This window comes from Pongo abelii, chromosome 7 (genome assembly GCF_028885655.2).
Source record: "Pongo abelii isolate AG06213 chromosome 7, NHGRI_mPonAbe1-v2.0_pri, whole genome shotgun sequence".
Lineage (NCBI taxonomy): Eukaryota > Metazoa > Chordata > Mammalia > Primates > Hominidae > Pongo > Pongo abelii.
The window spans coordinates 9,078,968-9,149,920 of record NC_071992.2 but is presented as its reverse complement, the minus strand read 5'-3'; the positions used below and the strand labels follow the sequence as shown (position 1 = coordinate 9,149,920).

Below are 70,953 nucleotides of genomic sequence, written 5' to 3'. Positions count from 1 at the left end.
TCATGTCTCCGTGCAGAGGCTTCTGCCGCCCTTATACTTTTAGAGGCCCTCAAAATCACAAACTATGCTCAACTCACTCTCTGCATTTCTCATAACTTCCAAAATCTATTTTCTTCCTCACACCTGCTGCATATACTGTCCGCTTCCCGGCTCCTTCAGCTGTATTCACTCTTTGTTAAGTCCCACAATTACCGTTGTTCCTGGCCCGGACTTCAGTCCGGCCTCCCACATTATTCCTGATGCCACACATGACTCCCATGACTGTATCTCTCGGATCTACCTGACATTCACCCCATTTCCCCATATTTCCTTCTTTCCTGTTCCTCACCCTGATCACGCTTGATTTATTGATGGCAGTTCCACCAGGCCTAATTGCCACACACCAGCAAAGGCAGACTATGCTACAGTACAAGCCACTAGCCCACCTCTTAGAACCTCTCATTTCCTTTCCATTGTGGAAATCTATCCTCAAGGAAATAACTTCTCAGTGTTCCATCTGCTATTCTACTACTCCTCAGGGATTATTCAGGCCCCCTCCCTTCCCTACACATCAAGCTCAGGGATTTGCCCCCACCCAGGACTGGCAAATTAGCTTTACTCAACATGCCCCGAGTCAGATAACTAAAATACCTCTTAGCCTAGGTAGACACTTTCACTGGATAGGTACAGGCCTTTCCTACAGGGTCTGAGAAGGCCACCACGGTCACTTCTTCCCTTCTGTCAGACATAATTCCTCAGTTTAGTCTTTCCACCTCTATACAGTCTGATAACAGACCAGCCTTTATTAGTCAAATCAGCCAAGCAGTTTTTCAGGCTCTTAGTATTCAGTGAAACCTTTATATCCCTTACAGTCCTCCATCTTCAGGAAAAGTAGAATGGACTGAAGGTCTTTTAAAAACACACCTCACCAAGCTCAGCCACTAACTTAAAAAGGACTGGACAATACTTTTACCACTTTCCCTTCTCAGAAGTCAGACCTGTCCTCAGAATGCTACAAAATACAGCCCATTGGAGTTCCTGTATAGACGCTCCTTTTTATTAGGCCCCAGTCTCATTCCAGACACCAGGCCAACTTAGACTGTGACCCCAAAAAACTTGTCTTCCCTACTTTCTCCTATCTAGTCATACTCCTATTCACCGTTCTCGTCTACTCATGCATGCCCTGCTCTTGTTTACACTGCTGGTTTACACTGTTTCTCCAAGCCATCACAGCTGATATCTCCTGGTGCTATTCCCAAACTGCCACTCTAAACTCTTGAATTAAATAAATAATCTTTGCTACAGGACTATGCTGAATTTCCTTAGGCAATCTAATTAGATGTCCTAGGTCCTCCCATTTCTTATACATTTAATACCTGTTTTTCTCCTTCTCTTATTCTGTTTAGTTTTTTAATTATCCAGGCCATCACCAATAATTCTAAATGACAAATGTTCCTTCTAACAACCCCACAATATCACCCCTTACCACATAATCTTCCTTCAGCTTAATCTCTCCCACTCTAGGTTCCCACGCCGCCCCTAATCCTGCTCGAAGCAGCGCTGAGAAACGTCGCCCATTATCTCCCCATACCATCCCCCAAAATTTTCACTGTCCCAACACTTTACCACTATTTCTTTTTATTTTTCTTATTAATATAAGAAGACACGAATGTCAGGCCTCTGAGCCAAAGCTAAGTCATCATATGCCCTGTGACTTGCACGTACACATCCAGATGGCCGGTTCCTGCCTTAACTGATGACATTCCACCACAAAAGAAGTGAAAATGGCCTGTTCCTGCCTTAACTGATGACATTGTCTTGTGAAATTCCTTCTCCTGGCTCATCCTGGCTCAAAACCTCCAACACTGAGTACCTTGTGACCCCCAATCTGCCCGCCAGAGAGCAACCCCTCTTTGACTGCAATTTTCCTTTGCCTACCCAAATCCTATAAAATGGTCCCACCCCATCTCCCTTCGCTGACTCTTTCAGACTCAGCCCGCCTGCACCCAGGTGAAGTAAACAGCCATGTTGCTCACACAAAGCCTGTTTCATGGTCTCTTCACACGGACGCACATGAAACTGGGGTCCTTACGCCCACCAGCCCAGAGTGCTCTCTAGAGGAAGGCTACAGACACTTCCTGGCTCGCTCATCCAGACGTTAGCTGCCTTGCTGAAACTCCTTTTTTCACCCTTGAAAACCACTGAAAGAATGGCCAAGAACCCAGCTATCCTGAGTAAGTTCACTTAGAGAAGCAAAATCTAACATGAGTGGCAAAATGGACATTGGCATGAGGAGTGTGTGTCAGAATCCTGCCCCTTGGAACTACATCATCGCTTGTACAGTGTACCCCCCCAGGCACCAAGAGACCAGGCCGAGACCCTTCAGTGGCCCTGGGCCTCTGGTCAGTGTCTTTCCGCCTGGCACACAGGCAGGCCCTCATAGAACAATGAGTACTGAAAGTTCCAGCCTTCTTGGTGGGTTCTCAGCACCCCGTCGTGAGCCACACCCTGCCCCAGGGAAATCAGCATCCCCCTGATGAAACCCCTGGTTCAGTGCCCCTGCTGAAGTGCCCCAGGCTGGCACACCTATACTTAGATCTCTTCAGCCTCGTCATGAAAACCTTCTTGTCCATCACCCCAGCATTCCCCAGACTGTGCTAAATGAGCAGCTGACCACACGTCAAATCAATTTTTAGAGTTTGCCTTTGGTTTAATATTCACGGCTCATCCAAAAGGTCTTGTCACTATAGCTAGATGAAAAAAATGACAATGCTCTGGAGAAGCAGAGCCACAAGATGGAAGATACCTGGGTCCCAGGTTCATGAGGAGAGGAGCTGCCTGCTCCACAGACTGTCACATGAGTGGGAATGAAGCTTTTGCTGCGTTTAGACCATTACCTTTCTTCACTCTGTCACATAGTCTATCCCCGCTAAACAGAACTTGACCTCCGTCAGCCCATTTACAACAAGACCTGTATGTGCAGTGCAGTGGCCTGAGCCTCCAATCCATGCCCCACCTATCCAACCGGCCTTGCCATATTCTTACTCTGAGAGTGGTATTCTGGGGACAGAAGCTCAGTGGATACAATTAACTAATGCCAGATCCTTCAGGCGCTTTGCACTTTGAAGTCCATCCGTCCTAGCACATTCCAAGTACAAAGAAGACGCTTTAGCAGTACAACCTGCCTTACATTCAGTTCATTTCCTTCTTCAAAAACCTAGGCCCGGCCAGGCGTGGTGGCTCACACCTGTAATCCCAGCACTTTGGGAGGCTGAGGCAGGTGGATCACCTGAGCTCAGGAGTTCGAGACCAGCCCGACCAACATGGTGAAATTCCATCTCCACTAAAAATGCAAAGAATTAGCCGAGTGTGGTGGCACGCCCCTGTAATTCCAGCTACGCTGGAGGCTGAGGTGGGGGAATTGCTTGAACCCTGGAGGTGGAGGCTGCAGTGAGCTGAGATTGTGCCACTGCACTCCAGCCGGGGAAACAGAGCAAAACCCCATCTCAAGAAACAACAACAACAAAAACAAAGAAATCTAGGCCCACATCCAGACAATGGAATGTTATTTAGCACTAAAATGAAATGAGCTATCAAACCACAAAAAGACATGGAGAAACCTTAAATGCATATTCCTAAGTGAACGAAGCCCATCTGAAAAGGCTGCGCACTGTATGATTCCAACTATATGACATTCTGGATAAAGCGAAACTATGGAGACAGTGAAAATATCCACTGTTGCCAGAGGTCAGGAGAAAGGAGGAAAGAATTGGTGAAAGTCAGAGGATTTTTAGGGCAGTGAAACTACTCTGTGTGATACTACAATGGTGGATCCATGTCATTGTCCATATGTCCAAACCCATGCAATGTACAACAACAAGACTGAGCCCTCATGTAAACTTTGGACTCTGGGTGATAGTGATGTGTCAATGTAGGTTTGTTGATTATAACAAATATCCCACTGAGGTTTGATATTGCTAGTGGGGGAAGCTGCGTGTGTGTGTGTGTGGCAGGTGGGAGTAGAGGTTGATGACAACTCTGAACTTTCTGCTCCATTTTTCTTTCTTTTCTTTTCTGTTTCTTTCCTTTTCCTTCCATTCATTCCTTCCTTCATTCCCTCCCTCCCTCCCTCCTTTCTTTCTCCTTTCTTTTTTTCTTTCTTTGTCACCCAGGTTGGAATACAGTGGTAAGATCTCTGCCCACTTCAACCTCCACCTCGCAGGTTCAAGCAATTCTCCTGCCTCAGCCCCCTAAGTAGCTAGGATTACAGGCATGCACCACCAGGCCCGGCTAATTTTTTTGAATTTTTAGTAGAGACAGTGTTTCATTATATTGGTCAGGCTGGTCTCAAACTCCTGACCTCGTGATCTGCCCACCTCGGCCTCTCAAAGTGCTGCGATTACAGGTGTGAGCCACAGTGCCTGGCCTCTGCTCCATTTTTCTATGAACCTAGAACTTCTCTAACACATTAGGTCTATTGAAAAGGAAAAAAATAATCCGTATCCCCAGGATAGCATTACCTTTGACAAGAGAGGAGCTAGCATTAGGGAGGGGAGAATGAGACGCTCAGGTGAGCTGGCCATGCCCTGTTCCTTGATCTGCATGGCGTGCATGTGCTTTACTTTGTGAAAGCTCACCCAGTTATCCACTTTGTATATGTAAACACAAATGTTTAAGAAAACTTCACCTGCAGTTATCTGACCTGCATTTTTAAACAATAAAGAAAGCCTAGGCACCATGGAGCCTTGGATAACACATGGAACAAGGGGGTGCAGAATGCCTTCCGTAGCCAGCCTCAGTCCCACGAAGATAGGCTGCTGGGTGGCAGCAGGACAGGCTCATGAGGACCAGCCATTGCCCAAATGCTCTGGTCCTCCAGGCTGCCTGCCCATGCCTCAAGCTGTTTGGTCTACAGTGCCAAAAGGTCAGGAAGAAGGACAGTTAGACAACCCCATGGTTTCAGCAACACGGAGGCCATAAAGAACCATTTTGAAACCATATGGAATGGGGGGTGGGGACAGAAGCTTGTTTGGAAAAGGTTGAAAAGTGAGTGGAGGGGCTAGGCACGGTGGCTCATGCTTGTAATCCCAGCATTTTGGGAGGCTGAGGCAGGTGGATCACCTGAGATTGAGAGTTCAAGACCAGCCTGACTCACATGGAAAAACCCCATCTCTGCTAAAAATACAAAATTAGCCGGGTGTGGTGGCAGGCGCTTGTAATCCCAGTAACTCGGGAGGCTGAGGCAGCTGAATCACTTGAATCTGGGAGGCAGAGGTTGCAGTGAGCCGAGATCACACCATTGCACTCCAGCCTGGGCAACAAGAGCAAGACTCCATCTCAAAAAAAAAAAAAAAAAAAAGAAAGAAAGAAACATAATAAAATGGAAATGGTTTATACTGGATCATGCTACTTGGGGAATGCAGGGAGGAGATATTCCCAAGCAGGGACCCTCTTTTCTACTACGACTGACTCTGGAACAGTGAGGAGCAGCTGAATTCTATCAACAGTTCGACAGTGCCCTATATAACCAGCTCTCAACTCAGTCACCCCCAGCTGTTTGGTCTATGGATGACAATTTCGAGGTGAACAAACAACATCCTGTTTGGAGGGCTGCTGCTCTGGCTAAAGACGGTAAAAATCAGTCAGCTCAGTGAGCTGAATGGCATGCTTTTTTCCTAGCTGCTGATTTATACCAGAATGATGCCAATAACTGATTTTCAAAGAATCATGGTATGTGTCTAAGTGTTCCTCAGGAGTGTGATATTGTGAAATAGATATTTGATCAGTTGAACAGTGGTAGAAGCCCCCTGTTTGGGACTCCTGGGCAGTGACCAGTGTCTTGGCTGTACACTCAGGCAAGAGGGCAATAGCCACCTGGCTTATTAATGGGATGTCCATATGGGGCACAGCCCTGTGGAGAGGTGAAAGATGCCTTGAAGTAGAACAGGTTCACGCCCATCAGAAAAACTCCCTTCCAGGCTCAGGAGGTGGCTAGAGTCACCAAGTGGATTTTTTTGTGTGCTCCTGTGAGGCGGTCCCCTGGGTCCATGAAATGAGTGAACAAGGGGGTTCTGCAGCAATGCAGAGATGGGCTGAATCTAGCCATGCCCCTCGGGCACAAAATGCCAATAAGAACTGTTCTGTCGCTGGGTGCGGTGGCTCAAGCCTGTAGTTGCAGCACTTTGGGTGGCCGAGGCGGATGGATCACCTGAGGTTGGGAGTTCAAGACCAGCCTGACCAACATGGAGAAACCCCATCTCTACTAAAAATACAAAATTTCCAGGGCGTGGTAGTGCATGCCTATAATCCCAGCTGAGGCAGGAGAATTGCTTGTACCCAAGAGGTGGAGGTTGCGGTGAGCCGAGATGACGCCATTGGACTCCGGCCTGGGCAAAAAGAGTGGAACAACATCTCAAAAAAAAAAAAAGAACTGTTCTGTCTGCCAGCAAGAGAAACAGGGACTACGCATGGCTGCGAGGCACATTTCCTGGTGGGAAAGCTCATAACATAACTGGCAAGTGAGATGGATGCTGGCAGCCCTGGGGGGCTGCATCTAGGTCTTGACAGGAATATACACTGTCTCTGGACTGGGCTTTGTTTGTGTGGTAGAAGGTGCAAACACTCAGAGTGCCCTTAAAAAAAAAGAAAAAAGGCCAGGCACGGTGGCTCATGCCTGTAATCCCAGCAGTTTGGGAGGCTGAGGAGGGCAGATCAGCTGAGGTCAGGAGTTCAAGACCAGCCTGGCAAGCATGGTGACACCCCATCACTACAAAACTACAAAAAAATTAGCCAATCCCAGCTACTTGGGAGGCTGAGGCGGTAGAATCACCTGAACCCAGGAGGCCGAGGTTGCAGTGAGCCGAGATCGTGTCATTGCACTCCAACCTGGGAGACAGAGGGAGACTCTGTCTCAAAAAAAAAAAAAAAAAAAAAAAAAAAAAAAAAAAAAAGGAAAAGAAAAGAAAGAAAAGGGGAAAAAAAAAAACAGAAGAGGAGATAATGCATGAAACTTGATGGCCAATGTCATTGCTTCAGAAAAAGGAGCACTCTGTACAGCCCATAATGTCCAACAATGGGCAGAGAGGCATCCTCTTCAGAGTCATAATTTGGCACAGAAGTGGAACAGGCAATTAAAACCCTGGTTGTCTAAAACGGGGGAGGTGAGAGCAGAAGGGCTGGTGATAGAGTTTGGATCTGTATCTCCACGCAATTGTGTGTTGAATTGTAATCCCCAGTGTTGGAGCTGGGGCCTGGTGGGAGGCAATTGGATCATGGGGGCAGGTTTCCAATGGATGGTTTAGCACCATTCTCTTTGGTATTGTACTCACGATACTGAGTGAGTTCTCATGACATCTGGTCATTTAAAAGTGTGTGGGGACAGGCGTGCGGGCTCATGCATGTAATCCCAGCACTTTGAAAGGCTGAGGTGGGTGGATCAACTGAGGTCAGGAGTTCAAGACCAGCCTGGCCTACATGGCAAAACCCCGTCTCTAGTAAAAATACAAAAAGTAGCCAGCATGGTCTTGGGCGCCTGTAATCCCAGCTACTTGGGAGGCTGAGGCAGGAAAATCACTTGAGCTCAGGAGGCAGAGGTTGCAGTGAGCCAAGATCACACCATTGCACTCCAGGTTGGAAGACAGAGCAAGACTCTGTCTCAAAAAAAAAAAAATAAAGTGCACAGCACGTTCCCCTGGTCATTCTCTCTGGCTCCTGCTCCTGCCATGTAAGAGAACTGCTCCTTCTTCATCTTCTGCCATGATTGGAAGCTTCTTGTGGCCTCACCAGAAGCAGAAGCTTTTATGCTTCCCATACAGTCTGCAGGAGAGTGAGCCAATTCAACCTCTTTCCTTATAAATTACCCAATCCCATTGCTTCTCAGGCTTTTGGCTAAGATCAAGTATAAATTACCCAGTCTCAGATATTTCTTTATAGCAATGCAAGAATGAACTAATACAGCTGGCTTGCAGGCTTTGTGAGTGTGCACTCATACTTAGCATGAGTGGTCTAAAGGAGTGGCCTTCCAGATTTTTCTCCATTTTTTTGGTTGATCTGGGGAAGGGAGGGTGGGGAGGATGCTGACATGACCATGCAATTTTTTTTTGTTTTTTTCCCAAGATGGAGTCTTGCTTTGTCACCCAGGCCGCAGTGCAGTGGCACAATCTCAGCTCACTGCAACCTTTGCCTCCCGGGTTCAAGCAATTCTGTCTCAGCCTCCCGAGTAGCTGGGATTACAGGCACATGCCACCAGGCCCAGCTAATTTTTGTATTTTTAGTAGAGATAGGGTTTCACCATGTTGGCCAGGTTGGTCTCAAACTCCTGACCTCATGATCCACCCGCCTCAGCCTCCCAAAGTGCTGGGCTTACAGGTGTGAACCACCGCATCCAGCCCAATGAAGTGTTCTTGAATGAATGACAAAGTCAAGAAGACTACCAGAACTACAGCACATCAAAGGTGAATAAGTGAGTATTAGCTTCTGATTAATCCTCATCAGCAACCAACATAACCCAGGGCTTATAGATTTCTCTATGTAATATGCTACACACACATCTACGGAAAGAGAGAGAGAGAGAAGCACAACCGTCAACCAATTTTCAAAAGTTACTCTAAATGTGCTCTGTTGATCTTGTATTAAAATCTTTAGATTACACTACTATTTTATTTCAAACAGGACTGGTAGAAACTTCTTCAAGCCTTTTCAACCAAAGGCCCTCAATCCTACAAAAATGATCACCTTGTTCTTTGACCAAGTACCAACCTTAGAAAGTTATGCAGCGAACTCCATCTGACTTAGATTAGTTGAAATGTAACTGGATCAATCCCCCTTTACCCCAAGCATCTAAACGGAACAATTTTCTTTTCTTCGGGATGCAGTGTAACCCTCAAACTGCAGAGCCACTTGGCGATGAAGCCAGGATCGCAGTGCATTTGATAACTTAATCCAACTTTTTACTAGCACTTAAAACTCAGATATGAAATCTATACTTGATCTTTTCTGCTTGGAATTGGCCAGATTAGTGGTTGTGCCCCGGCATACAACAAAAGGCTCTCAGAAACACTCAGGGTCGCTAACCAATCAGAAGGACCAACAGAGCTCGAGAAACAGACAGGAGGGTGGAAGGGCACCGCCTTCCACCCCACCCGCTTAGACAGCCTTTCAATTCTGCCCACTTTGAGGATGTGTAGGATGATCGAGGTAAGCATGATACCTACCTTAACCTCAAGGTAGAAATTGAGGCTTGAGGGCACTTATTTGGTGCCTTATTCGGTTAATTGGAAGATTATATGGTAATTTCACTGCTCATAATAATTAAACCTTTCTTTTTCACTTTAGGGATGATAATGACATTTGGAAAGTAGCAGTATAAACCTCAAATATGATTGGATTTAGGAGCAGGACAGGTTTGCTGTACACTTGACCCGAAATGCTTTGTTCCCCAAAGCAGCAAAAAAGCCAGAGCCTGGAAGTTTCTAAAACTTGAAGCAGATGTAAGCGGCAAAGCCAAAAACTGTGCCTAGAGAACAGGTCGGGTGACCGGCTGTATCTATTCCAGCCTCCCCATTGGCTCGGTGGAGGATTTCAGACAGGTCTCTCAGTTTCCCCTTCTTTGGTTTCACCTTGGAATGAGGGGAAGTCACAGCATTTCTTCCTTTGTATTTCACAGAAACACAGGAAGCTGGATTGGCAGTCAGCAAATGTAAAGAAATACGGGCCCCCACATGGTGATTATGATGGCCTGGCCTCAAGCTTCATATTCATCCCTAATTGATTCCCTGGCACACTCGCCAGTGACCTGGCTCCGCTTCACCGAATGGCCCCAAGGGCCCACACTGTCTTAATTCTCCTGTGGACCCTTTATTCACTCCCCCTCATCCTTCCTTTGCTGACGGTGGTTGCTTCTGACTGCCCCAATCTTTTATTTCTTTTCTTTGTTTTTTTTTTTTTGAGATGTAGTCTTGCTCTGTTGCCCAGGCTGGAGTGCTGTGGCTAGATCTCAGCTCACTGCAACCTCCACCACCCCAGTTCAAGCGATTCTCCTGTATTGGCCTCCCGAGTAGCTGGTATTACAGGCATGCGCCACCATGCCTGGCTAATTTTTTTTGCATTTTTAGTTGAGATGGAGTTTCAGCATTTTGGCCAGGCTTGTCCCTAACTCCCAACCTCAAATGATCCACCTGCCTTGGCCTCCCAAAATGCTGGGATTACAGGCACGAGCTACCGAGCCTGGCCTCAATCTTATGCTTACTGTTCTTAATCTGTTGCCTCATTTTATAGCCACAGCTCAGGTGACAGCTGATGGATTACATTCATCTGTCTCTGAGCCTCTAAGACTTCTATTTTCTTCACCACCCTCCAGGAATCCTTTTTTCTAGGTCTTGGTTGCTGGCCATCTCCTGGACGGTTAAGTTGAAAATCTGACCTCCAGTTCATTGGTGCATCTACAATCAATCCTCGTTACCTGCAGATTCTGTAGCTGCAAATTCACCTACTTGATAATGTTTCTTTATGGCCCCTAAATCAATCCCAGCGGGGCTTTCCTGGATGTGCGCCGCGTGCTGAAGAGGTTGAATGGCTGATATGCACCGTCCCAGCAGAGCTCCATCGAGAAACCTCTTCCTTTCGGTTTCCGCTCTTATACCATAAATAAATGCCCTTTCCTTGGTCATTTTGGGGTTTTTTTGAGACAGAGTCTCACTCTGTCACCGAAGCTGGAGTGTGGTGGCATCATTGCAACCTCTGCCTCTCAGGTCCAAGTGATTCTTCTGCCTCAGCCTCCCGTGTAGCTGGGACTACAGGCATGTGCCACCTCACACAGCTAATTTTTGTTTTTTAGTAGAGATGCGGTTTCGCCATATTGGCCAGGCTGGTCTCAAACTCCTGACCTCAGATGATCCACCTGTCCTGGGCTCCCAAAGTGCTGGGACTACAGGTGTGAGCCACCATGTCCAGCCAGGGTTCTCCTAAATGTAATGGAAAGAGGAGAATTGGAATGGCAGAGAGAGAGAGAGAACTAGGACCCGCATGAATGAATCAAGTTGAGCTGGAGAGAAACTGTATCTATAGGAAAGTTAAGGCTCTGAGTTCGGAGGCCAAGCAGGGTGGGGGTGAGCAAAGCCGTGGGAAGGAAAGCAGGGCTTCAAAAAACAGCTGCTCCTTCTTGATAGATGCAGGGAGGAAACAGGAAAGACCGGGGCCCGTGCGGTGTTATTTGTTGCACTTGAATAGCTTGGCTCTTAGAGTCCCAAGGCCTCCAGCTAGTGATCCACAGATGCCATTAGAGGGCAAAAGCGCTGCTGCGCCATCATTTGCCACCAAGAATACCCGGTACGGCCCTGGCCTTAAGGACAGGTTAGACAATTGCTTATTGTACGTCACGAGATGAACGCTGGGAGAGAGGAAACGCAGGGTGTGTAGGGAGAGGGCAAAACCGGCTACATCTGACCCACCCCAGAGATGAGGAAGGCTTCCAGGTGGGAGCTGATGCCAGGAGGTAACCAGGTGGAAATCTCCCTCAAGTAGCAGGGACAGGTGTGCAAAGGCTCAGAGGGAGCTTCTCCAGGATCAGCAGAGCTCGATTGTAGGGTGTGAGGCTGTCACAGAGGCTGGAGAACTAAGCAGTGCCTTGCTATGAAGCCTGAATTTTAACCTGAAGGGACATGGGAGCTACTTCAGGCTGGTAGGCAGGGGGGTGATGCTGGTTGGATTGCAATGCAGAGAAACCCTTGGTTGGCCTGAGTCTGATAGACTGGAGAGACCCTTGAAGAAATCAGAGTATAGGCAGTCCTCTGGAGGAGAAATGAGGAAGGTGCCAACTGAGACCACAGCAGTGGGGAAGAGTGTGAGAGGGATGGAAATTGAGACAAATTCATGGGTGTTTGGCCTGTGCAGTCACACAGGGCTCTATGCTGAGAGGGACCCCGAGCTTGGCTTAAAGCTCTACTGTCACTGTCTTAAAATTCCTGCTCATTTTATGTTTGAATCTATGTTTTGTTTTGTTTTGAGAGAGAGTCTCACTCTTTCACCCAGGTTGAAGTGCAGTGGTGCCATCTCGGCTCACTGCGACCTCCACCTCCCAGGCTCGAGTGATTCTCCTGCCTCAGCCTCCCAAGTAGCTGGCACTACAGCCACCCGCAACCACGCCCAGCTAATTTTTGTATTTTTAGTAGACAGTGGGTTTCACCATGTTGGCCAGGCTGGTCTTGAACTCCTGACATCAAGTGATCTGCCCACCTCAGTCTCCCAAAGTGCTGGGATTACAGGTGTGAGCCACTGCACCCAGTCTGAATCTATGTTTTATCAGTGAAATCCAACGGGGCAATAGAACATGTGCATGGGCAGACGAGACACCAACAATAAGAGTTACCCCCGTCCCTTGCCACCACACTCCCCATGGCGTGTCTGCCGTGCCCTGAGCATAGAATCTTGAGGGGTCTGCAGTGCATGGGAGCCCAGCAAGGCTCCAAGTGAGAATAAGGACAACCTAGTATGTCCACAACGGAGTCTGCGAGAGATGGTGACAGCATCAAGAGGTCGCGGTTTCTCTTATTATAGAATCAGAATTGCAAACCAAGTCAATGGCATTCAAAGAAACAGGAACAAACAAGGAACCCTCTCCCAGCCTTTTCTACCTATCTGATTCCCTGTGGTAGCCAACCATTTCCACTGGAAATGATGACATAGGAGAGGCAAAGATAGCAGAGTCATAGTTATTTTTTTTTTCAATTCTTCCTTACACATCAGTAAGCCAAAGGTAGAGAGTGGTGGTAGATTGTATAGGTGTGAAAAAGTGAAATAAAAACAGCTGAATGGCAGGTGTGGTGGCTCATGTCTGTAATCCCAGCATTTTGGGAGGCTGAGGCGGGTGGATCACAAGATCAGGAGTTCAAGACCAGCCTGGCCAATATAGCGAAACCCCATCTCTATTAAAAATACAAAAATTAGGCTGGTATGGTGGCGGGTTCCTGTAATCCCAGCTACTCAGGAGGCTGAAGGCAGGAGAATGGTCTGAACATGGGAGGCAGAGGTTGCAGTGAGCTGAGATCTCACCACTGCACTCTAACCTGGGCAAGACAGCAAGACTCTGTCTCAGGGAAAACAAACAAACAAACAAACAGAAACAGCTGAATTAGTTTCCTGCAACGTCCCACTGTTTCTGTGAGGCAAAAAAAAACCCCACATGCAAAGTACAAATTATGTCATTTCTGTGATTCCACATTTGAGTCCAATGTTCCTGTTGAAATCCGGCATTGCACAGTGTAAAGAGGAACAGTATAATTCATGCTAGTAACTTAAAATGTTAATTTTTTTTTTTTACTTAGAAGGACATTAAATAACAAATGAAAGCATCATGAGAAATTGAAACACAGAGACCACAGAAGAAAGAAAACGCTTTTTATGTTAATACTTCAGCAGTGCTTTTCCTCTGATTTTTGAATAAGGGGGCCCATGTTTTCATCTTGCACTGGACCTTGCAAATTCTGTCTGGTCCTGACTGTCAAGAGGGGGATTTAGCCGTAAAATCAGCAGGGGTTTGTCATGGAGATGTTGGGTACCGGAAGATAGAGGGTTTAGGCATGGCTGCAGGGTTTTAAGCTGGTGGTACTGTTGGCTGGGAAATCTAGTAATTCAGCATTGAAGGACAGGCTTTGTGAATCTGTTGTGGATGGGCTGAGCCTGCAGCGGCCATGGGTCATCTTGCCTGGGAGGACGGCGAGCAGCAATTCATCAGCACAGGTGGTGACTGAGGCTCAGGAGGGGCTACTGAGTCAGGAACTGTGGGCAGGGATGCTGGGGAATGCAGACATTTAGGAGATGGGACAACAGCTGGGTATGGTGGCTCACACCTGTAATCCAAGCTACTCAGGAGGCTGAGACAGGAGGGTAGCTCGAGGCCAGGGGTTCAAGATCACCCCGTAAAACAGTGAGGCCCCATTTCCCTCCCACCAAAAAAATGCATAAAAAGTAAAAATAAAAAAAAGAGATGGGACAATAAAGAAGGCCTCATAAAGGAGATGGAGAGGAAGGGGACAGGAGGAAAGGGGAGAGGGAAGGTGACAGCCAGAAGCAGGCATGAGAGGTTCCCTAGAGTGGGGTTTTATTATCTCAAGTGACCATGAGCAAATTACTGAAATTCTGTGTGCTGCAGACATTATGGATAAAACGAAGATAAAATGAAGACAATAACAAGAGCATTTATGGGCGAGGTGGTTGTGGTGAAGATTAAATGAAGAGTTTATATGGGAAGGGCTCAGAATGCTGCTGTATTAAATGCCTCGGGCTGCTGCAACAAGGTACCACAAGCTGGGTGGCTTAGAACTACAGAAATGCATCGTCTCACACCTGCAGGCCAGAAGGCTGAGATGAAGGCGTTCTCAGGGCCATGGTCCCTCTGAAGATACTAGGGAAGGATCTCCCACCCAGCTTCCGCCAGCTCCTTAGCGTGTGGAAGCAGAAGTCCAATCTTCACGTGGCCTTTCCCTGTGTGCACCTGTTTCCAAAATTTCCCCTTTCCATATATCTATATCTATATCTATATCTATACTATATCTATATCTACATCTATATCTATACTATATCTATATCTATATCTATACTATATCTATATCTATATCTACATCTATATCTTTATCTACACACACACATACACATATATGTAGTGTGTGTATATATATAGATATATATAATTTTATTTATTTATTTATTTATTTATTTATTTATTTATTTTGAGACAGAATCCTGCTCTGTCACCCAGGCTGGAGTACAGTGGTGCAATCTTGGCTCACTGCCACATCTGCCTCCTGGGTTCAAGCAATTATCCTGCCTCAGCCTCCCGAGTAGCTGGGATTACAGGTGCCCCCCACTATGCCCAGCTAATTTTTTTGTATTTTTAGTAGAGACAGTTTTCACCATGTTGGCCAGGCTGGTCTTGAACTCCTGACCTCAAGTGATCCACCTGCCTCGGCCTCCCAAAGTGCTAAGATTACAGACGTGAGCCACCTTGCCTGGCCTATTTATTATTTTTTAAAGATGGGGGTCTTGCTATGTTGGCCAGGTTGGTCTTGAACCTTGGCCTCAAGTGATCCTCCCGCCTCAGCCTCCAAAAGTGCTAGGATTACAGGCATGAGCCACTGTTCCCGGCCTATTTTATTTATTATCTCTTTAATACACATGGGAATCTCCCTATGTTGGCCAGGTTGGTCTTGAACCTTGGCCTCAAGTGATCCTCTTGCCTCAGCCTCCCAAAGTGCTAGGATTACAGCCATGAGCCACTGCACCTGGCCAATTTCCCATTTCCATAAGGACACCCATTATACTGGATAAAGCCCTCTCTATCAACTTCATTTCAACTTGACTACGTTTGTAATGACTGTCTCCAAATATGTCACATTTTGAGGTACTGGGGGTCAGGACTTCAAGAAGTCTTTTGTGGGAGAGGGGATGCAATTCAACCCACAACAGTACCCTGCTCTGTTAAATGTTCACCTTTGTGAATAAGACGACCTCCACGAATTGTTTTCTTCAAAGGTATGAGGAAGAGAACAGTGAGGGACAACGTGAGGGTGGGGAACCTAAATTTGTTGTGGCCACAATCCGCACAACAACCCGATGTTTCTCCCGCGGCACTTAGCAGCCCAGGTGAAGATAAATACAAGAAGGAGAGGGAACAAAGATGAGGGAGTGACATACGCCAAAGACAACCACAGGCAAAAATACTGATGGCAGCAAGAAAGACGGGGAACAGTGTTCATTGCTCTACCTGCCTCACTTTTGTTCAGGGGCCACCAGGAGGCCTGGGGTCCCAGGTGGACAGAAATCACCAAGATCCACTCTTGGCCCCAACCAACATACGCAAAGGAGGCAAAACAACTTTTGATCATTTATTAAAACAAATAAGAGGTTTATCTGTGGGTAAAAAGGCCTTGTTTGCCAGCAGCTCAGGGGATGCCTTCAAGCTGACAGGCGCTAGTGTGCTTTGAAGTAGGAAGCATCACATGGGTTCTGGAGATAAGCAATAGATAAACAACGGGCGTTACCAGAAGTGTCAAGTCAGGCATCACCTTAACAGAAATTATTCCTGGAGCTAATGTGGAAGTCATTAATCCCAAGAGAAAAGACAGAGGTGGGCATGGTGGCTCATGCCTGTCATCTCAACAGTTTGGGAGGCCGAGGCGGAAGGATCCCTTAAAGCCAAGAGTTCAAGATCAGCCTGGGCAACAAAGTGAGACCTCGTCTCTACAAAAACTAAACTAAATAAAATAAATTAACCAGGTGCAGTGGTGCACACCTGTAGTCCCAGTTACTCAGGAGGCTAAGGCAGGAGGATTGCTTGAGCCCAGGAGGTCAAGGCTGCAGTGACCTATGATCATATCACTGCACTCCAGCCGGGGCAACAGAGCAAGCCCCTGTCTCTAAAAATAAGAGAAGAGAAGACAGATGAAGCAAAGTGGGCCAAAACTTAGAAAAAGGGAATTGCTCCTTTTTAGATGAAGGATTGAGAAGCAAAATTTTCAAGAGCAGCAAAGAAAGACTTATCTACCACAGTGTAGCCCTCAGCAAAACCACAAGTGGGCAGACTCTGACTCTCCCACGCCCCTCTCGCTCACCCCAAACCCCTTCTAGATAGAATGTTCTCCTTCCTCTTCATCCTAATGCCAGGAGCAACTTTGGTGGTACGTTCCCCACAACTGCCCCATTTGCCAAAGCTCCAGTTTCCAGAGCCTTCCTTCCTTTCTTCTCTTCTGCTTTAAGGCTTGCTTACCCGGAGTTCAAGACCCTTACAACTTTGTTAGATAAATGGCTATGTAAGATGATCGGTTAATCAGAGCGAGTATGGCTGATGATGGCTTCTGCAATATAATGCAATGAACCTGCGCCCACCTTCACTGAACGATCAACATTCACTTTGGTGTAATGGGGTAAACCATGAGCATGTCCCTCCTGATGCGATGCACAGAGAACATGACACCATTGCTGTGATAGTCTCACCCCAAATGCACAAGAATATCACTGCCAGGAATCATCAGCAAAATTCAAATAAGGGACATTCTATCAAATAACCGTCTTGTGTTCTTCAAGAATGCCAATACCATGAAAGATAAAGAAAAACTGAGGAGCTGTTCCACGGTAAAAGGGACCTACAGAGACACAACAACTGAAAATAATGCAGGATCTGGGCTTATCATTTGCTCCAATGTACATCATTGGGTTAACTGGCAAAATCTGAATGAGGTCCATACATTAGAAAACCGTATTGTAGCAGGATTAGTTTCCTGATTTTGATCATTGTGTTGGTTATATAAGAGAAAGTCCTTGTTATTAAGGAATACACAGGAGTATTTAAGGGTAAAGGATAACTCATCTTCCACTTAGAAAATAATAAACAAATGGGGTAAAATGGTAGCACTGGGGAATCTCAGTGAAGGGTATAAAGGATGTCTTTGTACTATTCTGGCAAAGCTCCTGTGTCTGGAAAAATAATAAAAAATATTACATATTTTATAACTAAATGAATGAAAAAGTGTGCAATGTTTCTGCAGGTGTCAACCTTGGCGATGCAATAGGATCGTCTCAGAAGCTCTGCATGAATATCAGTGCCCAGGCACCAACCCAGAGATTCATAGTCAGTTAGCTGGGGGTGAATTTGCAGACATCAGCATGTGTGAAACACACCCCAAGGTCATTCTAGTGTGAATCCAGAATAATAAGCAGCCAGTTTAGCCTTTAGTGTCATTGGGTGACAGGAAAGTTCTAGGCTGGGGGCTTTCTGAGCCCCCCATGTCTGCTTGTTTTGAGATCTGATCTTGGGGGCAGCATGGTGACTCAAAACAGGAGCACAGTTGTGGGTCCAGTCTTGGTCCTTCCACTAATAAGATGGGAGACATTGGGTCAGATCTCTTGCCTGTGCCAAGCCTGGGTTTTCCCAGCTGTGGAATGAGGTTAACCAGGAAGTGCCTCAGAGGCTAATGTGCATTCAAGGAAGAAGATGACCAGCTCAGTAACTGATATGGTGTGGCTGCGTCCCCACCCAAATCTCTAATTGTAGTTCCCATAGTCACCACATGTTGTGGGAGGGACCTAGTGGGAGGTAACTGAATCATGGAGTAGTTCTTTCCATTGCTGTTCTCATGACATTGAAAATGTCTCACAAGATTTAATTTTTTTTTTCTTTTTTTGAGACCAGGTCGCACTCTGTTGCCAAGGCTGGAGTGCAGTGGTGTGAGATCAGCTCACTGCAACCTCTGCCTCCTGGGTTTAAGCAATTTTCTTGCCTCAGCCTCCTGAGAATCTGGGGCAACAGTCATGAGCCATCACGCATGGCTAATTTTTGTAATTTTATTAGAGATGGGATTTCAACATGTTGGCCAGGCTGGTCTCAAACTCCTGATCTCAGGTGATCCACCCACTATGGCTTCCCAAAGTGCTGTGATTAGAGGGGTGAGTCACTGTGCCCTGCCTGATCTAATGGTTTTATAAAGGGGAGCTCCCCTGCACAAGTCTCTTGCCTGCTGCCATGTAAGATGTGACTTTGCTCCTCCTCCACCTTCTACCATAATCATGAGGCCTCGCCTGTCATGTGGATCTGTGAGTCCATTAAACCTCTTTTTCTTTACAAATTACCCAGTCTCAGGTATGTCTTTATTAGCAGAGTGAGAATGGACTAATAGAGTAACTCTTACATCCCCAGACCCCAAAATGGAGTTGCCACAGGATGGCAGTCTGAAATCCTTGTGATGTCCAGCTGGCAGAAAGGAATTTGGATGAGTAGGGCTGGCCAACTTCTGGTATTGCTGGTGGGTCCTGTCATTGTGTGGGTGACTCCTTGCACCCCTGGCCCTTCATAGGACTAAATTCTGGGAGGGTTCTTGGGAAAGGGTCTAGAGAATGCAAGAGGACAGCAATCGTCCTCCAGGCAGTAGGAAGGCAAGTTGGAGAGGCCAATCTCCCAAGTAAACCGAAGCACCTCCACTGGCCCCTTTGTGAGGCATGCTTGACCTGGGTTTTATGGAAAGAAAGTGCCCTCATCAAAGGGTGTGAAACAAGGCCCCAGGCTCCACACATGATCCCAGGTGCCCCCCTCTGCCCTGCCGTAGACTCACCTAAAGCTGTACTGCCCAGGGTCATGGCCTCGGGCCATATGTGGCTACTGGGCACTTGAGATGTGGCCGCCTCAATTGAGATAAGCTGTTAGTGTAAAATATACACTAGATTTCCAAGCCTTCATAAGCAAAAAAAAAAAAAGAACATAAAATATCTCATTAAAATTTTTCAGTATTCATTAATGTTGAAATAATAATATTGTGAATATATCGGTTAAATAAAGTTTACTAGAATTCATTTCACCCCTTTTACTTTTTCTAATGTGGTGACTAAATTATTTAATATTACACATGTGGATTACATTATATTTATATTGGGCAGCTCTGTTCTGAAGTCTGCACATTGTCCTTTTGTGGCTTATTTCCTTGATAATTTTATTAAAATTAAATTGAGGGGCCAGGTGCAGTGACTCACACCTGTAATCTCAGCATTTTGGGAAGCTGAGGCGGGTGGATCATCCGAGGTCAGGAGTTCGAGACCAGCCTGGCCAACATGGTGAAACCTTGTGTCTACTTAAAAATACAAAAATTAGCCGGGCGTTGGGGTTCGTGACTATAATCCCAGTTATGCGGGAGGCTGAGGTAAGAGAATCGCTTGAATCCTCGAGGCAGAAGTAGCAGTGAGCCGAGATCACGCCACTGCACTGCAGCCTGGGGGACAAGAGCAAAAATCCATCCTAAATAAATAAATAAATAAATAGAAAAATAAAATTGAGGGCTGGGCACGGTGGCTCATGCCTGTAATCCCAGCACTTTGGGAGGCCGAGGCAGGAGGATGACTTGAGGTCAGAAGTTCTAGAGTAGCCTGGCCAACATGGTGAAATCCCGTCTCTACTAAAAATACACAAATTAGCTGGGCTTTGTGGTGGGTGCCTGAAATCCCAACTACTCCGGAGGCTGAGGCAGGAGAATCACTTGAACCCGGGAGTCGAGGTTGCAGTGAGCTGAGATTTCACCAAGGCGCTCAGGCCTGGGCGACAGAGTGAGACACTGTCTCAAAAAATAAAGAAAGAAAGAAAAATAAATTGAGGAAGGATTGAGCATGCAAAATAGAATCAGCCTTGGACCCTGAATACCCTGCAGTGAGAATTCCCCAGTGGTTCTCAGGCTTCTGTAATTCCATCAAATACACTCTTCCTTCAGGTTCACTAAAATGCAGATATTGTGAGATAATGCTCATTTCTCACAGCTTGCTTGAATAATAATAATGATCGTTATAGTAATTTACAACTTAATAGTCAATACTGCCTTTTCAACCCAGTCTGTGAGACTGAATCGTAAACGTGACATTCTTTGAAGTAAAGCTCTCAATTAATGTACCAGACTGCATAAACTCTAATAACTTACCTTTCCATGGAAAGAGAATATGTGAGTATTCCCTTTGAAGACAAGTGGTGGAGAGTAGACTCTCATCAAAGACCCTCTGGCAGTAATGAGTTGCATTCCAGAAGTTTCCAGAAGGTTCTTTGGAAGGCTGCAGTTTGAGATTGGTTCTCAGGTGTCTGTCTAACTGCTTTCTAAGGATGAGGACGGCTGGGCGTGGTGGCTCACTCTTATAATCCCAGCAATTTGGGAGGTCGAGGCGGATGGATCAAGAGGTCAGGAGATCAAGACTATCCTGGCTAACATGGTGAAACCCTGTCTCTACTAAAAATACAAAAATTACCCCGGCGTTGTGGTGGGCCCCTGTACTCCCAGCTACTCGGGAGGCTGAGGCAGGAGAATGGTGTGAACCTAGGAGGCAGAGCTTCCAGTGAGCCGAGATCGCGCCACTGCACTCCAGCCTGGGTGACAGAGCAATACTCCGTCTCAAAAAAAAGAAAAAAAAAAAAAGGATGAAGACTCCTTTTTCGTGCTTTAGCTACACCCACAGGAGCAAGAGACTAAGACATTCCTCCACACAATAACAGACCCAGGCAGTGCAGAGCCATGTGGGTCTTATCTGTTCTGTTGTCCACAGTATGGTTTTATCTTAGACCCAGCCTGGTGCAATCCATGTTGTGTATTGGCACTCCACTTAAGTTTCCTGTTTGTAAAAAGTCCCTTTCATTCGGTGATTCCTCAGGGCTTTAGGGGAACTTTCTGGAAACCAGGAAGAAGGAAATAAAGGTTGTTTTGCTGAGGATGGGTGACACTGGGCGGGGGACCCAAATGAGTGGTTTGAGCAGAAAGTAGCCTCCACGCTGGACTAATGCAATAGCCCTGCCATGATTTCATTGCAGGGCTGTGACTGTCTACGACAAGCCGGCATCTTTCTTTAAAGAGGCACCTCTGGACCTGCATCACCGACTCTTCATGAAGCTGGGCGGCACGCACTCTCCGTTCAGGGCCCGGTAGGCCTCCCATCCTCAGCTGCCTTCTCTCCTGCTCGCCATTGCCCTGGCCTCTCCCCTTCTCACTGCAGACCTGGGAACCCACTCATCCAAGGGTTGGCAAACTAAGGCTACAGGCCAGTCTCCTGCTTTTGTAAATCAAGTTTCATCGGGACACAACACACTCTTTGACTTCTGAGTTGTCTGCAGCCGCCTTTGATCTACAATAGCAAAATTGCCTTTTGTAACAGAGAACCTGTGGCCCACAAAGCCTGAAGTATTTACTCTCTGGCACTTAAGGAAAGGTTTGTGGACCTCTGCACTGTCTTACTCTCCTGCCAATGGGTTCCCAGGCCTGTGGCAGGATCTGTGGACCTGTGTGTCCCCTGGGGTGTCTCATGGGGCTAAGGAGGGGAACTTTGTTCAGGTCCACACACTTTGAGGTGTGCCTCTGGGTAAGCTGGGGTGTATAGGAGGGCGTCCCTGCACCCTCATCTTCAGTCCAGGGGATGATAAGACAGTAAGTCCCGTAGAGAAAAGGAATGAGTCAGTCTTGTTTGCTATTGTAACCTTAGCACCCAGCAACAATATTAGAGAAAGCAAGCCCAGGCCTCGGATGTCAGGGATGGCCTGGTGCTGCTGATGTGGCTGGGCACCCCAACCGTTGGGAGCCTGCAGGCCTCGCCATGGCAGGAGATGCCCCTCCTGGGTCCTGGGCCTGCTCTGTGGCCTCTCACAGGGTTTTTTTCTGCTCTTTCAGCTCAGAACCTGAGGATCCAGCCACAGAGCGGTCGGCCTTCATGGAGCGGGATGCTAGGAGCGGGCTGTTGAGACGTCTCCACGAGCGGCCAGCCCTGCTGGTCAGCAGCACGAGCTGGACAGGTCTGCACGACCCCTGGGGCACTTGGGGTTGGTGTGACGGGCACCTGGCCAACCTGTGTTCTCCTCACCCCTGCCAGTCCTGCATGACCCCACCCCGCCACAATCTCAATGAGAAGGGTAGGGCGTGTGAGCTGGAAGAGTGGTGTACAGAAACAGGCCCCTGACATTCAATTCTCTTTTCATAGAGGATGAAGACTTCTCCATCCTGCTGGCAGCTTTAGAAAGTAGGTGTGTGACTGTGGTGAGGAGCTCTGGGTTTGTCGGGGGCCACTGAGCTGTGAGCTTCTTGTCTGGCCTGCAGGATGTTCCTGTCCCAGGACACCGGGGGTGGTGGAGGTGGGCCGCCTTGAATCCTCAGTTGGGTCATTGAGTGACCAGGACCTCAGGCTGAAATGCCCCCTCCAGGAGAGTATCTCACAGAGGCTGGTGGCCTGCCCACCAGAGCAGTGCTCTTTCTCCACCTGACCAGGTGACTCTGGCTATTGTTTATTTAAAAAAATTTTTCTGAATGGGCATGGTGGCTCACACCTGTAATCGTAAAACTCTGAGAGGCTGAGGCAGGCAGATCACCTGAGGTCAGGGGTTCCAGACCAACCTGGCCAACATGGCGACACGTGTCTTTACCAAAAATACAAAAATTAGCTAGGTATGGTGGTGGGTGCCTGTAATCCCAGCTACTTGGGAGGCTGATGCACAAGAATGACTTGAACCCAGGAGGCAGAGTTTGCAATGAGATGAGATCGTGCCATTGCATTCCAGCCTGGGTGACAGAGTGAGAGTCTGTCAGAAAAAAAAAAAAAAAATTCTATCAGAAATTCCATGTAGAATTGTTTCTTTTTTTTAAACACAGAGTTTGAACAACTGACTCTTGACGGACACAACCTTCCTTCTCTCGTCTGTGTGATTACAGGTACCGCCTGGGACCCTAGGTGTCTGTTTGGTTAGGGGATGGCGGAGGGGGAGGGGCACGCAGCCTTTACCCTGTGCTTCCCACGATCTTGTCTCCTTAATCCTCACTGCAGCTCTCTGCCATAGGGTCTTATACTGCTTGATGTGGGGGGAACCTGAGGCTCAGACGGTTTCACAGCAGGGCAGGGAGCCCAGATTTGAATCTGTAGATAGCAAGCTTTCTACTTTTTCTGTAGTTTCCAAGCATCTTTTTTTTGTTGTTGTTACGTCATTGGTGTCTTTTCTTTTTTTTTTTGAGACAAAGTCTCTGTCGCCCAGGCTGGGGTGCAGTGGTGCGATCTCAGCTCACTGCAACCTCCACCTCTCACATTCAAGCAATTCTCGTGCCTCAGCCTCCCAAGTAGCTGGGACTACAGGTGCCCACCACACGCAGCTAATTTTTGTATTTTTAGAAGAAACAGGGTTTCACCATGTTGGCTAGGCTGGTCATGAACTCCTGACCTCAGGTGATCCATCCGCCTTGGCCTCCCAATATGCTCGAATTATAGGCATGAACCACTGTGCCCAGCTATGTCATTGGTGCCTTAACCGAGCGCCTCTTTCAATTTTTCAAACGGAAGAGCCCCTGTCCCACAGTTACTGCTGCTGAGCCCTTTCAAGGTGACTCAGTGAGGAGGGAGAAAAGAGGAAGCGGTGTGGGAAGAGGTGGGGTCTGGGCCAGCTGCTGGTCCTGCTCTCCTCCCTCCTTTGGCCTCTAGGCTCCCAGGAGTGGTTTGGAACCCGCACCATGTGCTCTGGGGGCTGTACCAGGACAGGGGGATTCCCCGTGTTCCCTGTGCACAACACAGACCAAAGGCTGGGTCCACCCAGTGGGCGGTCGGGTGCCAGGCCACTCCTTACCCCGCCGTGTTTGCAGCCCAAGACCAGCTGGCTGCAGGTGCAGGGCTGTGCGTCAGGGGTCAGGGTGCACACACCCCTGTAGGTCTCGGGGCTCCTGGGTTGCTTCTGGAAGGGCCCGGGTGGGTCCTGACTGGAGCTGCCGAGGGGTGGAGATTCTGGGAAAGGGATCCCTTCTAGGGGGCAGTGTCTTGGGCCTGGGGCCACGTGGCAGAGACAGAGACGGGTCCATGGCAATGTCTGCTCTTCTCTGTGAAGGCAAAGGGCCTCTGAGGGAGTATTACAGCCGCCTCACCCACCAGAAGCATTTCCAGCACATCCAGGTCTGCACCCCCTGGCTGGAGGCTGAGGACTACCCCCTGCTTCTAGGTGAGAGGCTAGCAGGAGGCTCAGGGAGGAGGCGGGGACTTAAGCAGGGGGAACAGGGGTGGGTGGGATGTACTTTTTTTGAAAACGTGGCTCTGGAGGCCACTTGGGGACAGGACCTGGGCTCTGGCTGAACTCCCGGGAGGAGGCTACTTCCTGGTGTGCCAGCCCCTCCCTGCCAGGTGGCCCCAGAGGCCCTTTACCAAGGGGTTTGAGGAGGCCACGTCCTTTCAGCCTGCCACGCCCTTCATTCAGTCCTCTTCCTTCCTGCAGGAGGGCTGGGCCTGGGGTTGGGGCCACTGTTGCCCAGGTGTGGGAGGGCAGTGGCTTTGGGAGGTACAGGGACGGTGTGTCAAAAAGCGTCGCCTCTCCCAGTGAGATGGTTCTCCGTTGCCTCCGTCTCTTTCCCCGTTGATTTCTCCAAGTGGGGAGTCGTGGCTTGGTCCTGATGCGTCTCTAGAGCCGCATCTTCCAGCTTCGAGTGAGCAGAGCAGTTGGAGGCTGAGGGCCTTTTCCTGGCAGGACTCTCCAGCTAGACTTTGTTTTAGACAGTCTCACTCCACTGCCTAGGCTGAAGTGCACGATCTCAGTTCATGCAACCTCCGCTTCCTGGGTTCAAGCGATTCTCCCACCACAGCCTCCCGAGTAGATTACAGGATTACAGGAGCCCGCCACAATACCTGGTTTTTTTTTGTATTTTTAGTAGAGAGAGGTTTTCAACATGTTGGCCAGGCTGGTCTTGATCTCCTGACCTCAAGTGATCCTCCCGCCTTGGCCTCCCTAAGTGCTGGGATTCCAGGCGTGACTCATCACGCCTGGCCCCACCTAGTCTTTAGAAATGTTAAGCTATTTGGCTTTATTTTCACAGTGACAGCTGGTTTGTGGTGGGTGTGCTTTGGTTTACTATTATTATTATTATTATTATTATTTTGAGACAGAGTTTCGCTCTTGTAGCCCAGGCTGGAGTACAATGGCGCGATCTTGGCTCACTGCAACCTCCGTCTTCCCGGGTTCAAGCGATTCTCCTGCCTCAGCTTCCTGAGTAGCTGGGATTACAGGCATCTGCCACGACGCTTCGCTAATTTTGTATTTTTTTAATAGAGATAGGGTTTCACCATGTTGGCCAGGCTGGTCTTGAACTCCTGACCTGAGGTGATCCAACCGCCTTGGATCCCAAAATGCTGAGATTACAGGCAGGAGGTGAACCTGGGAGGTGGAGGTTGCAGTGAGCCGAGACTGTGCCACTGCACTCCAGCCTGGGTGACAGAGTAAGACTCTGTCTCAAAACAAAACAAAACAAAACAACAACAAAAAAACCTAATTGTGGTTACGTATAAAAAGTGTCAACTACATTTTCAGATGTCTCAGCCAGGCCGTGTGGCTGCTTGGCCAGCTTGAGCCACTTGTGCTTGGGGCTGTCGGGGGCCTTATCCGATTTTCACTCGCCTCGGGGGATGTTGCCTCACTTTGCTGGGAGGATTTGTGTTCCCAGGGCAGAGACCAGCACTCTGACCCACCCATCTTGCCTAGCAGGGTCGGCGGACCTGGGTGTCTGTCTGCACATGTCCTCCAGTGGCCTAGACCTGTCCATGAAGCTGGTGGACATGTTCGGGTGCTGTCTGCCTGTGTGTGCCGTGAACTTCAAGTGGTAGGAGCAGAACCCGAATCTTTCTGGGGATAGCTGCCCAGATCCACCGCTGAGGGGGAAGCAGTGCAGAGCGAGCTGCCCACAGTGAGGCCCTGCCCTTCGGTCAGTCCAGCACACACTGGAGGCCAGGAGGAGGAGCCCTGCGGTTACTGTGGCTGGGCTGAGCCTCGCTGAAGTAGTTGCTTCCATTTAGAGCTCATGTTATACTTAGGTTGGTACAAAAGTAATCACGGTTTTTGCCATTAAAAATGACAATTACTTTTGCGTCAACCTAATATGAAAAAAACGCATCTTAAATACTAGAACTCCACTCGGGGCTTTTGCTCCTGGAGTAGAATTGGCAGGAATTGCCTGCAGGCTTACAGGGTTTTCTTTGTTTCTCTCTCTCCCACCATGTCCCTTTTGGCCAAGCTCACATGGTGGGTTTGAATCAGTTAAATGAGTGTCATGCTGTGGCTCACTCCACCCAGCATAGACGGGTGTTTGGAAGGGCAGCGTTAGAGAAGATTCTAGAAGCAGTAGCCCCAGCACAAGCTGAGCCCTTGGCCCCTGCTCAGGAGCCGGCCCCTGGATGGGATTCAGGGATGTGAGCCCCTCGTGTGAGCTGAGCTGAGGGAATGTCGGGATCAAACCTGGTGCCCTAGAAAAGTCATCTTTTATGTGCTGAGCCCGTCCCCAGGGGCTTGCCTTCACTTGTTCCATGGCCATGGAACTAAGAAAAACATGCAAAAATAATTATTCAGTCCTTGAAGAGCATCCAGCACAGAAGGTACAAACCCTCCTTAAGGCTCCCTCCTCAAATCAGTTTGGCCATTTTGATGTGCACCCCCCCAGGCCTTTATACCCTTCAGATGCCAAATCTAAGAACCACCTCCCAGAAACCACACACCCTGTTCCAACCCCCAGCCTGGCTTGAGCATGGGGTGGGTGGGAGCCCAGTGGGCACCCCAGGGGTCTGGTGTCTTCTCCAGGCAGCTCTCAGACTCCCTGGGTTCTCTCTGTAGTTTACATGAGCTCGTGAAACATGGAGAAAACGGCCTGGTCTTTGAGGACCCAGAGGAACTGGCAGCTCAGCTGCAGGTAGCCACGTCTGCCACCATGCCAGGGTGGGCAGGGTTCTGGAGACTGGCACCCAGCCACGCTCCCTGATCCCTGCTTCCCACAGCCAGGGTGGGACAATGTGGGGTTTGGCAGAAAAGCTAGGGAGGGAGCAGAGGTCATAGAGACCGGCACACTCTACTGTCTCATTTTGGTGTAGTAGTCTCGGGAAAATTAAGACACACCTCCACCTGCCCTCTAGATTTATGGAGCTGACACTCCACAAATGATGCTGGAGCCAGGTGGGCCAGGCTGCAGTTTAGGAAGTGATCAGGATCAGGTAGGTAGGCGGGCAAAGGGATCTTCTGGGACCAGCCTTGAAAGATGGGTGGAATTCTGCAAAGGTTACTTGTTTCTTATTGCAAAAACTAATACATCATTCTTGCCAACAGAATGATTGGCAGGATTTTCAGTAAAGGTCCAGGTCGGAAGTAATTTAGATTGGGTCCCCCAGTCTCTGTCAGAACCATGGTACTCTGTTGTGGTGTGAAAGTAGCCACAGATCATCTTTAGATTAAGGGGTGTGGCTTTGTTCCAATAAAACTATTTACAAACACAGGCTGTGGTTTGGATTTGGCCTGCAGGCTGTAGTGTGTGATCCTTGATTCAGATAGTTTAGCAAGGTTGAAAAGAACACCGACACCCCCTTGTTACCCATAAATGGGTGGGACTGTGTTGGCCAGAGGCCAAGAGTCTGTTGCTCACAGGGGAACGTACAGCATGTAGAGGCTGGGAGGTGCTCCAGGGCACCAAGTGTGGGAAAGTGGGACATACGGGGAAGTTTCCAGAAAGCGTGATGTCAAATTGGAGGCAGAGCGCTGCTGGTGCGTGAAGGGTCTCGAGTCCAAGTGAGGGAGTTAGGGACTTGGGAGGGGTTGGTGTTGGGTCGGGGACCTAGGGCCAGCCAGGTGGTGACCTGGGATGGAGTGGGGACAGGAAATGAGGTAAGCTCTCTTCTTTATTTTTTTGCAAATGCTTTTCTCAAACTTTCCTGATCCTGCGGGCAAGCTAAACCAGTTCCGGAAGAACCTGCGGGAGTCGCAGCAGCTCCGATGGGATGAGAGCTGGGTGCAGACTGTGCTCCCTTTGGTTATGGACACATAACTCCTGGGCCAGAGGCTAAAACCCCAGGATCTCTGCTGTCCTTCCCACAGCTTCTTCTCGGAGTCTCAGGGCAAACCCCTTTCGAGCAGCGCTTCCCAGTAGCCAGAAGCTGAAATGACGGCAGTGCTGCCGCCTGGTGAATGAATTGGTTCTGTGACCCAGGAAGTTGTGGTTGGCCCTGATTTCTTCTCTGGAGGCTCAGAAACACTTCCTGTCTTCTTCTGTTCTTCACGCCTCATGCCCCTGCTAGTGTATTAGTGTTCTGTGACTTCCCTGTGACCTGCAGTCCTCCTCATCCTGCGTTTGGTCTCCAGGTGTCACCTTTCTGCCGTGTTCCTAACACTTTGATTCCTGTCTTCAAAAAAGCACCTGCTGCACCATAAGCCCAGGGATGTGGCAGCTGCAGCGGGCTTGGCTTTGTGAGGAACTGAGTGTGTCCACGTTGGGGGAACGTCATACTTGATACCCACGTATTTATTTGCACAAAGAAAATGTTATTTTTGGAGCCAGAATTTTCATGTCTGATTTATGGCGATTTTCTTAAGAACCAGAACTTCTGTCAGAAAGGGGGCATCCACATGCTTAGATAGCCGATGTCTTATTAGAGGGGAGTTTGTGGTTCCTGGTTTGGAATTTAACACTCTCCAAACATTCCAGTCCAATGAAAATTTCCTCCGCTTTCCCATATAAAAATTCTTCCCACGAGAGTGACTTGATTCTCACAATCAAGTTGGAGTCGTGTGTGAGTCCTACAGTGTGAGGTTCAGCATTGCCATCTCCAAGTGCTCTTCGTAGAGAAACAGTTTCTGGTCATGCCAAGGTACCACTTCCCATCTGATCCCGGCCCGGCCTGGAAACAGAGCACATGTGTTTGAGGATGGCGGTGTTTGGGGACACGACATGAGCGTATTGTGTGGGGCTACTAGGACAGGCCTGGCAGGGTGCGGGGGTGTCCAAGTCAGTTTACTTGGTTCACAGGTTCCCAGGCCCACTCAGGTACCTAGAATTGGCCTCCAGGATGGGACCAGAAATCTGGTTTTGCATAGAAATGGCTAGCAGCAGGCACAGTGTCGCTGTCCACTCTGCCCGTGTGCACCCCAGCACTTGGCACAGCGGGACAGAAGCAGAGATCTGAACCCACATCTACCTGGCTGCTCAGTCAACCCCCTCTTCACAAAGCTTAGAAAGCAGCCGGGCACAGTGGCTCACGCCTGTAATCCCAACACTTTGGGAGGCCAAGGCGGGTGGGTCACTTGAGGTCAGGGGTTCGAGACCAGTCTGGTAAACATGGTGAAACCCCATCTCTACAAAAATACAAAAATTAGCCAGGCATGATGGTGGGTGCCTGTAATCCCAGTAACTTGGGAAGCTGAGGCACGAGAATTGCTTGAACCCAGAAGGCGGAGGTTGCAGTGAGCCGAGATTGTGCCACTGCACTCCAGCCTGAGTGACAGAGTGAGACTCCATCTCAAAAAAAAAAAAAAAAAAAAAAACCACACACAGACACACACACAGAAAGCTTAGAAGGGGCTGGTGTTCTCATAAGCACAGATGTCTGAAGAGCCATTAGCAAGAATGAGTCTTTTTTTTTTTTTTGAGACAGGATCTTGTTCTGTCACCCAGGCTGGAGTGCACTGGCACGGTCATTGCTCACCACAGCCTCGACTCCTGGGCTCTAGCAATCCTCCCACTTGCTGAGGAGCTGGGATGACGGGTGCGTGCCACCATGCCAGTAATTTTTTTATTTTGTAGAGATGGGGTCCTGAACGCATGGCCTCAAGTGATGCTCCTACCTCAGCCTCTTCTATTATATTTTTTAGACGGAGTTTTACTCTGTTCCCCAGGCTGGAGTGCAGTGGCGCAATCTCTGCTCACTGCAACGCCTCCCAGGTTCAAGTGATTCTCCTGCCTCAGCCTCCCGAGTAGCTGGGATTATAGGCGTGCAGCACCATGCCTGGCTAATTTTTGTGTTTTTAGTAGAGGTCCGGTTTCACCGTGTTGGCCAGGCTGGTCTTGAACTCTTGACCTCAGGTGATCTGCTCACCTCAGCCTCCCAAAGCCTCAGCGTCTTACAGTGTTGGGATTACAGGCATGAGACACTGTGACCCGGGATGATTTTCAATCACAGTTTTTTGTTAGGAGTGGAAAATGCGTATTTCTATAAATGAAGTAGTGCAGACATGAACGTGTAGAAGTCTCTATAATCCTGCCATTGAAGGATGGCACCTGTTACCGTGTATATGAGGGATGTCCAATCTTTTGGCCTCCCTCGGCCACACTGGAAGAAGAAGAATCGCCTTGGGCCACACATAAAATACACTAACGCTAGCAATAGCTGATGAGTTAAAAGAAAACAAATCACAAGAAAACCTCATACTGTTTTAAGAAAGTTTACAGATTTGCGTTGGGAAGCAGGTTGGACAAGCCTGCTATATATATACACTAGGTTTTCCCCTATAGGTTTACTTATGTGAAAATGATTATTGTGATAATTGTTTTTGAGATGAAGTCTTGCTATGTTGCTCAAGGTTGCCACAAAGTCCTGGGCTTAAGCCATGCTCCCGACTCAGCCTCCTGAGTAGTTGGGAATATAGGTACTCATAACCATGTGTGGGTGATTATTATTAGTTTTTAGACAAAAATGGGGCTGGGCGCAGTGCCTCATGCCTGTAATCCTAACACTTTGGGAGGCTGAGGCGGTAGATCACTTGAGGTCAGGAGTTCAAGACCAGCCTGGCCAACATGGCGAAACCTCAACTCTACAAACAATACAAAAATTAGCCAGACGTGGTAGCATTCACCTGTGTCCCAGCTACACAGGAGGCTGAGACGGGAGGATATCTTGAACCTGGGAGGTGGGTGGTTGCAGTGGGCCGAGATGGCAACACTGCACTCCAGCCTGAGCAATACAAAGCCAGACTCTGTCTCAAAAACAACAACAACAAAAGGTGGCTGAGGTCTTATAGTATGTGTGCTGTTTGGCACTGTTTTTTCACTTAAAAGATATTGCAGGTTTTTTTGCACATAAGTATCTGAAGAAAGACTTTTTTTTTTTTTTTTTTTTGCTTTTTTGAGACATGGTCTTCCTCTTGCCCAGGCTGGAGTGCAGTGGTGTGGTGAGATAAGGGCTCACTGCAGCCTCCACATCCTGGGCTCAAGCCATCCTCCCACCTCAGCCTCCAGAGTAGCTGGGACTACAGGGGTGTGCAACCACACCTGGCTAGTTTCTGTATGTTTTGTGAAGATGGGGTCCCACTATGTGGCCCAGGTTCGTCTTGAACACCTGGGATCAGGAAGTCTTCCTGCCTTACCCTCCTAAAGTGCTGGTATGACAGGCCTGAGCCCCGTGCCCGGCCAGCCTCCTGTGTGAGGTTGTGCAAGACTCTGTCGTGGAAGCCAGTATGCCTCGTGTGCTGGCTTGTTTGTTGGCTCTGTAGTTAACGGGCTGCCCCACGTGGACAGGCATTGGGTCGTCCGTGTCTCTGTGTGCACGCAGAGGCTGCTGCAGGTGCATCTGTGCACATGGCTGCCAGGAGGGGCTGTGCTGAGGGGGAGCTGGGGAAAGGCTGGTGGCATTGGGGGGCTTGGGTGTAGTGTGGAGGAGCGAGAGCCAGGTGGCCGGGCTGCAGTCTGCGGGAGCTCGGCGGTCGCTTGGCCTCCGTGTGTCCTAGTGTCTTTGTCGGTGAGATGGGACAGTGATAGCACGCCCTCACAGGTGCTGGGCGCTGACAAATGTCGGGTCTGAGGACAGTGGCTGGCCCACTACGGGGCCAGTTCCCTTTCTCTACAGTCACCCTGCTAATTTTCTACCGACTGGGTGCTCAGGACAGTGGCGTGGTGGATCCATCTGTACAGCCTGTGCTCCAGCGTCCTGCAGGGCACAGCTGTGTCCAGCCCTGACCCCGACTGCCCCTCCTGCCACCTCCATTTTATAGATGAGGAAACCAAGGCCCAAGGGCTTAGGGAACCCTGCTGTGAAGAACACAGTAGGGCTGCTGGGCTCAGACCCTCCCTCCCTGTGCTGAGCTGCCCTCCTCCTGCTGCAAGCCCCCCACGCCCCAGGCCCACACTGCTCACCGGCCTCTGCCCGAGTTCCCCGCATGGTGTGGGAGTGTGGGGCATCCTAGCCTTTCCCCAGTGCCCAGTTCTTTCACTTCCACTGGAGTCCTGCTGGGACAGCTCCGGGACCATGCAGGCCCAGGTGGGCGGGGGGCTCACCTAGCTCGGTGGTGAACAGCTGGCACGTCTCTGGGCTGTGCACAGTGAAGGTCACATAGACCTCTGGAGCCCGCTGGTGATCCTGGAAGGCAGCCAGCCTCCGCAGGACCCCGACCAGCAACAAGATGGCTTCTGGGCAACACAGCACATCTACGGTGAAAGTTTCAGGTTACTGAAAGGGACCAGGGGACTGTTCCAGGTCATGCTGACCTCAGCAGCAGGGTGAGGCCAGAGAGGCAGCGCTCATATGAGACTATTAGATGCCATTTGACCATTTGGGCCATTAGATGGAAAGGCAATTACTTGAGTGAAAAAGGAGAACCCTTAGTAGAGGAAGCTGCAAAAGACCGAAGCAAAAGAAAAAAATCTCCAGACTCACTGGTATTCCTCAAAAAACCAGCTCTGGTTCTCGGCCTATCTAGAGGGCTTCGAATGACACAAAGCCTGACCCTGCCATGAACTTCGTGTTTCAGGCATCTGCCAATTTGTCTGCTGGCTTGCAGGGGTGGACCCATGTCCCTGGCCACCGCTGGACCTGTGGTTTTCAGGGCTGGGACCCGGGACCACAGGCAGAGCTCTGTTCTACCAGAGAGGGGACAGAGTGCGCTGGCAGGGGCGAGGGGTTTTCGGTGACCCAGTCAAACACCACCTTCTCTCAAGGGCCCTGTCCTCATCCCAGAACTGGTTGTTTTCCTCCTGTGGTCTCTGAAGGACACAGGGCATGGCTCTGGGACACAGCCATGTGGTGACGACTGTAACGGGAGTATGCCTGTCTCCAACAAGAGGACTGTGGCTTGAAGGTCACCTTAAGAGGCACCCCTGTACTTTGATGTCACCCTAGAGTCCCAGAGTAACTCTTCTGGAAGCCCCATCACGTCCATGCCCGACAGCGTCCATTGTTCCCTTTTCCCCGAGCCAAGAGCTGGGTAGAGCTGCAAGGACACGCCTGCACAGGGTGCCCGGGGCTGGGCATTACCTGCTGCAATGACATCTGGCTGGAAGGCAGAGAGCTGATGGACCTTCACGACGTCCAAGTCCAGCTGGGCCACTGTCACCCTGGGGCTGTCTAAGTTGGCAGTGATGTCTACCTCTAATGAGAGGCTGTTGAGAAGGACATTCCCTCGGAGTTGCTCGAGACCCGGCTGTGACAGTCGCTGAAGATGTATGCCCGGGGGCGGCACATCTTGCAGATGGACAGGCCTGTGAGGCCGGTGCCACTGCCAAGCTCTAGGACAGTCCTGGCGGTAAGAAAGGGGACCGTGTCTGCGACTGCACCAGGGTAAGCCTGCCTCGGTGAACTGCCCTGCATCCCGAGGTCACCTGTCAGTGAAGGTTGCCAGGTTCTCGATGGCTCCTTCTGCAAGATAGAGGGCGGCGTCCTATGTGACCAGGCCCGTGGTGCCGTGGGAGATGATGGCCGTGCTCTTGGAGAGTGTCTCCGAGCCTCCCGAGGGCTGCACCAAGAGAAGGTGAGAGAGTCAGTCCAGCGATCAGAAGGCAAGTGGCTTAGAAGACCAGTAGCCATCCACCACATGGCTGAATAAACCATGACAGGACCAATCACCGCTCAGCAATTAAAAGCAGCTAACTGTTGACATGCCAACAGCTTGCACGGGTCTCAAGGTCGTCATGCGGCGTGAAAGATACTCATCTCAGGCCACACAGGATTCCATTCATCGAACATTCCTGAGACGATGGAATTCTGGCGATGGAGCACAGGTCAGTGGTGGCCAGGGGCCGGGTGTGGCTATGAAGGGGTGGCTGCCTTGTGATTATTCAATATGTTATGTTTTTCCTTTGTGGTTTTCTGTATCTATGTTTTGTTGTTTTTTTTTTTTTGAGCTCTGTACCCCAGGCTGGAGTCAGTGGCACGATCTTGGCTCACTGCAACCTCTGCCTCCTGGGTTCAGGCAATTCTCTTGCCTCAGCTGCCCAAGTAGCTGTGACTACAGGCTTGTGCCACCATGTCCGGCTGATTTTTGTACTTTTGTTTGAGACAGAGTTTCACTCTCGTTGCCCAGGCTGGAGTGCAATGGCGCGATCTCGGCTCACCACAACCTCTACCTCCCGGTTTCAAGAGATTCTCCTGCCTCAGCCTCCCGAGTAGCTGGGACTACAGGTGCCCACTACCACACACCGCTAATTTTTGTAGTTTTAGTAGAGACAGGGTTTCACCACATTGGCCAGGCTGGTCTCGAACTCCTGACCTCGGATCCACCCGCCTCAGCCTCCCAAAGTAGTGGGATTACAGGCGTGAGCCACTGTGCCCGGCCATGTCAAGTATTCTTTTGAGGACTGGGCAGCAGGTCCTTGTGAAGCAGGTAGTGTGTGTCACCTATTGGACAAATGCCCAACAACCTCACGAGACATGCTGTTGTTGTTGAAGTGCTTGATTTACAGACAGAGAAACTGAGGCTAAAGAAGGTTAACAGACCTCATGTCTAAGACTGCAGAATGGGTGAGTCAGGATTTGAACCCATACCCACATTTTCACTTTGTCTGTGCAGGAAGGGTGTCTGGGCTGTGAGGGGGAGGAGGGTGCCCTTCTCATACCAGCAAATAGCTCCGGTGGCCCTGGGTGGACTCCTTGGCCGTCAGGATCTCTGCCAGCGCCACGTATAGTTCGTCCAAAGGCTCTGTGTAGACAGCCTCGTGCTGGGGGCAGACAGAGTGAGAGCTTGTTTGCTTTCGTTCTAATCTGTAAAAATGGCCAGATGATTTTCACCAAGTTCGGAGGGGAGATTTGGGATGGAATGTGTAATACCGGCCAGCTGCCATATAAAATATTCACTTCGTTGGGCATGGTAGTGTGTGCGAATAGTCCCAGCTACTCTAGAGGCTGACATGGGAGGACTGCTTGAGCCCAGGAGTTCGAGGACAGCCTGGACAACAGAGATCTTGTCTCTAAAAAAAAAAATTTACTTGGCAGAGAAACCTGGATGGGAGGGCCTTCAACAAGAGGTGTTGAGAGGGTAGGGTGAGGAGTAGTCTAGGGCAAGAGACAAGGATTCCGTGAGAGCTGCCACGTGACCATGATAGAGAGCTCTGTGTTTGGATCAAACACAGAGAGGAGGAAAACAAAAGGTGCTTTACGTGAGCCCAGGCAGAACTGTGAGGGTGGCCCATGCTGCAGGCTGTGGCTGTCAGCAGGCTGCTTCTCCACGGCTGGCCTCATCCTAAGATTCACAGGGCAGCAGCAGGGTACACTGGGTGACTGCTGCCCTCTCCTGGTGGCACAGGGCAGACCTGCTGGCGACCACAGATGCATGCTTTTGGGGAGGACTAGGGAGAAAGCAGGTATTGGAGAAACAGGGGATTGTTTATTTGCTAAAAGTGTGGCCCTTTCACTCAGCAGGTCTGCTACTGCCTACTAAGGAACAGCCTCTCAACATGCTCATGTCAAACCCTGCATTTCGGGGCCATCTTTAAAATCCATCCTAGGCCAGGTGTGGTGGCTTATGCCTGTAATCCCAGCACTTTGGGAGGCCGAGGCAGGCAGATCACCTGAGGTCAGGAGATCGAGACCAGCCTGGCCAACATGGTGAAACTCTGTCTCTATTAAAAATACAAAAATTAGTCAGGCATGGTGGCAAGTGCCTGTAGTCCCAGCTTCTTAGGAGGCTACGCATGAGAGCTGCTTGAACCCAGGAGGCAGAGGTTTCAGGGAGCCGAGATTGTGCCACAGTGATCCAGCCTGAGCAACACAGTGAGACTCTGTCTCAAAAAAATAAATAAATAAGTAAAAAATAAAATCCTGTATCAGTCATGAAAGAGCTCATTCCAGCAGCATCAATGCGGAGAATTCACCAGAGGAACTAGTTCCAAAGGTATGGCAAGAGGTAAAACTTCCAACAGGGGCCCGTGGGACAACCCAGAGATGGACAAGAGCATGAAACTCCAAACCGTTCGGCGGGCAGGACAGAGAGTGTCGGTGAGGGTTCCAGGGCTGTGGGCTGGGCCAGCCTTCTAGGAATGAGAATCCATATGCTAGGAGCTGGGGCCCCAGAGAAGCAGCTACTGTGGAAACCCCAGGAGGCAGAGTGAGGGAGAGACGCTAGCCTCCCCTTCTTCCCGCCCTGTACTGTCTCCCATGGGTCACACACAGCTGCAGCCAGTTGCCTGGGGAGGCCCCTGTCATGCTGGGGTTTGCAAAGCAGGACCAGGGCCTGGGAAGGACGGGGGCTCCAGCACGCAGGTGGCTATGCTGTCCGGCTACTGGGCGGACATTGCCCATAACTGACGTTTTTGATTAGTTCTCAGAGAAAGCACCGGGCATACTTGACTGACGGCGCGTGCTTCACACACACAGGATGCTTCACAGTCTACAGCAAAGGACAGAATGTTGGTTGCTGGAGAGCTATGAGCCTATGAGCTTCAAGCCAACACAGCAGAGGGCAAACTCCAGGCTACACGATCCCTCAGCAAACATGTAGATGGACACAGCATTCTGGCCCCACGCATCTGAAGTTTGTGTTAAGATATAAGCCGTTTCGTAAAAATGCTTCACTGCAGCGGCGCAGGCTATGGCGGCATGTCTAACTCCCATTCTGAGCAGGAACACAGGGCATGTGGGCCCAAACCACTTCCCTCCCAGGGGAGCCAGTGTGAACCAGGGTTTGCAGTAAGGACAGGCGCTAACTGTCTGGCTCTATGGAAGAGGAGGGAAGGCCCACTCAGCAACTGCTTTCTTGGAGCATGTGTCCCTGGGGACAGGATGGAGGGAAGGGGACGCTCAGGGTGACACTCCAGGTAAAGCCGAAAGAAGCCAAGTGCAGGACAAGCAAGTTCCAGGCAGTGGGAACAGCCGGTGCAAGCTCTGAGGTGGCCACAGCCTGGCACTTGGAAAGGAGGGCAGAGGGACTGGTGCAGTAGGAGTGGGGACGGTGGGAAAACTGGAGCATGGAGGGAGAGGGAGGAGATGGTCCGCAGCGCCTGCTGGCTGGGAGGGATGCAGATTCTGCCCAAGGACAGCAAAGTACCCCCACGCAATACACAGGCCCTTCAGGCTGGTGCTGGTTTTTCATTTTTTCTGACAGTCTCGCTCTGTTGCCCAGGCTGGAGTGCAATGGCCCAATCTTGGCTCACAGCAGCTTCCACCTCCCGGGTTCAAGCGATTCTCCTGCCTCAGCCTCCCGAGTAGCTGGGAATATAGGCATGCACCACCACACCCAGCTAATTTTTGTATTTTTAGTAGATATGGGTTTTTGTCATGTTGGCTTGGATGGTCTCGAACTCCTGACCTTAGGTGATCCGTCCACCTCAGCTTCCCAAAGTCCTGGGATTACAGGTGTGAGCCAGTGCACCCAGCCTTTTGCTGGGTTTTAAAGCAGCTCTCCCTACATTTCATGCTTCACCACCTACGAGAGTGAGGCTCAGGGTGAAACTCAGAGCAGGGTGCGAGATAACTTCAGGTATCTCCACGCTCGAAGCCCTGACCTACTGTATTGCCCCGAAAGTCCTCCCTGCTGTGGAAAAGATGTGGCTGCATCTTTTCCACGTGGATAATCTTGGTTCACCTCTAGCACAGGAATTCTTCACAGGGGCTCCTCGGATGGGCTGGGTGGGTGGGGGTGGAGGATGTCTGCCTCCCCTGAGTTGGTATGGAAAAGGTATTCTTCTGGTGCACTTCTTTCTGGGAGGGAGTCTATTGCTTTGTCTTTTCAGAAGGGCTCGTGGCCCTTCAAAGGTGAAGATCCAGGATGCAGGGTGATCTGCACTTGGTCCTCAAGGCCAGGGTCAGGCTGTGGCTGGGCCGGGTGGTGATCCTGCCTCTCACCTACATGCAGATGCACTTGAGTCCAAACCCCACCCTGGGCAAAGCAAGGGCCCATTTAGGTCTAGAAGAGACAGGAATGGGCAGGACAGGCCTCATAAATGCAAAAAAGAAAGTCTCTGAGCATCTACCAAATGCTAGAAGCTCTTTTGCACCCGTCATCTCTGTTTTTGCTGTGGATGGTTTAAAAAACATTCCTTAGATTCCCCCCTCTCATGCAGATTTTTGTATATTCTGATGTCTTTGTCAAAGTCTTAGATAGAAAATGAAAGCGCTGGAGCTGTCGCAGGTGCTGACACCCACCTGCAGTGCTGACTCAACGGTTTTGTTCTTTGAACAGGGGTGTTTTTAAAGGGTACAAGCACACCTGTGGTTCTTCTCTCAGGTCTTCCGGAGAGATTCAGGAGGCAGGGTCATGAGTCCCAGGGACTCTGGGATTCTTAATTTCTGCAAAACATCCCGCAGCAGCTCAGAATCTGATGAGTGTCTTAACTTTGCTTCTAAGCTCTGTGTGGAGGGGAAAGAGAAATCTCAAGGGCACATCTACAGGAACATGAAACACGCAGTAGAATGTGTGGGCAAAGCCCTATGTGATCCCTCCCTGGGGACGTGGAGCCAGTTGGAAGTGGAAGCCACAGCAGCTGAAAGCCTGACCTTCAGATGTCGCAGGCTGCACCTGGATGAGTGACAGGAAGAAGGCTAGAAGACTGACTCTTGGCCGCATTAGTCCTGGCTACTCAGCGGCCACCCGGCTCATGGGACAGCTCCCTGGTTGTACTGGTCAGCCAGGAATTACCAGGGCAGCCATGGCACCAAGGTTTGATGGGCTTGCCCTCTGAGTTTAAGTGGAAATGCAGAATGTGCCTGTACCAGCCTGGGTTACATTGTCCTCTTACAGGGGCCTCAAGCCCAGCAGTGAGCTTTGGCTCCTGAGTTAGGCAGACTCTCTCAGCTGGTATGTGACACAGGGCAAGGCACTTCATTGCTTCAGAGCTCCTTCCATGCCGTTAAAGGCCTACAAGTCCTGGTCCTAATCCCTCTCTCTGGCCTGTTCTCCCTCACTCCTGGCCCACCTTGCTCACTCCACTCCAGCCACACTGGCTGCCTTGCTGTTGTTCCTCAATCACAGCTGGCTGGTTTCCACCACAGGGCCTTTGATCATGCTGTTCCCCAAGCCCTTCCCATGGCTGGCTGCTTCACCACCCAGGCCCCAGTTCAAATGCCACCTCTTTGGGGAAGGCTTCCCTGATTCCCCGACTTTGATGACTTTTCTCCCCAGTTGCTCCATTCATCATTTCCCTGTTTTCTTGGCTTTAAAGCCACTCTCATCTGGTCTTTTCTTGTTTATTCATTTGTTTATTCTCTGGCTCTCCCATGCAAGCAGAGCCTCATCTGTCTTGGGTACTGCTTGCCTGGCTCATGGAAGGCATTTATTAAACATTTTGAGACTGAATAAAGACAGTAGCTAACACCGACATGCGTTTACCATGAGCCAGGCACTGATCCACAGGCTTTTGTACTCAACCCTGACAGCAAACCTCAGAGGTAGTTATCATTATATCCTCCATTTTATTAATAAGAAAACAATAGCACAGAGAGAGGCAGTCACTTTCCCAAGGTCCCACAGGGCCAGGGGTTGGGCCAGGATTCGAAGCAGGCAGGCTGTCTCCTGGGTCTGAACTCTCAACTACTTCACCCTAATCAAACAATCCCTCTGGTCAAATGTGAGTGATAATAGTACCCACCTCGTGGGTGTTGAGGGTGAGCCCAAGTTAGCATTCAGCGTGGACATGTGAACAATTATAGTCAATATTGAATGGAGACCTATGATGTTTTTAGGAAGGTTTTGGGTTAAAAATGCACAAATTTCTCCTGACCAGAAATGATCTCTGAGTGCTAAATATTTTATGTCAATGGAATAACGCAAATGATTAAGCAACACCCCATAAAATGGGGCAGACCCAGGGAGGAATATATATCCAAACTGACTCATCCCAGTGAGCTCACCCCACATGAATTACAAATGGGGTCCGGTGCATTAAGCCCCTCTGCTGGCAGAAGGTCCCCAGGGAGAGGAGAGGCCACCCCCTTCTCTGTCTCTTCCATCACAGGCGTGAGAGCCTCAGCGCAGGAGCCCATTCTGTGCAGTGCTCCATATACAGATGAGAACACTGAGGCACGAGGGACAGCTTGTGACCTGGTCACCGCGTTCAGGAGAAAGTGGTTACCCCGCGGTCCTGAGGGCGCTGACATTTTAGAATGGGCGAGGGCAGCTGTGTCCCAGTGACCAGAACGATTACTGCCTTTAAAAAGTCTTGAAAATTATCATGAACTGTACCCCACACCGAGCGAGCGTCTGCCCCCCAAGGCGGTAGAGACGTCCCCAGTTTCCGCCGCCAGCCCGCGGGAAAGGAGGGGTGAGGGACTCTGGCCAAGCCCCGGGGATGGGGACCCAGACGCGCGGCCCTGACTGGCTGTAGCGCCAGGGGCTTCAGCAGGGAGACCCATCCCGTCTGCCCCTGGACTCCCGCACGGCCCGCCACCCACCTACCAGGGGAAGGAGCGCAGTGCGGCCCCGCCAGGAAGCGGCGCTCGAAACTCTGCAGCAAGAGCTCGGTCCCCGGGATCTCCTCGGGCGCCATGATGTTGGCGGGACCGCATAGTTGTCGGGAGACTGGGCGGAAGCTGGGCCTGAACAGAAGAGGGGGCGGGCCCGGGGCAGTGCGAGGGGCAGAGAGGCGGAGCCTGGGGTAAGGCCAGGAGGAGCGTCGTGGGGGCGGACCCTGGGGCGGGGCCAGGATGAACGTCTTGTGGGCAAGGCCTGGGGTAGGGCCAAGATAAGCGTCTTTGGGGCAGGTCCTGGGGAGAGTCCAGGTTGACGGGTCCTGGGGCGGGGCCAGGATAAGGCGATCCTGGAAGCGGGGCTTCGGAAGCGTCTAGGTTGGTGGCGACCTGGAGGCGGGGCCTTGCGAGTGGCTAGGATGAGCATCCTGGAGGCGGGTATTAGGGCGGGGCTAAACGATGATTGGGTTCAGGAGGTGGGACTCGGGGCAGAGCCCAGTAGACAGGTCTTAGGGTGGGGCTAAGGCGAGACCAAGAGAAGGGCTCAGGAGGCGGGGCCGGGGTGGGGCCTTGACTGTGTCGTAGCACATGACCGGGCGCTGCTCGGATTCTGGGAGGCGGAGGTTAGGTACGCGCCGACGTGGGGAGGGGCCTATTGTCCGGGAGGCGGGACCGAGTCCGGGCTGCGGGCTGCGCTCAGGAGGCGGGCCCTGGGGCGTGGCCAGGCGCTGCTCGGGCCCTGGGAGGCGGAGCTGTGGGAGGGGCCGGTGTGGGGAGGGACCCAGGGCCTGGGAGGAGGGTCGGCGCTGGTCTCAGGGGCCCAGAAGGAGCTGGGCTTGGGGCGGGGCTGAGACGGAGCGAGGAGTCCCAGGTGTTGGAAGAGGAGCTTGAGGAGGGGGTCGGAGTGTGGCTCAAGTTCGAGGGGCGTTACCTGGGGACGGTTTGAGGAAGGCCCAGGAGCGGGGCCACGGTCTGCCGAGGAGGGGCCAGGGGCGGGCCCCAGGATCCGGAGCTTCGGGCGAGTGGAGTCCGGGTTTGCGGCCCGAGAGGTGGGGCCGGTTAGGGCGAGAGTCTCTGGGATCGTCGGGTCAGTCCTTGGGCCACCATAGGCTCTCTCGCAGTTCCTGCGCCTTCAGGAAGGTCTTTTTGGCAGGGGCCTTACAAGTGCGCGCTTCGGTCCGGGAGGCCTTATCCCAGCCTCCTCTCCATCAGCGCCACCCCTCTGGGGCCCGACAGGAGGGAGCTTTCCCCCTGTTCCCCAGGCTTTGGACTGTTACCCAGCAAGCCATTTGTTCACTAAATATTTATTAAGCACCTACGATGTGCCTGGCAAGGAAGTTGTAACAATGAGAAGAACTAGGTGTGGTCCCGGCCCTCCAAGGGCTCAGAGGCTCATGGGAGAAGTGGACATTGAAGTAATTATCACACAAATAAGTATAAAAGTACGATATCTTCCAGGAAGGCGGGCACACAGAGCTAGCGGGGCTTCCAGAAGGAGTTTTGATCTTGCAGGGACAGGAAGTAGGAGTTAGCTCCTGCAGGGTGGGATGGGGGTGGTGGTGATACAGACGTGGGGACAGAGTGGAAAACAACAACAAAAAATAATTATTTTAGTTCAAAGTTATTGTGTCTTGAGTTGAAAGGCAAGGCAGTTACCAACACAGTTCAAATTTCAGTACTGCTCCTGAAATACTGAACTGTGTTCAAAGTCTAAAACGTTTACCTCAGCAAACCCCTCATAAAACTCCATTTGGAGGAGTCCCGAGAGCTAATTTGTTAAGTATACTTGCAGAAGGTAGATAAGGAGACAGATTAAATCTTATTACCTCTTTCAGATGAGAGGCACTTGAGCCCTGCTCAGCTATGCGAATAAGAGAGGGGAATTAATTCTAATTGAATACACTTGTTCTCTCATAGCTGTTGTTCCCCACCAGAACCAAATTAGCGCAAGATCTGACAAAGAAAAAAAAAAGGTTCATCTTTTATTCCCCCAAACACTTTCATTTAAATCAAGAGGGTGGGGTGTGGTTCTTGCTGTGTTTTTAGACAGAATCAACGGTTTCTGGGTCTGAGATGTTGCATACATCCTCTCAGTCCCTGTATCCTGAGATGGAGTCGCCTGAGAATCCACAAGTCCTAACCAGGGATGGGTCTGGGTGATTAAGGAAGGTTGGCTTCAGAACTGGGCCAGGGGCTTTGCTTTTGCTGTTTTGATCAGCTCTCTGCCTGCAGGAGACAAGGAAAACCAATGGGAACAGGTTAGTTATAAATCCTGGGCTTATTTTATTAACTCACATAATAGCTATTAATTGCCTTTCCTTCAAGCAGCAAAAGGGCATACACGGTCAATGCTATAGTAAGTAACACTGTATTATGTTATACTAAAATATTAATAAATCTAGGTTGGCTCAGTCTTTCCTGAGTCCATAGATTGGAAGCGAATTGAGGAAGGACCCTAGCGGACCACAGAGCTGAGCCATGCACACAGAAGAAATCTTTTTTTCTTTTTCTTTTTTTTTTGTTTTTTTGTTTTTTTTTTGGAGATGGAGTTTTGCTCTCTTGTTCCCCAGGCGGGAGTGCAATGGCGCGATCTCGGCTCACTGCAACCTTCAGCTCCCGTGTTCAAGCGATTCTCCTGCCTCAGCCTCCCGAGTAGCTGGGATTACAGGCGTGAGCCGCCATGCCGGGCCATTTTTGTATTCTTAGCAGAGACAGGGTTTGAACACGTTGGCCAGGCTGGTCTCAAATTCCTGACCTCAGGTGATCCGCCGCCTCTGCCTCCCAAATTGCTGGGATTACAGGCGTGAGCCACCGCGCCCAGCCAGAAGAAATCTTTATCTTGGTGCGCGGGCTCTGGTGAGGGACAAATGTCATCTTTCTTGGATCTGAATCTGGAAGGATCAAGGCACTGAAGGGATTTTTTTGTTTCAGACATTCTCCCTCCGTTGCCAGGCTGGAGTGCAGTGGCACGACCTCTGCTCACTGCAACCTCTGCCTCCTGGGCTCAAGCAATTCTCCTGCCTCAGCCTCCCAAGTAGCTGGGACTATAGACACGCATCACCATGCCCAGCTAATTTTTGTATTTTCAGTAGAGACAGAGTTTCACCATGTTGGCCAGGATGGTCTCAATCTCTTGACATCATGATCCACCTGCCTTGGCCTCCCAAAGGGCTGGGATTACAGGCGTGAGCCACCATGCCCGGCCTCATGGAAGGGATTTTTTTAATGTCACGTGTCTCTCACAGGTGCGGTGTGTTCGGATGCAAGTGAAGATTAGGACTGATGCTTAAAACCAAACGTAAAATTCCAGGTGGTGTTGCTATGGGGCGCAGCATTAGGACAATCTGAGTGGTTTCAGTTGCAAGAGTGTGTGTGTGTACGTGCAAGAATTCACGTCAAGATTCAACTTCTGGCTTTGAGGGTCTCTTTAATAACGGCAATAACAATCTAAGGCAGTTTAACAGTATGGAATCGTTGCCTTTTAGAAGTTAAGCTATGGGCATGGAAGTTCAATCAGTACATTGAGGTTTTTCCTTTATCTCTCCTATGGTTAATGGTTTGTGCAGAAAAGGACCAATTGATTTCTTTCTAAAACATTGCTTCAGGGTGTAGAGACCTTTATAGGTCATGTTTCAACTTACAGAAAATTTTATAGTTCATATATAAATTACGTTCAATGTGGACTTTGTAATAGGATTTAAGGTTAGGTAAAGTTTCCACTTTCCTTAGGCTGTTTGCAGTGCCCAGCAGGCCCCATGATATCGAGATGGAAGTTATGTTAAAGGAGGAGATTGGTCAGGGATGGGCAGAATAAGGAATATGGGCAGCTCAGGCTAATGATACAATGATTGAGATGTAGAAAGAGGACCAGGCACGGGATAACGCCTGTAATCCCAGTGCTTTGGAAGGCCAAGGCAAGAGGATCACTTGAGGTCAGGAGACCAGCCTGGTCAACAGAGTGAGACCTAATCTGTACAAAATAATAATAATAATTAGTTAAGCATGGTGGTGTGTGCCTGTAGTCTCAGCCACATGGAAAGCTGAGGTCAGGGGATCCCTTGAGCCCAGGAGTTTGAGGCTGCAGTGAGCTATAATCACATAAATGTACTCCAGCCTGGGTGACAGGGTGAGGCCCTGACTCAAAAAAATTGAGTCAGGGAAAAAATTGGAAATCTTAATCCTCCGTATCCAGGAATGTGACCTTATTTGGACATAGGGTAGTTGTAGATGTAACCAAGTAACAATGAGTCATACTGGATTGGGGGCTGCAGGTGAGGGGGCAGATGCAGTGACTGGTGTCCTTATAAAAGAAGAGAATGAGGGCCGGGCATGGTGGCTCATGCCTGTAATCTCAGCACACTTTGGGAGGGTGAGGTGGGCGGATCACTTGAGGTCAGGAGTTCGAGACCAGCCTGGCCAACATGATGAAACTCCATCTCAACTAAAAATACAAAATTAGCACTGCGTGGTGGCAGGTGCCTGTAATCCCAGCTACTCAGGAGGCTGAGGTGGGAGAATCACCAGAAACTTGGAGGCAGAGGTTGCAGTGAGCCAAGATTGTGCCACTGCACTTCAGCCTGGGTGACAGAGGGAAACTAAATCTCAAATAAATAAAAGAGGAGAATGTCAGGTGACGACAGAGACACAGGGAGAAGGCAGCTATGTGACGAGGGAAGAGAGATTGGAGCGATGCATCTACAAGGAACACCAAGCATTGTCAGCGGCCACCAGAAGCCAGAAGAGGCAGGAAGGATTCTCTCTTACATGTTTCAGAGGTCGCGAAGGCTGGCTGACAACTTGATTTTGGGCTTCTAACATCCAGGTCTGTGTGACAATACATTTCTGTTGTTTTCAGCCACATGTGGGGCCCTCGTTGTTGTTGTGGTTATTTTTTTTTTTTTTGGAGACGGAGTTTCACTCTTGTGCCCCAGGCTGGAGTGCAACAGCGCGACCTCGTCTCTCTGCAACCTCCTCCTCCCAGGTTCACCATGTTGGCTGGGCTGGTCTCAAAATCCTGACCTCAAGTGGTCGGCCCGTCTCAGCCTCCCAAAGTGCTGGGAGTACAGGCATGAGCCACCACGCCCAGCTTTGTGGTTATTTTTTTAGACAAGATCCCACCGTGTCATCCAGGCTGGAGTGCAGTGGTACAATCTCAGCTCCTGCAGCCTTGACCTCCCTGGGTTGAGGTAATTTTCCCATCCCAGCCTCCAAGTAGCTGGGACTACACGCTTGGCTAATTTTTGTATTTTCTGTAGAGATGGGGTCTTGCTATGTTTCCCAGGCTGGTCTCAAACTCCTTGGGCTCAAGCCATCTTCCTGCCTTGGCCTCCCAAAGTGGTAGGATTACAGGCATGAGCCACTATCCCTGGCCCACCTTGTTAAAAAATAAGGAATTTCAAGATGGTGATGGCAGATTATGAAACCACAGAGGGGACTCTTCTGTGTCCCTGTGGGACTGTCCAGGTTGCAAGCCCATGAAGCCGGCCCTGGCTGCTGGGTTCTTGGAGTGCTGGACCTCCTGTGGCATGTGGCAACGAGTTGTCATGGGTTGTCAAGACATATGATGATCAACTACAGGAGACCCAAAGACCACTGAGGAGACTCAGTCCTTTCTCCCACTAATGGCTGTGTATGTCACACTAGCAACAAACAGAACCGCAAGAGCTCCTGTGACAATGCTGAGCATGATCACTGCGCCTTGTAGAACAGATGCCCTCTGTACCTCCGCTCCTGTTAAGAAACAGAGGATTTTTAATTGTCTGATTATTAGGAGGCTGTTCTGGCTGCTCCTGGTTCCCTGGGAAGTTTCCCACCTAGCCGCTAGTGAGTATTAATTATGGAAATGAAATGTACAGTTAACCCAAGAAAATCCTCACTCTAGAGAAATCTCATAGGGCAAGTCATTGAAAGCCGATTTACTAAATGATCTCTTCGCCAAATGATCCATTTGCCTAATGACCACTTTGCCAAATGATCAATTTGCTGAAAGCCAATTCGCTGAAAATCTGTTTGTGGGATGTCCTGCTTATCAGTAACTGACAGTCAGATGCATCTTATCCCAGGCTCCCAGTGGGATGTGGGACAAGGGAGGGGCTACAAAATAGTTGTAGCAAAACTCCAAAACTTAAAAGGAAGAAAAATCCTCCATAATTGCGTGAATTGGTCATTCATTATTTAGTTTTCTACAAAAGGGACTGCTTCCTCTATGTTCACAAGGAGATCATGGGCAGTGGCTTACAAGAAGAGAAAGGATGTATATCACCCCTACCTGCCCCTCTTTTCTTTTCTTTTTTTTTTTTTAGGCTGGAATTGGAGTGCTGTAACACAATCACAACTCACTGCAGCCTCAAACTCCTGGGTTCCGGCCATCCTCCCACCACAGCCTCCCCAGTAGCTGGGACTACAGGCATGTGACACCACACCCAGCTAATTTATTGTAGAGACAGAGTCTCACTATGTTGCCCAGGCTGGTCTCAAGCTCCTGGCCCCAAGTGATCCTCCTACCTCGTCCTCCCAAAGTCCTGGGATTACAAGTAGGAGGCACTGTGCCCAGCCCATTACTCCTTACATGTAATTGCTTTAAGCGCTCGTTAGATCACTGGAAAGTATCCAAGTCTCTCCTGGCAAAAGGAAAGATAGCCAGTGTTTGTAAACAACCCACAAAAGAAGGCAACAGCAAATTCGGAGATGATTTTATTCTTCCTTTGTATCACCCAGATTGAAGGGGTTTGAAGACTTGAGAATTTGCAGTCTCGTTTCAGACTCTCCCCTCTCCTTTTTTCAGCATCGAGTGAACAGCAGGGTTTTGCTCCTCCGCTATGAACAGCTTTCTGTGCTATTGAAGGAGGGATGATTTCTGTATCTGGAAGGGGCATCTTGGGGGCAGACTGTACACAGTGATTTCCTGAGGACTGGAAGGATTACAGCCCGACTTTCTCTATAGGGTGCTTTCCCTTTGCCTAAAAGTCACTATGTAAAATGTTACCAGCAGGTCGAGGGATTCCCTACCTCCCGTGCTATCTCTTTGGAGCTGTTGGCATCTTGTTCCTGGGGCTCCAAAGCTGCTGGGAAACAGGATTGTTCTGCTTGAATTCTCTCCTCCCCACCATGAGACAACTTTTTGATTCTTTTCTATCTCAGGACAGAGCAGGCTATGCTGACAGTTTTCTGGCAACTGCTTTTGTATCTCACCTGGCTGCTGGTCATAAGAGTTCATGAGCATTTCCTGGGTGACTGCCAGGGAGCCGTTGTGGGTTTGGGGGTGACTCCCAGGAGCTTACACATGAGTGGGTAGATGTGGATGCTGTTAAAAGCCTCGGCCAGGTGATTCCTCTTGAAATGTGGCCCGAAAGCTCTGAATATGGTCTTCATATCCATGAGGACGTTATCAAAGCCATGGCTGCCTTTGTTGAAACACATTATAATTCTCTGAAAAATAATAACTATAAAAAAGACATTTTACCTTCCAATCCCCTGAAAGAAAACTGTCCTTTAGTTAATGTCATGCTTGTTGGATCCATGAAGTCTTTGAGAATTTAAACTACAAGGACACTGCCCTCTGTGGTGGTGGAGAGAATACCAGGATTTAAAAGTCTTTAAGAAAGAGAATGTAGAAAGCGTACCCATTGGAAACAGCAAGATGATGATAATCGTTCTGACAGTAATAATAAGCTGAAATATATAGAGCTTACTATGTATCATGAATTGTTCTGAATGCTTCATAAATATATGTTACCTCCTTTGCCCTCATGGCAGCCCAGTTAAAGGCGCCATTCCCCATTTTACAGCTGGGGAAACTGAGTTACAGAGCTTATCCGCACTGAGTCAACAGGAGCAAATGCTAGATCAGGTCACTGAACCCAAGCATTCTGGTTCCAGAGCCAAATAGATGTATTTTTTATAGTGTAAAAACATATGCATACATTTTTAGGGGAAGGGTGGGGGTAGGTTGGGATGAGGATTCTGGGTAATTGCTTGGTAAATGCCAAATACCTTTCTTGTCTGTCCCTCTTTTCAAATGATAAAGTAATGTCAATTGCAACACTTTTTTTTTTTTTTTTTTTTTGAGACGAGGTCTAGCTGGAGTAGAGTGATGCAGTCATAGCCCACTGCAGCCTCAAATTCCTGGGCTCGAGCAATCCACCCACATCAGCTTCCCAAGTAGTTGGGACTACAGGCCCACACTACTATGTCCAGCTAATTATTTTAATTTTTGTAGAGATGGCAGGTGGCAGTGGGAGGGGGAGATCTCGCTATGTTGCCCAGGCTGGTCTCAAACACATGACCTCAAGTGAACCTTCTGCTCAGCCCCACAAAGCTCTGGAATTATAGGCCTGAGCCACTGTGGCTGGCTACAATACTGTTTATTTATATTTTAGACCAACTGATATTCTAGCATATAAGAAATGTGATGCTCTCTGTATATTGAATATTTGATCAAATATTTGGCCTGGTGTATACAGAAATTTCCTGTCTGCTCGGCTCTGGTTGAAGAAACCAGTCTGACTGTCTTTGAGGCTATGGAGCAGTCCATCAAGAATGAAAGCCCTCGGCCAGGCACGTTGGCTCACACCTGTAATAGCAGCACTTTGGGAGGCCGAGGCAGGTGGATCACTTGAACCTGGGAGGCAGAGGTTGCAGGGGGAGCTGAGATCACACCACTGCATTCCAGCCTGGGCGACAGAGCGAGACTCTCTCAAAAAGTTAAAAAAAAAAAAGAATGAATGTCCTCATGATGGCCTCAAGCACATTGGTCCCTGAAGAGAGTCAAGGAAGGCCCACTTTACTCTGCACTGCAAAGCAGGCAGGTGGATAGGAATCTGAGAAGTGGATTCAGTGAGAGGCATTGACCCAAAGGATTTTATGCCTAATGGTCGGTTCAGCAGAAGATTAAACTGAGCACAGCATCCTCTTCCCTCAAACTATCTGGTTGGTCAGTGCGGAATGTTCTTGTCTCATTAAATGTCCTCATGCTACTGTCAAGATATCCTGTTACAAAACGTCATAAACCAGGTTTACAAATAGACCAGGTGACTGTGGAGTTTCTCCTTGGCAGGGCCTTAGCTATGGGCGTGGGATTGGTGTGCAGTAATCACAGTGTTCCGGGCCACTTGAGGCATAAAATATACCTTAGGTGATAAACTGTTGTATTTTAATGTGAATATTTCCACCAACATTAAACAGTAACCCCATGAGTTTTCTAATACCTGTTATACTCTGGAGTTGCAACAAGCTAACATGAAGTAAGTTGCAAACATAATTATCACATTTGGCTCCTATTCAAAGCAAGCTTCTTCAAGCTGTACCTGGGGCAGTCTTCCCTCACATGAGGTTTATAACATCATTTATTTAATTATTTATTTATTTTTTGAGATGGATTTTCGCTCTGTCACCCAGGCTGCAGTGCAATGGTGTGATCTTGGCTCACTGCAACCTCCGCCCCCCCGGGGATCAAGCGATTCTCCTACCTCAGCGTCTCAAGTAGATGGGATTATAGGCACCGCCAGCCATGTCCTGCTATTTTTTGTATTTTTAGTAGAAACGGGGTTTCACCGTGTTGACCGGGCTGGTCTCAAACTCCTGACCTCAGATGATCCACCCGCCTCAGCCTCCCAAACTGTTGGGTTACTGGCGTGAGCCACGGCTCCCGGCTTTAGCATCATTTAAACTTTGTTTCTGCCATGAATTTTTAGTTGGTAGTTAACAAAAAATAGACCACCTCATTTATGTCTCACAGTTAGCATTGGTTTTTGTGTTTTCTTTAGGCTTGTTTTTTAATTGTTTTTAAAATTGTGAAACAGGGTCTTGTTCTGTTGCTGAGGCCAGAGTGCAGTGATACAATCTTGGCTCACTGCAGCCTCAACCTCCTGGGCTCAAGCAATCCTCCCACTTTTGCCTCCTGAGTAGCTGGGACTACAAACACGAGCCACCACTGCTGGCTAATTTTTAATATTTAATTTTTAATTTTTTTTTTTTTTGAAATGGAGTTTCACTCTGTCGCCAGCAGGTTGGAGTGCAGTGGCGTAATCTCAGCTCACTGAACCTCCACCTCTCGGGTTCAAGCGATTCTCCTGCCTCAGCCTCGGCACCCACCACCATGCCTGGCTAATTTTTAAAAAATATTTTTTGTAGCAACAGGGATTCGCCTTGTTGGCCAGACTGGTCTTGAACTCCTGACCTCAAGTGATCCACCTACCTCGGCCTCCTAAGGTGCTGAGATTACAGGCGTGAGCCACCACGCCCAGCCTAAATTTTAAATTTTTTGTAGAGACCAGGTTTTGCCATGTTGTCTAGACTGGTCTTGAACTCCTGGGCTCAAGTTATCCTCCTGCCTTGGCCTCTCAAAGTGCTGGGATTACAGGCATGGCCCTTATGCCTGGCCCTTAAAGCTGATTTTTAATAACAGCTTTACTGAAAGATAATTCACATACAATACAATTTACCCATTTAAAATGTTCAATTTCGCCAGGCATGGTGGCTCACACTTGTAATCCCAGCACTTTGGGAGGCTGACGTGGGAGGATCCCTTGAACCCAAGAGTTTGAGACCAGCCCGAGCAACATGGCAAAACCCTGCCTCGACCAAAAATACAAAAAAAATTAGCGGGGCATGGTGGTGTATGTCTGTAGTCCCAGCTCCTCAGGAGGCTGAAGTGAGAGGATGCTTTGAGCCCGGGAAGTGGAGGGTGCAGTGAGTTGAGATTGCACCACTGCACTCCAGCCTCGGCAACAGAGCCAAACCCTGTCTCTAAATAAATAAAGTGTATAATTCAGTGGTTTTTAATATATTCACAGAGTTGTACAGCCATCACCACCATCAATTTTAGAAATTTTAATTACCCCAGAAGAAACCCTGTATCCATTAGCAGTCACCCCTTATTTCCCCCTGACTATCCCCACCCCGGCTCCTGGTAACCATTAATCTACTTTGTTTCTTTGGATTTTCATATTCTGGGCATATATATATATATATAAATATATATATATATATATAAAATCATCTAATATTTTTCTGGCTTCTCTCACTTAGCCTAATGGTTTCAAGGTGTATCCAGGTTGTAGCATGAATCAGCCCTTCATTCCATATTTTGGCTGATTAATGTTCCATCACACGGGTAGACTGTACTTGTTTGCCCATTCATCTGTTGTTGATAGGCATTTGTGTTGTTGCCACCTTTTGACAATCATGAATAATTTTGCTACGAGCATCTGTGTGTGTCTTTGTATGAACAGGCTTGCATATTTTTTGATATGGGCAAATGACAACCAGTGGCGGGTGGCCTTTGTGGTGAATTTTTTGGTGATCTTTGTGTACTCTGTATAATGATTGGCCATGCAGGCTTGGGGGCAGCACTTAACCTTACATTTCTTTGTTTTTTTAAGATAGGGTCTCTCTCTCTGCCACCCAGGCCAGAGTGCAGTTGATGCAGGGCAGGGGAGCCCCGAAGTGGAGCATAGTGTGTCCGGAACTGGTGGGTTCTTGGTCTCACTGACTTCAAGAATGAAGCTGTGGACTCTCGCGGTGAGCGTCACAGTTCTTGAAGGCGGCATATCCGGAGTTTCTTCCTTCTGATGCTTGGATGTGTTCAGAGTTTCTTCCTTCTGGTGGGTTCGTGGTCTTGCTGGCTTCAGGAGAGAGGCTGCAGACCTTCAAGGTGAGTGTTACAGCTCTTAAGGTGGCGTGTCTGGAGTTGTTTGCTTCTCCTGGTGGGTTCATAGTCTCGCTGGCTTCAGGAGTGAAGCTGCAGACCTTCAAGGTGAGTGTTACAGCTCGTAAAGGCAGTGTGGACCCAAAGAGTCAGCAACAGTAAGACTTATTGCAAATAGCAAATGAACAAAGCCTCCACAGTGTGGAAAGGGACCCCAGCGGGCTGCCACTGATGGCTGGGGCAGCCTGCTTTTATTCTCTTATCTGGCCCCACCCACATCCTGCTGATTGGTCTGTTTTACAGAGAGCTGATTGGTCCGTTTTGACAGGGTGCTGATTGGTGCATTTACAATCCGTGAGCTAGACACAAAAGTTCTCCATGTCCCTACTAGATTAGCTAGATACAGAGTGTCCATTGGTGCATTCACAAACCCTGAGCTAGACACAGGGTGCTGGTTGGTGTGTTTACAAACCTTGAGCTAGGTACAGAGTGCCGATTGGTATATTTCAAATTCCTTAGCTAGACATAAAGGTTCTCCAAGTCCCCACCAGACTCAGAAGCCCAGCTGGCTTCACCCAGTGGATCCTGCACCAGGGCGGCAGGTGGAGCTGCCTGCCAGTCCCGTGCCACACGCTGCTGTGTAGGGCACTCCTCAGCCCTTGGGTGGTCGATGGGACTGGGCGCTGTGGAGCAGGGGGTGGTGCTCATCAAGGAGGCTCGGGCCGTGCAGGATCCCACAGTGGGTGGAGGGGAGGTTCAGGCATGGCAAGCTGCAGGTCACGAACCCTGCCCTGTGGGGCGGCAGCTAAGGCCTGGTGAGAAATCGAGCACAGCAGCTGCTGGTCCAGGTGCTAAGCCCGTCACTGCGCAGGGCCAGCGGGGCCGGCTGGCCGCTCTGAGTGCGGGGCCCACTGAGCCCATGCCCACCCAGAACTTGCGCTGGCCCGAAAGCGCCGTGCCCAGCCCTGGTTCACGCTCACGCCTCTCCCTCTACACCTCCCGGTAAGCTGAGGGAGCCGGCTCCAGCCTCGGCCAGCCCAGGAAGGGGCTCCCACAGTACAGCAGTGGGCTGAAGGGCTCCTCAAGTGCTGCCAAAGTGGGAGCCCAGGCAGAGGAGGTGCCAAGAGTGAGCTCCAGGGCTGCCAGCATGCTGTCACCCCTCAATAGCACGTGAGAGTTCTTGCCTTTGTCTAGGAAAGAATTCAAGGGCAAGCCGGAGGTGTAGAAGAAAACAGCTTTATTGAAGAGGCAGCGTTATAGCCCTGTGACTGCTCCTGTAGGGCAGGGCTACCCTGGAGGCAGAGAGTAGCGGCAGAGAGTTTGCAATCACATTTATACCCACTTTTAATTGCATGCAGATGAAAGGGCAGTTTATGCAGGAATTTCTAGAAAATGGGTAGCAAATTTTGAGTCATTGGGTCATTGCCATGGAAAGGGGCAGTAACCCCCGGGTGTTGCCATGGCAATAGTAAACTCACATGGCACACTGGTGGGCATCTCTGATGGAAAGCTTCTTCTGCCCCAGCCCTGTTTTAGCTAGTCCTCAATTTCGTCTGGTGTCCAAGCCCTGCCTGCAGAGTCAAGCCCTGCCTCCTGTCTTACAGTAACGTGATCATGGCTCACAGCAGCCTCAACACCCCCGGGGCTCAAGCAATTCTCCCACTTCAGCCTCCTGAGTTGCTGGGACCACAGGCACGTGCCACTATGCCCAGCTTCATTTTTTTTTTTGCATTTTTTGTAGAGATGGTGTTTCACTGTGTTGCCTAGGCTGGTCTCAAACTCCTGGGCTGAAGCAATCTACCCTACCTTAGCCTTCTAAAGTGCTAGGATCACAGGTGTGAGCCACTGCACCCAGCCCAACCTTACATTTTTAATCTCAAGTCACTTCTCTCTAGGTTTTGATTTCTTCTTTAAAATGGTGGAACTAAGAGCATCTATTTTATAGGGCTTTTGGGAAGGCAAAAATGAAAGAAAAGCTATTCAATGTTTAGTGAAGTGCTATGCACAATTTTGAATAATGAAGTTGGTGTTTATTTTTTATTATTTGTTTATTTATTTTTTAGAGACGGGGTCTTGCTCTGTTGCTCAAGCTGGAGTGCAGTGTTGCAATCACAGCTTACTGCAGCCTTGACCTCCTGGTCTCAAGAAATCCTGCCACCTCAGCCTCCTGTGTAGCTGGGACTACAGGCATATATCGCCGTGTCTGGCTATTTATTTCTTTGTTTGTTTTTTGTAGAGATAGAGTCTCCCTATGTTGCCCGGGCTGCTCTTGAACTCCTGGCCTTAAGCAAACCTCCTGTCTCGGCCTCCCAAAACACTGAGATTATAGGCATGAACCACCATGGCCAGCCCTTATTTTTATTTTTAAATCAGCCTTGTCAAGTTGAATTGGTCATTAATCTTGTATAACGGTAATTTGGGGCAGCATTGGTTGGGCGGGGGGTGGGGAACATTTAGGACCCTGTGGGCTACAACTCGTAGTGTGTGCACTTATTTTATTTTATTTTGTTTTGTTTTGTTTTGTTTTGTTTTGTTTTATAATATTATATATTTTTTTGAGACAGGGTCTCACTCTGTTGCCCAGACTGGAGTGCAGTAGCATAATCTTGACTCACTGCAACCTCTGCCTCACAGATTCAAGCGATTCTCCTGCCTCAGCCTCCAGAGTAGCTGGAACTACAGATGCACGCCACCAGGCCCGGCTAATTTTTTGTATTTTTAGTAAAGATGGGGTTTCACCATGTTGACCAGGCTGGTCTCAAACTCCTGACCTCAGGTGATACACCTGCCTCGGCCTCCCAAAGTATTGGGATTATAAGCGTGAGCCACCGTGCCCGGCTGTGCACTTATATTTGATTTTTGCAGAACCACCCTTCCCTAATGGTTGTCTCCTAGATCCAAGGTGACTTTATTCATTTTAGAATGATCTTACCCCATTGATACTGTAACCAGAGTTGGCATACAGCACGATTGGCAGAACCCGGTCATGTTTAGAGAGATGGAACTGTTCTGGAAACTTCTCCTTCTTGTAGACGTGGAGGTGAGGGTACACATTCTTCATTGCCTGGTAAAGGTCTTCCTCTTGCCCCAGTTTGGGCAGGGGCATCCCAAAGCCACCGTAGCCCACAATATCAAACTTGACCAAGTCCCTGAACTTGATGCAGTTGGACAAGGGGATCTTGTTGACATTGGGTCTCTTCTTCACGGTGGTCATCCCATGGTGTCATGTGATGATGACGCTGAGGTGCTCTGCAGGCTGTGCTTCTCAGTGGCTCCCACCAGATACCCGATGGTCCTGTCGATTTGCTGAATCATCAACTTCCTGTTCTCTGCCTCTGGCACAAATCAGTGTCCCACGTTATCTGGCTGTCTGTAGTACAGCGTCACAAAGTCAAAGTCTTCCTTGGTGAACCAGTTCACGACAGTATCGATGTTCTCCTTCCGCTCTGTCCCATTGCTGTTTGGGTGAGTGTAGGACTCCACCAGGGACCGCTTGACAGTCTCACCCTCGTATTTAGCACCTCCCCTGGAATAGTGGAATGATGCCGCTTTGTTCCCCTGCAAGTACAAGAAGAAAATTCCATCAGGGCCATTTCTCATACCTTTCTCACAATCAGCAAAGCTCGAGTTGTCGACATCTGTGCCCCAGTCCAAAGGCATAAAAAATATGTGGTCTTTGGAGTCAGACAGGGTGGAGCTAGGATCCTGGGCTTCCCCAGGATCTCGTAGCATCTACAACACTGTTAGTTACAAGATGTGCTATTATTTTATGGGCTACTAAGCAGAAAATTGCTGCCAATGAGACCGTGACGTTCCAGTGATTGTAAGGTGTATTCCAACTTCAGAGATGGCAAAATGAAAAATAATTCCTTAGAATGGAGGGAGACAGTAATTTCTGAGTTGTTGGTGGTGAATCTGTGCATGTGTGTTTTTTATATATATAAACACATATATATACACATATATGTATACACATATATATACACACGTTTATATACACATATACACACATATATATACGTATATACATATATATACGTATATATACATATATATACTGTATATACATATATATAGTATATATACGTATATATATATATATATAGTGGTGCATTGGTACAATCATAGCTCATTGCACCCTTGAACTCCTGGGCTTAAGCGATCCTCCCACCTCAGCCCCTTGAGTAGCTGGGGCCACAGGCATGTGCCACCATACCTTTTTTTTTTTTTTTTTTGGAGACACGGTCTCACTCTGTCGCCTAGGCTGGAGTGCAGTGGCACGATCTCAGCTCACTGCAACCTCTGACTCCTGGGTTCAAGCAATTCTCATGCCTCAGCCTCCCAAGTAGCTGGGATTATAGACACGTGCCACTGTGCCCAGCTAAGTTTTGTATTTTTAGTGGAGATAGAGTTTTGTCATGTTGGCCAGGCTGGATTCAAACCCCTGAGCTGAAGTGATCCACCTGCCCTGGCCTCCCAAAGTGCTGAGATTACATGTGTGAGCCACGGCGCCTAGCCCTATTTTTTTTTTTTTAATTTGTAGAGATGAGGTCTTGCTAATTTGCCCAGGCTGGTCCTGAACTCCTGGGTTCAAGTAATTCTCCTGCCTCAGCCTCTCAAAGTGCTGGGATTACAGGCGTGAGACACCGCACACGGCTGGTGGTGAGTTTTAAAATCTCCCAGTGTCTCAGTGTTTCTACCTGTAGAATGCCAAAAAGTAGATGGCATCTTTGTGAAGATTAAGCAGGCTAGCTTTTTTTTTGGTTTGTTTGTTTGTTTGTTTGTTTGTTGAGACAGAATCTCTCTCTTGTCATCCAGGCTGGAGTGCAATGGCATGATCTTGGCTCACTGCAACCTCCACCTCCTGGATTCAAGTGATTCTCCTGCCTCGGCCTCCCAAGTAGCTGGGATTACAAGGCCTGCTAGCTTTAAGATACAGTGTTAGGCATCACATTTTGGCAGGGAGCAGGCACTCTTTTCTTTGCCTGCAGGTGGGACTAAGCCACCACAGGCCTTCCCTGGTGTGTGCAGTGGGTGATGAATGCTTGCCTGCTCAGCACCCACTTCCTGCTGGGCTGGGTCACATTACTCTGATTCCCACTTGAGCTTCAGTATGCGCCTGGTTCAAGATGTATTGACTCAACCCGAGGATCCAGAGGTGGGATGTGGCTCTGACCTGGCCAGAGGACCGAGGATGCTGCATGCCATGGCTACAGCAACTGGTTCAGCTTTGGGCTCATGTCCTAGTCAGAGCCAATGAGAAGTAATCTTGGGATATCTGCTGGGCTGTTGGGAAGGGGACAGACTGCCCTGCTCATCCCCATTCCTGATGCTGAGGGATCTGAGAAAATCACTTGTAAAATTTGCGTTTGTTTGGAAGAAGGGGAGACTGATGTCTCCTTCTCTCTACAGACATCTGATCAGCTACAGAGCTTGACTAACTTACCCAGAGGCAGAATTATATGGTGGTTAAAAGTGTGCTCTGGGCCGAGATCTTGCCACTGCACTCCAGCCTGGGCGACAGAGTGAGACTCCGTCTCAAAAAAAAAAAAAAAATAGTGTGCTCTGGGCTGGGCGCGGGGGCTCACGACTGTAATCCCAGCACTTTGGGAGGCTGAGACAGGAGGATCACTTGAAGTCAGGCGTTTGGGATCAGACCCTATTTCTAGAAAAATATTTTTTAAAAATTAGCTGGGTTGGTGGTGAATGCCTGTAGTCCCAGCTACACGGGAGGCTGAGGCGGGAGGATTGCTGGAGCCTGGGAGTTCAAGGCTGCAGTGAGCTATGATCAGGCCACTGCACTCCGGTTTGAGGGACAGAGAGAGACCCCATCTCCCTAAAGAACAAAAAAGTGTGCTCTCGTGCCGCACTGCCAGGTTAGATCCTTTGTCCACCACTTAGATGCATGTTATATAAATGCTCTCCTCAGTTTCCTCGTCTGTAACTTGGGGATGATAATGCTGCCCCATGAAGTGGTTGTGGGGACTAAATGCATGCGGGCACATTGGTAAGTATTCAACAGGCTTGATTTTTCCTGGAGAGGGAGAAAGAGCATGCAGAGAGGTGACATGCTCAAGTGCATTGGGGCAAGGATAATTTCCTCTGGCTTCTGCCTCCTGGGAGGTACTAAGGAGGGATCTGAAATGTGTCTTCAGACCCCAGAGTTGGGGACTGCAGTGGGAAATTGAGATCAGGGACCCCAGTCTGGCAGAAATGGCTGCAGCATGGGGCATTGGGTTCCTTCCATCAGAGGCATGGGGTGTGTTGCAAACAGTCATGAAATGTGGCTGAATCGTGCAAGGGAGCCGTGTTCCTAGGGTCGCTGCTTGAGACAAAGACCCCTGTCAGTGGAACCTGGTGACCTTCACCCTTCTGTGTCAGGCTGCAGACAGCAAGAGATGGCAGCAGATTACACCCAACAGGAAAAGGGCCATTGCCATCCCACAGGTTGCCATAGGAGGAGATGACATCTCTTCCCTCTCCTCCTCCAGCAGTGTCAGCTGGGGAAGAGGTAGGTGGGTGTGCACAAGAGTAGACTGCAGACCATGCCCCTTCTCCTCCAGTCTGCTGGGGCCCCGAGAGAGTCTGCAGCCCTTGGCCAGGGACTGGCTGACACAGGAGAACAAAGGACCTTAGGCTGGGATAACATGGTGGTGCAGTTCATCCTCTGGAGCTCCCTGTGAGATCAGACTGGAGCCCGTCTCCAGCTGAGACCACATCTCACTTAGCTCCTTCCCTGCCATATCCTGTTTCCCTTACTCCTATCTCCTGAGGGTTCTTCCTGAATGAATTACATGCACTCAATCCCTGCCTCAGGCTCTGCTTTTAGGGAACGTGACCTAAGACAGAAATCTTAGTACTAAATACTTCGCAAGGCCTCAGAAGCTCTGCTATCCACAGGCAGGTGGGATATTACCTTCCCTACCGCCTGGCAGTCATAGTCTATGATGTGATTCAGCTTTGTGGAAGTGCTTCTCTAAAGAACATCCCCCAATTTAAGATGATCTTAATTTGCTTACTTGTTTACTGTCCATTTAGCTGCTCTAAAATGTGAGCTCCAAATCAGGGGTCATGTCTGGTTGGTTACCCATTTCCTGGGTCCTAGAACGGGCCTAGCTCAGAGCAGGTGCTCACTATTGATGGAATGCTTGTTGAAAGAATGCATGAATCTCATCTCCTTTTGTGGGTGAAAAACTCATCCTATTCTCATTCCTGATTAACATTCTTTCTTTTTTTTTTTTTTTCAAAAGGGAGCCATGATCTGTCACCCAGGTGGAGTGCAATAGTGTGATCTTAGCTCCCTGCAACCTCTGCCTTCTGGATTAAAGAAATTCTGCTGCCTCAGCCTCCCATGTAGCTAGGATTACAGGTGCACGCCACCAGGCCCGACTAATTTTTTGCATTTTTATTAGAGACAGGGTTTCACCATGTTGGCCAGGCTAGTCTCAAACTCCTGACCTCGTGATCTGCCCGCTTTGGCCTCCCAAAGTCCTGGGACTACAGGCATGAGCCACCATACCCAGCCACTCTTGGTTAACTTAATGGAAATATTTACAGAGAATCTTTCTCTTCTGAGTTCTAGCATCTTATCTGTAACCTCTGCAGGTAATACATTTTCCTTCCTGATAACATCATTTCTATGGTTGCTTTAACCTGCAAATCCTCTAATACTTATTTTTTCCAGTTCTGATTGGCATTAGACATAATTCTCAATTTTTAGTGACAGCACTTTGTTTAACTTACATATAAATTGATTTTGCCTTGAAATGTGACATCGACTAGAAGGATGAAACCTCTAACATGCTGTAGAACACAGTTTGACTGGCTAATTTATTATTTAGAAGAAGCTAATATTTCCATTATGTGGGACTTGGGTGGCTCTGAAGAACCAGTTGTATTTCTGATGTTTGCAGTATCAAATCACAGATATTGTCAACGCGAAATAGTTTCCGTACGCTGTGTTCTCAATACACACCTTTTCCAAAGATATCCCAAACTGTAGTCTTAGGAAACTGTGATTTTTCTTATTTGGTCTCATAGGAATTTGTGGAGCTATGCGGGATCTCCATAAACTGAGCTCCAGAAAGACACATGTGCGCGCACACACACACACAAACTCACACGTGTACCACACCACACTTGACTCTGTTTATTTGGGACCCATTATTATCAGAAGTGCTATTTTCCACAAATACTTCTGAGAAATAACCTGAACACTTAATTGGATGCAAAAGAGTGGGTATTTACTATTCTACCCTTTAATTAGCATAATCAGTGTTTCCAGCAACAAAAGCAATTGGAAAATCGCTAGTTTTATTAGGTTCATTATTCTCCCTTAGCGTAGTGTGGCATCAGCATGGCTATTGTTCTTAAATTGCCTCTTTAAAACAAGGGCTGGTGCTTCTTACAGGCAATTCCTAACTCTTGGGTTTTGTAGAGAGTCCAAAACTCTTTAGAACCTATAATTCAAGGAAAGGCTCCACTTTGGTTTTGCATTTTGTCTGGTCTCTTTGGGTGACAGAATTTATGTCACAAGGTGCACATGTTTGGGGGAGGCTCATGGACAGCCCATCGTGCTTGTGCTTTGGTAGGAAGTATGTGCAGTTAAGGGGAAGGAGTTAGTTACTCATCTAGGGAACAACTGGGTAGAAAGAGATGGACTCCCTGTATTTGAAATTCAGAACTCAAGCTTGGCTCTAAGTGTTTCCTTGCTTTGCTGTGCTCCAGGGGAGTCACTGAGCAGAAGGAAGCGAGTTGCCTGAGATTCTTCAAAGCCCCAGCCCTTTTGGAGGTTAGATTGTTTTTCTCAGAGCCTTTATGATACATAATAAAGACCTAGCTTGGACCAATATTAGGATGAGTTATCTTGGTATTAACATTCTTTTAGGTAGAAGTTGCTGGCCCCATCTTGCTCACAATCCTCCAAAGTTTGAAAGTTATTTTCCAGGAGACTTGGCTTGTACTGAGAGTTGTCCTCCCACCCTCTCTCCAAATTTCCTCTTGGGGGTAGCCTAACAAGGTACTGTCACAGACCCTTGCCAGCCACGATGACCCCACCCAGACCATCCCTCTGCTGTTTCACTCTTTGTTCCTCTCTGGAGCTCTCTGGGGAAGGGTGAGACCTGCCTTCTGGTTTTTACGGTTTGCCCAGGTCTTACAGTCATGGCTGGCTGCCTCTCTCTGAGAGCTGGGACTCCTGAACTTGGTGAAATACCTCAGCCATCAATCATGTTAAATTATCGGGGACACTCATTTAAAATCTGAGCCTGCTCCAGATGGACTCTCTCTCTTTCTTCCCTGACCGTGAGAGAAGCCCTGCTGGAAGGTGGAGACATTCATGGGCTGTGAGCAAGGGATGGAAAGGCTGCCGGGAATCCCATCTTTCCAGCATCATCTGCCAAAGCACATCAGTTCCTGGGTATCTTGATGGGTTCTGGCAGCATTACTGTCATTGAAGGAAATCATTTTAGCCATATTAAAGGTTAATGCAGCAATCTCCACACAGGCTGCCTGGAAGGGACGTGGGACAAGGGTAGGTTTTCCCTGTGATGGACAGGAGGCAGGCGGCCCTCCCACAGCCCTGCCTGGCAATGCAGATGTGTCCCCAAAAGGCACTGGGGGCCAGCTGAAGTTCTATGTTGAGGCAGGCTGACCCGGGCCTTGGGTTCGCTCTGATTGCAGAGGTTTCCTGCCAGCTCCTTGGAGAGCTGGCAGATGGCCCAGCCCCACAGCAAGAGCCTCGAATGGCAGAACGAGATAAAACAATTTGATATCCACTTGTCAGACGAGCCGGGTGTCGTCAGTCGCTTGACTCTGCGCCCAAACTCTTTGTGCATAAACAGTTATGAATTCAGCCAAGAGGAAAAGCACTCTGATTATGAATTGAGCAGAAGGAAACCAAGTTCTGCAGATAAACACCAATGAGACAAAAAAACACGAATAAGAAAAATGACAGAAAAGGAGAACTTTCCCAAAAGCCTCCTGCCAGTGAACGGCCACCATAGCAAGAGCATGGAGGCCCTGGGTTTTGAACTGTGAGACAAGGAAGATGATGAAAACCTCCCTAGCATCCAGGCAAGCACAAGATCCCTGTGAAATCCGGTCTAAGTGTTTTGACCACAGAAGTAATATTATGTCATAGGTGAGAGCTGTGAGTTGCTGAACCCAAAGTGAGTTCAAATCCGAGCTCTACCTCCTGTTACCCGTGTGACTTTGAGAAGTTCCAGCACTGCTTTGTACCTCAGTTTTCTCATCTGTTAAATGGGCATAATCACAGCTCCTGCCATAGGGTTGTTGTAAATTAATACAGGTAAAGCACTGAAATCAGCCTGGTATACAGTAAGTGTTATGAACGTTATTTTCTTGGAAGGACAGAACTTATTTTCATGGTCTAATCCTGAAAGTCTAAAAAATGTGAGAGAAGAGGAAAGAATCTAGAGTCTCACCATGAGGGGGAAAAGTCAACTTGAAGCAGGACAGGGTCATTGACAATTTCCTGTGCTTCTACAGCTGCCTTATACACTATGGTATCTCCTAGCCACTTGTTGTTTAGATTTTGTGATTTAGAAATGAATTAAGGCCGGGCGTGGTGGCTCATGCCTGTAATCCCAGCACTTTGGGAGGCCGAGGTGGGCAGATCACCTGAGGTCAGGAGTTCAAGATCAGCCTGGCCAACAAGGTGAAATCCTATCTCTACAAAAATACAAAAATTAGCCGGACATGATGGCGGGTTCCTGTAATCCCAGGTACTCAGGAGTCTGAGGCAGGAGAATTGCTTGAACCTGGGAGATGGAGGCTGCAGTGAGATTGTGCCACTGCATTCCAGCCTGGGGGATAGAGTGAGACTGTCTCAAAAAAAAAAAAAAATTAGTTAAAATAAGAGAAAATTGAAAATTCAGCTCTTCATTCACACCAGCCACATTTCAAGGGCTCAACAGCCCATGTGGGTGGCTAGCAGCTGCCATGTTGGACAGTGTAGAGTAGAGCAAGCCCACCATGGCAGAATGTTTGATTGGACCGGGACTGAATAGTCTATTGCAGTGGTCCCCAGTATTTTTAGCACCAAGGACCAGTTTCCATGGATTTGTGGGGGGAAGTTTCGGGATGATTCAAGTGCATTACATTTATTGTGTGCTTTATTTCTATTGTTATGAACATTATAATATATAATGAAATCACTATACAACTCACCATAATGTAGAATCAGTAGGAGCTCTGAGCTTGTTTTCCTGCAACTAGATAATCCCATCTCAGGGAGGTGGGAGACAGTGACAGATCATCAGGCATTAGATTCTCATAAGGAGCATACAACCTAGATCCCTTCCACATGCAGTTCACAATAGGGTTGGTGCTCCTATGAGAATCTAATGCCGCTGCTGATCTGACAGGAGACACAGCTCAGGTGGTAACACTAGTCAGGGAGATGAGCTGTAAATACAGATGAAGCCTCACTCGCTAGCCCGCTACTCACCTCCTTCTGTGCAGCCCAGTTCCTAACAGGCCACAGACCACTACTGGTCCGTGGTCTGGGGGCTGGGGACTTCTGGTCTATTGGATAACACTGGCTTGGGGTGTACCGATCAGCGAAAGAAGCGCTGAGATGATTTGGCCTCCATTAATAAGAATGATGGACCTTTTTTTTTTTTTTTGAGACAGAGTTTCACTCTTGTTGCCCAGGCTGGAGTGCAGTGGCACCATCTTGGCTCACTGCAACCTCTGCCTCCCAGGTTCAAGCGATTCTCATGCCTCAGCCTCCCTAGTAGCTGGGATTACAGGTGCCTGCCACCATGCCTGGCTAATTTTTGTATATTTGGTAGAGTCGGGGTTTCGCCATGTTGACCAGGCATCTTGAATTCCTGACCTCAAGTGATCCACCTGCCTTGGTCTCCCGAAGTGCTGTGATTACAGGCGTGAGTCACCGCACCTAGCCAGATGGACTTTTTTTGAGCTTTTATTTCCAAGCACCTTCCCTGCATTTTCTCAGTTAATCCACCCAGTGACTCTTTGAAGCAGGGACTTTGACAATCTTCATTTCGCAGATGGAGCAACTCAGGCACAGAGAGTAAGTCATTGGCCATGGTCGCCCAGCTAAGGAAGGATGGAGCCGGCTGAGATCCTGTTCTGGGGATCCAACTCTGCAGCCTGCATTCTGAGCTGCTGTATTCTCCCATGTTGCTATCTGATGAGCAAAGCATGGGCTCTGAGTACAGAGAGGAGGAATCAGGTAATAAGGATAGGTCTGGGGCGAAGGCTGGCGCCTTGGGGAAGAAGAGAGAGGCCCCATACTAAAGGGATGCCATTGGAAGCTCATAGTGATAAAGCCAAGCCAGGTTTTGGGGCTGGGAGTTAAACACACAGCTCTGGTTTCTGCCTTTTCACAGTGGTGATGAATGGGCACTGAGACCCTCTCAAGCTAAAGTCGTCATCATTGCTCTTCATAGTCTGAAGGTGCATGAAATGGTCAACTTTCTTCCAAAGGGTTTTTATGCATAAGTCTGTGGTTAGTGTATAAACAGATATTTACTGAAGTCCTGCTGGGTGCAGACACTGTGGCCAGCACTGAGGCTACAGTCCAGATGAAGCCAGTCTCTGTCCTCATGGAGACCTGTGTATTGATAAGAAAAGAGAAAGCTCACTGAGCATCGACCCTGTGCCCACTGCTTTTGATGAATCTCTCATTTAATCCTTCTTTCAAATCTGTGAAATAAACACATCACCTTCATCCCTATTTCACATTTAAGGAAACATATGCTTAGAGAGGGTAAGTAACTTGGTCAAGGTCACACAGCTTCGAACTCTCGTCCCACAGGCACAGGAATGAGAGGCAGCAGCCGGGGAAGACAGGGTCTCCAGCAGTCCTTGTCTCTGGGTGGTGATCCAGAGAGAGAGAGAACACGATTGTCTCAGCACTGGGTCTTCTTCTGAGTCTTGAAGGAGCACTTCCAGAGCGTCTCGGTGTTAAGCATCATGTTGTGAATGACTGGGTGAGCTCTGACCCAGTGACCTTGGGGATAAAGGAGGGGAGGTACAGAGAAGCTCTTCGAATGGATGTTGCTGGGGTGTCAGTGTTCTTTGAGGGCACAGACTATGTGTCACCGAAGAAAAAGCTCAGTGCCTTTTCTCATTGCTCAAGAGATTGAAGGTATAGGAAGAAAAGATGTTAAGTTATAACCATGTTTCAGTTTTGGTACCACTTGAACCAACTTACCTTTTGAAGAGGAAAAAGTCTTGCCTACAAAGTCAGCCCCTGGGTTTTCCTTCTGCTTGTGGAATCCAGGCAATGGGCAAAGAGAAAAAGAAAACTGAGGAATCAGCCAGGTGCAGTGGCTCATGCTTATAATCTTGGCACTTTGAGAGACTGAGGCAGGTGGACTTCTAGAGTCCAGGAGTTCAAGACCAGCCTGGCCAACATAGTGAGACTCTGTTTCTACAAAAAATACAGTGAGCCAGGGTGGTCTTGGGAAATGCAACATTTGGGCAGGAAAACAAAAATGCCTGTTCTCACCAAGGTCCGTGGGCACAGGCCCTGGGGTGGAGCCCTAGCCAGGGACCACACCCTCCTCTACCCAGTACTTCCCTTCCTCACTTCCATATCATTTAAAGGGACCACATTCTTCCCTTCTGAGCACTTCCCTTCTGTATCACAAAGTGCTGGGATTACAAGCATGAGCCACTGGTCCCAGCCAGTTCCATTCTTTTAATGCAAACTAGAAAATAGGTGTTGAGAACGGCCTGCCCTATCCACCTCAGGGAGTTGCTATGAAGATCAAATTAGATTATGTGCAAAAGAAGTTTAGAAAAGATTCTGAAAGCACTGCACAATGGGAATGTATTTTTAAACTCCACTGAGTGGACTTTAACTATGGTTTTTTTCTTTCTTTCTTTTTTTTGTTTGAGACAGATTCACTCTTGTTGCCTAGGCTGGATTGCAATGATGCCATCTTGACTTACTGCAACCTCCGCCTCCCAGGTTCAAGTGATTCTCTGCCTCAGCCTCCTGAGTAGCTGGGATTACTGGTGCCCACCACCATGCCTGGCTAATTTCTTTCTTTCTTTTTTTTTGTGTCTTTTTAGTAGAGATGGGGTTTCACAGTGTTGGTCAGGCTGGTCTCGAACTCCTGACCTCAGGTGATCAACCTACCTTGGCCTCCCAAAGTGCTGGGATTACAGGGGTGAGCCACCCTGCCCGGCCAAGACAGTGCTTATTAATGCCTGAGATGCATTCAGGAGCACATGACCTGGCTGTGACTGTTCTAACAAAGTTCCCCAAATGGGTGGCTCAGGACAACAGAAAGTCATTCTCTCCATTTCTGGAAGCTTGATGTCTGAAACGCACAGGGCCGTGCTCCCTCTGAAGGCTCTAGGAATGAATCCTTCCTTGCCTCTTCTGGCTTCTGGTGGTTGCTGGCAATCCTTGGCTTGTGGCCACATCATTCCATTCTCTTCCTTCATTCTCATGTGGCCTTCTCCCCTGCGTGTCTCTGTCTCTTATTCTCTTCCCATTAGGATGCCATTACTACTCCTTTTAAAATCCACGCTATTCCAATATGACCTCTTTGTAATTAGATCTGCAGTGACCCTATTTTCTTTTCTTTTTTTTGAGATGGAGTCTTGCTCTGTTGCCCAGGCTGGAGTTCAGTGGCACAATCTCAGCTCACTGCAACTCTGCCTCCTGGGTTCAATGATTCTTCAGCCTCAGCCTCCGAAGTAGCTGGGATTACAGGTGCACACCACCATGCCTAATTTTTGTGTTTTTAGTAGAGACAGGGTTTTGTCATGCTAGCCAGGCTGGTCTTGAACTCCTGACCTCAAGTGATCCTCCTGCCTCAGCCTCCCAAAGTGCTAAGATTACAGGCATGAGCCACCATGCCCGACCCTATTTTCTAATAAGGTCACATTCTGGGATTCCTGGTGAATGTGAATTTTTGGAGGACAGTATTCAGTCTAGCAAAAGGCAGGACACCCTCCTTTTGTTCCCTACCTCAGAAATAAGGAAGTTAACTTCAACACCTCGGAGAGAGAGAGAAGCTTCCTGAGCTTCCAACAATCAATTACCCAAATATTAGTCGCAGAAGAGCACTAACGGTTGTGCACAGCACGTGGCCAACCCATTCTCAGAGTCTGTCAAGTTTAAGGTGAACGCTAATCCTGAATGAGTTTTGAAATGTATTTGGCATTTCCTCGTCATTGTAAAATGTTCTCACATCGTGATGGCTGGGGTTCCCTCTCACGTGTAGTCTGTGAAGTCAGACCTGACACAGCCTGGGTGAGGTGGGCCAAGCTGGGAACTGGGTTAGGAGGGAAGGTGGGGAATGACCTCCAAGGTCTGAGATCCGAAACTGGCTTTAGCCTGATTCACCCAGAGGGACCTCGTAAAAAATGCACATTACAGGGCCCACCCCAGACCTAATGAATCAGAATTACCTGGGTAAGAGCCTGGGGAGCTCTGTTTTCAAAAATAGCCCAGCAGAATCCTACCGTCAGACAGGGCTAGGAAACCCAGGTCAGTCTAATGTGGTAGTTCCCAAACTTGTCTGTGCTTCAAAAAATACAGATGCTGATGGCCAGGCGTGGTGGCTCATGCGTATAATCCCAGCACTTTGGGAGGCTCAGGTGGGAGGATCGCTTCAGCCCAGGAGTTTGAGACCAGCCTGGAGAACATAGGGAGATACTGTCTCTATAAAAAATTTTAAAATTAGCCAGGTGTGGTGGTGCCCGCCTGTGATCCCAGCTACCCTGGAGGTTGAAGTGGGAGGGTTTCTTGAGCCCAGGAGGTGGAGGCTGTAGTGAGTTATGATTGTGCCACTGCACTCCAGCCTAGGTAAGAGAGCGAGGCTCTGTCTCAAAAACAAAACAAAACAAAAAACCGATGCTACATCCCATTCCAGAATTTGAGGTTTAATTGTTCTGGGGTGTGGCCTGGGTTTTGGAAGATTTAAAAAGAATCTCAGATAACCCTAATGTGTAGAAGAGTTTGGAAACCACACATCTAAGGCACATTTGAGTGGGGGAGCAGTGAGGTGGCATGGGCTAGCTGGCCAGAACCCAGGGGTGGGGCAGTAGGAACCACCATTGCAGAGGCCATCAAGGCTGGGAAGCATAGTGTCTGGGGCCCATAACAATGCTTGGACATGAATGCTTTAGACCTAAGACAGTTGGCTCCTAAATGTGAAAATTGCAAGGCTGAAATGAATGCATGTTTAATGCTTTGCAACATTGTCAAGTGGTCAGCTGCAACTCCGTTCCGACGACATGATGCCTGAGATATGCCTGTAATGGGGGTTGACTTTAATGAATTTAATACGGTGTGGAATGGGGCCTTCAAGAGTAAAAATGTCAGTTCTAAGTTGGTTGTGGGGGTCTGGGCAAAGGCCTTAAAACCCCATGGTGAGCAGATAGCCAATTCTAAACACCCCAATTTTAAAACGGCCTTTTTTCCAAGAGGCTTTTTGAAAATAGCTCCTATTTTGAGGGGAGGAACACTGGCGGGAGAGAGCCAGAGTCAAGCCCAGCTGAGAGGGGATTGGCAGGCGGGGGCCTGCCTGGTCCTCACTCAAGCTTGCTACTCTACTCAGGGTGAGCTTCCTAAACCAATGCAGATTTGCTGGCCCACTGAGCCTCCCAGATGAGAACCTGCATTTCAACAAGGTTCTCAGGGCAGCAAAGTTTGAGATATACTGGGCTAGAACACCCAGGGGACACAAAGGTTCTCTGAAAACTAAGGAAAATAGGGTGTGGTGGCTCACACTTGTAATCCTTGTATTTTGGGATGCCAAGGTGGGAGGATCACTTGATGTCGGGAGCTCGAGACCAGCCTGGTCCAACATGGTGAAACACCATCTCTACAAAAAATACAAAAATTAGCTGGACGTGGCCGGGCACAGTGGCTCATGTCTGTAATCTCAGCCCTTTGGGAGGCCAAGGCAGGCAGATCACGAGGTCAGGAGATCGAGACCATCCTGGCTAAAACGGTGAAATCCCGTCTCTACTAAAAATCCAAAAAAATTAACGGGGCGTGGTGGTAGGTACCTGTAGTCCCAGCTACTCGGGAGGCTGAGACAGGAGAATGGCATGAACCTGGGAGGTGGAGCTTGCAGTGAGCCGAGATTGCACCACTGAACTCCAGCCTGGGCAACAGAGCCAGACTCTGTCTCAAAAAAAAAAAAAAAAATTATCTGGGTGAAGTGGCAGGTACCTGTAGTCCCAACTACTAGGGGGGCTGAGGCAGGAGAATCACTTGAAACTGGGACATGGAAGTTGCAGTGAACTGAGATCGCACCACTGCACTCCAGTCTGGTGACAGAGTGAGATTCCATCTCAAAATAAATAAATAAATAAATAAATAAACAAAAAATAAAAATAAATACTGGGCTAGAAGACCTAGAAAATAACCTAGGTCACAAATATATTCTCTTTCTCCTTCTCCCCATTGCCCCCCTCTGCTAGTAATCTTTATAGACTCAAATAGAGTTGATGTTCTACAATCAATTCCAGTCATTTTTATTTATATTTATTTATTTTAGAGATGGGGTCTCACTATGTTGCTCAGGTTGGTCTCAAACTCCCGGGCTCAAGTGATGCACCCACCTCGGTCTCCCAAAGTGCTGGGATTACAGGCATCAGCCGCTGCACCTGGCCGTTACTTTTATTTTTGATGTTCAAATTATCCCTTACATGGCCAGTGGGAGCTAATGCCTGTGAGACCGTAGATTCTTTTTATGCACTCAATACACTTTCATTTTTACCTTAAATTTTTACTATGGAAAATATTCCATTTTTTCCACTTGTTTCTATTTGATAATGATCCCCTCTGTGCCTATCACCAGCCTCAGCTGCCATCATCTCATTACCAAGCTGGGTTATTTTGAAGCAAATATCTTCTAATATTCAGTCAGTGTTCAAATTTCCCTAAACATTCTAAATGTTTAGAATAGTTGTTTCATTGGAAACAAGGTGAAAACAAGTACATTTTACATTTTTAGGCCAGTCTTGAAAGTAAGTGTAAAACCATATGTGGGGTAGGAAGTGGGACTAGCCTCTCAAGGTGGGGCCTGGATACCAGACCCGATTGAGGACTAGCTAAGACAGATTCCACAATGAATAATACCATGAGGTGGGAATATTAAGGTCCATTGCGAAAGTTGGCTACCACAATTATTTGATCAACTAGTTATCAACCCTGACTGCAGCTGAGAGAGATTTGTTTTTGTTTTGTTTTGTTTTGTTTTGTTTTTCAGAGACAGGATCTTGCTATGTTGCCCAGGCTGAACTCAAACTCCTGGGTTCAATTGATTCTTCTGCCTCAGCCTCCTGAGTAGCTGAGACTACATGTGTGTGCCACTGTGCCCAGCAAGATTTTTAAAAAAAGAGTATGCCTGGACACCACTGTAAACCAACTAAATCAGAATCAGATATAGTGAAGTCATTAATCATTTTGCTCCTGGGTCTTTATGACAGTTTTG

The 70,953-nt window shown here is 48.8% G+C and overlaps 2 protein-coding genes across 2 annotated transcripts; one reads left to right on the top strand and one right to left on the bottom strand.

Moving 5' to 3' along the window:
* Positions 1-21,005: 21,005 nt before the first annotated feature.
* Positions 21,006-28,292, top strand: LOC129047631 (chitobiosyldiphosphodolichol beta-mannosyltransferase-like). The gene is made up of 10 exons (XM_063726478.1): positions 21,006-21,040; positions 21,299-21,409; positions 22,149-22,297; positions 22,456-22,494; positions 22,572-22,679; positions 23,121-23,180; positions 24,335-24,445; positions 25,976-26,090; positions 27,095-27,170; positions 28,197-28,292. Exons 1-10 carry the CDS (start codon positions 21,006-21,008, stop codon positions 28,290-28,292), a joined length of 900 nt encoding a protein of 299 aa, XP_063582548.1.
* DKFZP469P0237 (protein) lies at positions 28,129-40,949 on the bottom strand. Its single transcript, NM_001135293.1, is given in 5 exon segments — positions 28,129-29,142; positions 32,511-32,660; positions 35,064-35,208; positions 38,651-38,790; positions 40,831-40,949. Coding segments are annotated over 2 exon segments (102 nt in total). The 5' UTR covers positions 40,926-40,949; the 3' UTR covers positions 28,129-29,142; positions 32,511-32,660; positions 35,064-35,208; positions 38,651-38,783.
* Positions 40,950-70,953: the final 30,004 nt, after the last annotated feature.

Coding starts and splice junctions, on each gene's coding strand:
- LOC129047631 (XM_063726478.1), top strand. CDS start 21,006: ATGTGGGTCTTATCTGTTCTGTTGTCCACAGTATG. Junction 23,181..24,334: donor TCTCGTCTGTGTGATTACAG/GTACCGCCTGGG, acceptor TTCTCTGTGAAG/GCAAAGGGCCTCTGAGGGAG. Junction 26,091..27,094: donor TGTGCCGTGAACTTCAAGTG/GTAGGAGCAGAA, acceptor TTCTCTCTGTAG/TTTACATGAGCTCGTGAAAC.